Below are 72,089 nucleotides of genomic sequence, written 5' to 3' on the forward strand. Positions count from 1 at the left end.
GGGCACAATCAGCCACATTAGTTAATCATTTAGAAGTAGCATATTCCAGGGGCGCCTGGGTGGCTCGGTTGGTCAAGTGTCCGACTTCAGCTCAAGTCACCATCCGAAGATGGTTCATGAGTTCGAACCCCATGTGAGTTCTCCTGACTGCCCAGAGCCTGGAGCCTGCTTCAGATTCTTTGTCCCCCTCCCTCTCTCTCTGCCCTCCCCCCTCACACTCTGTCTCCTTCTCTCTCTCAAAATATGAATAAATTAAAAAAAAAACTTAAAAAAAAGAAAGTGGCATATTCCAAAATAGAGTTTCCACTGTTCTGAAAACATTTAAAAAGTTCTGTAAGCAAATGATTCAAAATTCCACTGGCCTACTTCTGTATAATGCTATTCCTTATATGGCAACATGGGTTCTCTGTGTGAGATGACCAGGGAGGGGAAAATATTATAGCGAATGACTCTCATAATATACTAATACAAATCAGTATTGAATTCCCCCGGAGTTACTGAGCCAGACTCAGAAGTGTTCCTGAAAGCCTATCGAGAAGACAAATTCTCCCAGTGGGCAGAATATCAATCAGTGTATCTTGTGGTCACTTTGCATTAAAAAAAGACAACATCAAGTTAAGTTCTACTTTGATATATGGAAAGTGGCCATCAGTATTGTCAGCTAGTATGCTACTTAAAAAGATCAGGGTTGAAGGATCTGTGATAATAAAGGTTGAGGGAAATGGATATTAGACAATTCAGAATGAGAAATGAGAGCAGGGTATGAAAATAACAGTGCCTCTCTGCTGGCTCCCTGAAAGACCCTACCACAGAGGAGTGAACTACAGACACATTCTACATGAATGGCAAGCTCTTTCTCTAGTCTTTCCCTAGTCTCCCCAATAGTTGTTCAGTGTGATTACTAAATTAATGGTAGTTTGCTGAGTGAAGGATGGGCTTAAAACTTTTTATTGGGGGGTGCCTGGGTGGCTTAGTTAAGCATTCAACCTCAGCTCAGGTCATGATCTCTCACAGTTTGTGGGTTCCAGCCCTGCGTAGGACTCAGTGCTGACAGCTCAGAGCCTGGAGTCTACTTCAGATTCTGTGTCTCCCTTTCTCTCTGCCCCTCCCCTGCATGTGCTCGCTCTCTCTCTCTCTCTCTCTCCCTCTCTCTCTCAAAAATAAATAAACATTAAAAAATTAAAAAAAAACTTTTCATTGGTTTCCAGATAGTATAAATAATAATAGGCAATAGACATGAACTAAGTAAAATCTTATATTTTAGTGGGAACATAGGTGTTGAATACACAGTTTCACACTTATAAAATTACAAATCAAGAAAAGTGTTGCAAAAAAATGATAGGATTCTAAGAGTCAATTTTAATTTAGCTCTCAGCATCTCCTTCTCTGTAAACCATCATTCACCAGTTCTTAACTCTTGCTATAATAACCACATCCACTGCCCCCCACCCCACCAACACACATGTTCACACACATAGTGTTAACCAGCCCTTTCCTTTCTGTTTGCTTAACATCATATCGTGCATCATGATTCATTTCATTAGAGTATAATTGCTGATTTATCTGTTCTAACTCTCACAGAGGACAGGGATTATGTTTAAACTTTGAACCCCATTTCCAGTGTGTGCTGCATAGTCAAGTACTCAGGATGCTGTTATCCAGTATTGAGTTTGTTGAAGATTCAGTTCAAGTGTCAGTTAATCCTAAAGACTTTAATGATCTTTGTGAATCTCTTTGAAATGTCACATCGTACACTAAAAAAATCTATGGTTGTCTTGTCTGACTTTTCATATTTGTTTTCATATTACTTTTATCTCACTATTCACTATGTTTTACATTTTACATGTGTTTCTTTTTCTCATACAGAAGCAACCACATGCCAGTATTCCAGTTGTCTATACATTTACTGGGTCAGGGATAATGAGAAGTACCTTTCACGGAATGTCTATTATGAGAAAACAAAGACCCAAAAGTTAATTAAATCCTGAATCTCAAAGTCAGTGAGAGGCAGAGCCAATATTCAAGTCTAAGTCTGTCTGACTTCAAAGCCAAACTCTTTACTATATAATACTGTCTTATTTTGAGCTGCAAAATGCCTAAAAAGTAAGGTCTAAAAATTACTTGTAGATTCATTGTTCACTCACTTTTAACTCTCAGAATGACTCAGAGGACTCATTGTAATGCAAGGAACAGGGGAACAGCAGGCAACGTTTTCTTAGGAGGCCAGATTCTGTCCCTAGATAGCTATGCCTCCTTGGCCAAATCAAAAGCTCTTTGGGTGCTTAAGTTACCAGATGATTTTAGGCTAAAAAAATGGGAAAACTTGTGAAAAGAGTTAATATTTGTTTTAAGGAAAATATATTTTTAATGTATGCATTTTATATGTTGTTATTCAGTTTAATCAAGGATTCTTTTCACTTTCAGAAACTTTCCAACATAAATAATCAGTACTTTAATATAAAGACACTTTTTACTGATTTAGATCACTGTCTGCTATGTTCATTTTATTATAGACTACTTATGACACTAAAATATCTTTCCACACCAACAACTGAAAAAGGAAATTAAAAACAATAATTGAATATATTTTAAGAAATTTTGAGCAGCAGGCTCTTTTTGAAAGGAAAATAATTTTCCAAAGATGTATTTTTCTCTAAAGAAAAGAGAACATTGTTTCCAAAGTACCAATTTCCTTGTAAAACAATTTGGAGGAAGCTGTTTTTACCATGGTGACAAAATCGAGATGCAGATTACTTCATCAGAAGAAGGCAATTTTCCACAATCAGCTGAGCTCAGAACACTGAGTGTGTTACATTGAATTTTTGATACAAAACTGCTTTTGAAGATATTAGGGAGTGTTTGTCTTCTTACTCAAGGCTCCAGAAGGACAAGAACTAGCTAAACTGTTGAATAATCTTTAGGCAAAACAAATGTAACTTTCATAAAAAGAAAGTTATTATATATTTTTTAGAATTTTTTGAACTAAGATTAATTACACAGTGTAGTGGCTTTTTAAAAAGAAGTGCTGACAATATTAAAAGTGGTAATATGCAGATGGGAAGTTGCTTTCCATAATCTGTATGGCCTTGCCTCACTGCTGCTTTCTGGTGACACCACATCCCACAGCCAAGTGTGACCTCCACGTTCCTAACTGCTCCTGCCTTTAGATTAAGACAATTTCATACTGTTTTGCTCATTCATAATAAATAGGCATACAATTGTATTAAAGCATAAAAATAGCCTAAAATCATTAAAGACATCTAGAACCATGTAGCAACCAACGTTTCCTACTTTATTTAATTACAGTTTTATACATTTCTCCCCCTGCTGTCGTCTGCTGCTAGGAAAGAGTTATGGTTAACTTTTTCTTCTGGCTTGCCTTGTATTTCTATCCGGTCTCTTTCATCTTGCCTACTCAGGATCAAAATGTTGAAAAGACAGAGAATGGGAAGTCTAGCAGAAATGTACTTGATTGATCAGAGCTGTGAATTGTGGTCTTATGCTCTTTAAGCTTGACGTATGTTTATTGTGATGTGTGTGTTGGGAGAGGGAGGAATCTCTCAACTACGTGTCCGTGACCAAGGTAGTTTATTTTCCTTGGACATGCCGCTTTCCCCTTGGTCTGTTAGTTTTCAGGGGCCTACTGCCTATGGGTTCTTTCTCCAATGGCCCCATTGCCCTTCTGGCTGCCCTAATGATTTTAATTGACTTTGGTTCCGTTCTCTTGAATGTATCTGCCTAAAGGCAAAGAATCACTTTGTCTCCAAGCTCTCTGATATAAACTGATCCTAATACAGCAGGAAACTCTCCTTTGCTCCATAACCAAAACAGAAAGTAAAGTCAACTCTGCTTTTATCTTTCCCATGTTGAAATTAGACATCAACTGCCTAACTCTTGAGGACATATGTCGGGCTTGCTTAGCCATCCTGTTGAAGGCTGGTTCTTTTATTTGTTACAAGGTTGGCTCAGGTACTCCTTACCCAAAATGGAGGTACTCACAGAAGAGTGCTTTTGAAATCCCTGATCCTGTTCTCTCTTGATGCTTAAGGTTTTAACCATTTTATATCTTCAATAAGGTGAAGGATTTTTAGATTTGTGAAATTAGTTTGTAAAATTTTGAATGAAAGTTTGCTTTTTGTCCATGTAATATCTGTTGTATCTTAGTGACTCAGTCCAAACTTCCAATTTTGCTTTTATACTGAAGGATATCACATTCTGTTGTGTTTTCATTACAGTATTGTGATAACTCTTCAAAAAATTTTATAGTACTTTAGCTACCAGATTTTAACTTCTTGAGAGGGATAATATGACTAATAATAACAAAAATTAAGAGTTATGTTACCTGTAGACCATGTATGGAGTCAGTGTGGTAGTTCTGAATTTCTTCTCCACCCTTTCTTTTCAATCTATACATTCCAAAAGTGGTAACAAAAGTCATCTTTTCCATCAGCATGATTAGAAGCAACCATGAACTGACCGTGGAACATTAACCTCAGTATATGAAACTTCACTAATCATAAGGGAAATGCAAATCAAAAACATAATAAAACATCACCTCACACTTGTAAGAATTGCTATTATCAGAAAATGAAAGCTAAATAGTTTGGCAAAGATATGGACAAAAGGAAACCCTGTACACTGTTGATGGGAATGTAAATTGGTATAGTCATTATGGAAGAGAATATGAAGATTTCCTCAAACAATTAAAAATAGAACTATTATATGATCCAGCAAACCCATTTCTGGGTCTATATCCAAAGGAAATTAAATAGGCATCTCAAAGAGATCTGCACTTACGTGTTCATTTCCCAATTATTTATAATACCCGAGATGTGAAATGTTATACATATTACTACATTATGTATATATATATATATATATATATATATATATATATAACATTTTCTCTTTATGTACATCTTATTTTTCTTTACATACAATGTATATATACACATATATTATGTATATATGTATAATATATGTATATACACATACACACAATAGAATATTATTCAATCTTGAAAAAGAATGAAATCATGCTGTTGGGACAACATGCATAAAACTGGAGGGCATTATGCTAAGTGAAATTAAGCCATATGCATAAAGACAAATACTCCATCATTTCACGTATATGTAGAATCAAAAAATGTCAAATGCATAGCATCAGAGAGTAGCATGGTGTTTTCCAGAGGCTGAAGAATGGGAGAAATGGGGAGATGTTGGTCAAAGGGGTACAGAGTTTCAGTTATGCAAGATAAATAAGTTCTGGAGATCTAATGTACAACAGTGTGACTATAATTAATAATATTGTATTGTATAATTGAAATTGGCTGACAGCAGATCTTAAATGATCTTAAAAATCTACCCTCCCCCCAAAAAAAAGTGAACTATGTGACGTGATGGTATGCTAATTACCTTGAGTGTGGTGAACATTTCACAATGTATATAAGTATAAAAACAAGTTGTACATCTTAAATACATTCAGTTTTTGATTGTCAATTATACCTAAATAGAGTTGAAACAAAACTAACCTCTATTCCCTGCTCTGGACGGGTTGGAAAATTGAAGTGCATTGTGCTCAGACTAGCCAAAGGATCCCATTATTTGAATTTATTACATGATCGTGCTTATGATACTACTGTGCAGTGTTTTGGCACATACCGCTTTGTTGTTAATTATCTCCATCTTTGCTCTTTAAAATATTATAGTATTCATTAATTATCTCTAAATACTCCCTTTAAAAACTGTTCACAAAAGAAACCCCAAAAACAAAAAACCCAAAACAGCAGTTTCCAATGGTGAGAGCTATTTGGCAGAGCAGTCTTGGCTGTTTCTATTTATTTCAAAGAGAATTAAAAAGCTTAGACAAAACAAATGACAAAGTGTATGTGGGACTCTGAGGGTGTTTCTGAAAAATTTATAAACTGGCTTCATTTATTTAGTGGTCTTTAGAGTAACTACAATTCAATTCATTTTAAGAATGTGTGGGGAAATATGTCCAAAATTGCAATTTGAAAACTCATTCCCAGAAAATGTATCTGGAACAATTTTCATACAACTAAAAAAAAAAAAAAAAAAAGAAAGAAAGGAAACCACACAAATAGTGCTTGATTTCACTCTTTAGTGGTTTTTATCTCATAATTCTAGAAATCTAGATAAAACTAAATATTTTACCAGTAATTGTCAGGTATTTTGGGAGAAGCCATTGGATATTTTATATCTCAGCAATCAGATATTTTAAAAGATTGCTTTTTTATTTTTTTTTATGTTTTTAACGTTTATTTATTTTTGAGAGAGGGAAAGACTGAGCATAAGCAGGAGAGGGGTAGAGAGAGAGGGAGACACAGATCTGAAGCAGGCTCCAGGCTCTGAGCTGTCAGCACAGAACCTGATGCAGGGCTCCAGCCCACGAACCAAGAGATCATGACCTGAGCCAAGGTCAAACGCTTAACCGACTGAGCCATCCAGGCGCCCCAAAAGATTGCTTTTTAATTTAAGGAGAAAGTAGTTGAATATTTGTATGGATGCCAATATACAATGATTATGCTCTTACTTTAACTGCTGTCAATAAATTGAAACCCATCTTTGCCTTAAAAGAACAAAGCCTAGAAAATTAGCTAGATGTCTCAGAAAATACCCCCTATTTCAGTAACAATCATCAGATAAGAAAACCCCAAACCAAGAAAAATAAATCAGCCATTTCTATTGTGCTATTTGAAAATTCAAATTATTATAAAATTATGTTATTATTTTATGCAAAAACGTTAGCACTGAAGTAGAAGACACCTGGATAATTTTCATATAATTTGTGATGAAATCCAGTGGCTTTATCAAATAAAATTAAAGACTATACTTCTTATATTTGTTTATAATTTAGTATTTCGTCCTTAAAAATATTATTTATTGCTATATGAAAGTAAGGGAATAGAACCTATAAACAAGTCAACTATTAACCAATGAAAGAAAACGTAGTTTTGGTAATATTATTAAATTAATTGTTAAAATTATGTAGTAAGGAGCAAATAGATATGTAACTACATCATAAGGAGAAATAGGCTCTGAAAAAAAAAAGATTAAAGTGGGGTGGCTGAGTGGTTCCGTTAGTTAGCACAAACTCTGGATTTCACTCAGGTCATGATCTCACTGTCTGATTGGTGAGATCAAGCTCTGCCTAGGGGTCTGCACTGACAGCATGGAGATTCTGTCTCTCTCTCTCTCTCTCTGCCCCTTCCTGGCTCTCTCTCTCTCTCTTTCAAAATAAATAAGTAAACTTTAAAAAAAAAGATTAAAATTATTACTGTTTAAAAGTTCACAACTTTAGTGAAGTAATTATATGCATGGAAATCAAAACTTTAGAATTATAGAAATATAGGAGCATGTTTTATAAGTTAACATCTTTGATTTTGCATATATTTCTGAGCCTGTTTAGTAGCCTTTAGTAATGCATGTGGCAATGGAATTTCAACATGTATCAGAACTTTTATCTTCTCTAAAGTTCTTAGAATATTAACATCTAATCAAGTAAATATGTATATTAGTGGAAACATTGGATTTTAAAATCTTATGTGAAATAGAAACCTTATACAATTATTAACCATTTTTTTGTGATGATTCTATGCATATAAACTCCTTGTCGTCTTTGTACTTTTCTTGTCTATTTCCAGAAAAAAAATTTCAGATGTTTAGAGCCCAATAATTCTTCTTGTTTCCCACCTTTAGGATTTCTTCCACCAACTTGTTGAATAAATTTGCAATTAACCTGAAATTTATTCTATATCCTCCCTTTTACATTCATGTTACAAATTGGTAATCATGCCTTGGAGATTTGCCTTGCTTGATGTCTCCTTTTTGTATTTCTTTTTTTTAATTTTAATTAAATTATAATTAACATACAGTGTCATATTAGTTTTAGGTGGACAATATAGTGTTTTAACAATTCTCTACATGTACTCAGTGATCATCATCATGATCAGTGTACTTGTAATCCATTTATCTATCTCACCCATCACCCCTGCCCCCAATGAGCTTCCCTCTGGTAATCATCAGTTTGTTCTCTATAGTTAAGAGTTGGGGGGGGGGGGTTGCCTATTTTTTTCTTTCTTCATTTGTTTTGTTTCTTAAATTCCATATAGGAGTGAAATAACATGATATATGTCTTCTCTTATTGACTCATTTTGCTTAGCATTATACTCTAGATTAATCCATGTTGTTGCAGATGGCAAGATTTCATTCTTTTTCATGGCTGAGTAATATTCCATTGTGTATATACTGCTTCTTTATCCATTCATCTATCCATGGACACTTGGGCTGCTTCCATAATTTGGCTGTTATAAATAATTCTGCAATAAACCTAAGGGTGCATATATATTCTCAGTGTTTTTGTATTCTTTGTATAAATACCCACTATGGAATTACTGGATCGTACAGTAATTCTATTTTTAATATTTTGAAGAACCTCCATATTGTTTTCCACAGTGGCTACAACCAGTTTGCATTCCCAAAAACAGTGCATGAGGGTTTCTTTTTCCCTACATCCTTACCAACTCTTCTTGTTTCTTCGTTTTTTTTTTTTTAATTTTTATTTTTTTGTGTTTGTTTGTTTATTTTGAGAGAAGGAGAGTGCAAGCAAGGGAGGGGTAGAGAGAGAGGGAGAGAGAAATCCCAGGTAGGCTCTGTAATGTCAGTGCAGAGCCTGATGCGGGGCTCAAACTCATGAACTATGAGATCATGACCTGAACTGAAACCAAGAGCAAGATGCTTAACGTAACAAGTAGCCCAGGCATGCCTCCTGTGTTTTTATTTTAGCCATTCTGACAGATGTGAATTGATATTGTGATTTTGATTTCTGTTTGCCTGATGAGGAGTGATGTTGATCATCTTTTCATGTGTCTGTTGGCCATCTGGATGTCTTCTTTGGAGAAATGTCTGTTCATATCTTCTACACATTTTTGATTGGATTATTTATTTTTGCGGTGTTGAGTTGTATCAGTTGTTTATATGTTTTGGATACTAGCCCTTTGTCAGGTATGTCATTGGCAAATATTTCCTCCCATTCACTAGGTTGTCTTTTACTTTGGTGGTGGTTTCTATTACTATGCTTTTAATTTTGTTGTAGCCCCAATAGTTTATAGTGTCTCTATCTGGTTTGGGTATCAGGGTAATGCTGTCCTCAGAATGAATTTGGAAGCTTTTCTTCCTTTTCTTCTTCTTCTTTTTTTTTTTTTTTTTTTTGGAATAGTTTGAGAAGAATCAGTATTAACTCTTTTTTAAATGTTTGGTGGAATTCACCTATGAAGCTTTCTGGCCCTGGACTTTTTTTGCTGGGAGTTTTTTTTTTTTTTAATTTTTTTAATGCTTGTTTATCTTTGAGAGAATGACACACACACACACAGAGTGAGCAGGGGAAGGGCAGAGAGAGAGAGAGAGGGAGACACAGAATCCGAAGCAGGCTCCAGTCTCTGAGCTGTGGGCACAGAGCCCAATGCGGGGCTCAAACCTATGAGCCGTGAGATCATGACCTGAGTCGGATGTTGAACCACCTGAGCCACCCGGGCTCCCTTTTGTTGGGATTTTTTTGATTACCGATTCAATTTCATTGCTTGTAGTTAGTCTTTTCAAGTTTTCTTCTTCTCCTCCACCTCCTCCTGTTCCTCCTCCTCTTCCTTCTCTTTCATTTCCTCCTCATTTTCTGCTTCTGCTTCTGCACTGCTTCTCAGCTTATCTTTCCTCTTCCTCTTTTTTTTTTTTTTTTTTTTTTTTTACAATCTGGCTAAAGGATTATCGATTTTGTGGATCTTTTCAAAGAACCAGATCCTGATTTTATTGATCTGTTCTATTGTTATTTTAGTTTCTATTTCATGTATTTCTGCTCTAATCTTCATTGCTTTTTTCCTTGTCCTGGTTTGTGTTTTTGCTGTTCTTTTTCTAGCTCTTGTAGGTCTAAGGTTAAGTCGTTTTTTGATATTTTTCTTGCATCTTGATGTAGACCTGTATTGCTATAAACTTCCCTCTGAGAATAGCTGTTGCTGTTAGCCCAAAGATTTTGGACCATTGTGTTTCCATTTTCATTTGTTTCTGTGTATATTTTGATTTCTTCTTTCATTTCAGAGCTTCCTCTGCCTCCTCATTTTGTCTAACTCTCTGTGTCTGTTTCTGTGTGTTAGGAAAGTCAGCTCTGTTTCCTGCTCTTGAAAGTAGTGGCCTTATGAAGAAGAGGCCCTGCAGTGCCCTGTGGTGCCATGTCCCGTGTTCACCAGAACCTGGCACTTGAGGGATGTCTCCTGTGTGTGTTGTGTGTGCCCGACTGCTGTGGCTGAGGCATGTTTGCCTTCAGTCCTGTCGTCTGGAGTGGTTCTCTTTGCCTGCTGTGGGTAGGGTTTGTCCATGGGTTGTTAGTGGGCCAGTCTGGGGCCACCTTAGGCTTGAATTGAGCCAGACCAGGCATTTGCCAGAGATGCAATAGTAGCGAACTACATGGCTCTTTCCCTGTGTTGTGCCTTGAGAAACTTTGGTTGGTGGGAGGGGCCTGAAATCAGACCAGAGTTCTGCCCTCTGCTCCCTGCAGGGGCCACAGTGGGACTGGCATATGTGGTTATCTTCCCCTTTAATTGGGGCAGGAGTCACTTTGGAGTGGTGCTGACTCCTGTCGGAGCTAACTGCAGACTGCCATGCTTGTGGCACCACTTTGTTTGGGCTTTGGCCAAGGGCTTATTGGAGGGGGCAGTTCTGTAGGAGAACATGGGGGTGGGGCAATCAGAGTTAGAAAGTCTGAGCAGTCTGCTATGGGAGAGGACATGGAACCACTTGGAAAACTCCTATCACGGTGTTGACGTGGGGGGCAGGACCATAGGAGAATGTGATTCTATGCTGGTCCACTGTAGGAGGGGGCCTGCAGCTACTCAAAACTCCTGCCTAGGCCCACTGGGTTGGAGGGAGACGATCTGCAGAAGTGTGCAGGAGTAGGGCACCAGTGTTAGCAAGTTAGGTGGAGAATGTGCTGTTTGCTGGTTCCCACCGGTGTCTGCATCTGTGCTGGGGTGAAGGAGAGAAATGGCGCAGCCAGCTTTTTTGTTCTTGGAGAAGTCTTCTATAGATTCTTGCTCTTCCAGCACATGCTCTGAGATTAATAAACAAATCCCCCTCCTGTATACCCTAGGCTTCAAACTGTTGCCTCTATGCTTTATCTCCTGGGGGCTCTTTGTTGTGCTGTCTCTTTAGGGGAAACTCAGTTTTCACTCACCCTCCAGGTTCTCCCAGAGCTGAGCCCGCTTGTTTTTAAAGTTCCAGAAGGTGTTAAACCACACTCATTGTAAAAACTCAAGAAATTAGCCTCTCTGGTTTTCAAAGCCATGTGTTACAGGGATTTGTCTTCCCAGTGCAGGGCCCCATGCCTTGGGTTCCAGATGTGATTTTTGTTTCTTTTCCCTTTCTATGCCCGCTGTGTCCCTCCCTCCCTAAGACAGTTCTGAGGGTCTGTTTAGCTACCAACCTTGTCTCTGCCCTTCCTACCCTCTTTGATGTGGCCTCTTCTCCACATTTAGCTGTGGAGAGTCTGCTCTGCCAGTCTCTAGGTCATTTTGGATTATTTACACTGGGTGTTATCTAGTTGTAGCCATGGAATGAGGTATGCTTAGGATCCTTCTATTCTCCCATTTTCCTGGAAATCTCCTTTTTACATTTCTTATTTTCCCTTCCCATCATAATTTTATTGAGGCTATACTAAGCTTCTTTACTGGATTATTGCAATATTCCCTTCCCTTTTATTCCCTTTACTGACACCACTTCATATTTTCCAAAGCACGAATTTCACAGCCAATGTTGTCATGCTTAGAATACCTCAGTGGCAATGTATAGTTTTCAAAATAATGGTTATAATCACAGCTTAAAATCCTATGCTTGGACCTCTTGAACTCTACCTTTTTATCTTAATTCTCACCAGAAGCTTAACTAGAACATCTTTAGTCTGTGCCTGTGTGGCAAAACCAGGCAAAAATTGCTTCAAATGCAAATTCCGGAAGTAGAGTGAGACCTAATACTCATGGAAAAAGAAGGAGGTCAGAATGACTAGAGTAGATGGAGTAAAAGAGTCATCCAAGTGTGATGAGTAGTCACTGGAGGGCTTGAACTAACCTATGAAAATGATGACTTCCATTTAAATGAGGTTCACTCATGGCTGGTGTATGAAGAGACTGTGAAGGACAAAAGTGGAAGCAGGGAGACCACTTAGGATGTTGTTACAATGGTCTGGGCAAAGATCATAGTGGTTTGGACTGAGGTGCTGGTCCTGAGAACTGTCAGATTCTGCCTTCATTTAGAAGGCACAGTCAACATGGTGGAATGATGGATTTGATGTGGAGTGTGAGGAAAAGTAAAGAGTCCAAGTCATTCCAGGGCTTGAGGCCTCAGCAACTGGATGATGCTGGTGTCATTTACTGAAATGTAGGTCACTGTAGGAAAAGCAAATTTAGGGATGTAGAACGTGAGAGCTCAGCACCCTATGAGGGCCCCCATCTCCTATCACCTTCATGCTCTATAGCTACTCACCCAGGTGTACCCAGACTGCCACAGCCTAAAGGTCACCCCACCACCCCAGAGAACACCACTATGTTCTCTCACCCAGTGCATAGTCATTCTTTCCTAATGATCTCCTTATGGACCTTCTCAGAAGTCACCAAAATGGCCAAGTTAAGAAGGAACTGATAGTCTATTTTGATCTAAGATCTACAAATTATTCAGCCATGTGATTCTTACCTTTTAAAAAAGTTTTTCTCATGGATTTATTAAAGATTTCTAATTTAATTGTCTTACAGTCAAGAGATATAGTCTGATGTTATCTATTCATTAAAATTTGAAATTTGCTTAATGTCTTAATACGCAGTCATCTCTTGTAAAAATAAAATGTGAAATTAGTAAGTAAAAATGAATATTTCTGTAAAAATCAGTCAAGGAACTCACACAAAGAAAAAAGGATATAAAATATAATAACATATACCCAAAATATGGAGAGGAGAGGAGAAAATAATGGATTCAAACTTGCATGGCCATCAATTTAATATAGACTGCTATTTGTAGAAGAGGTTATATACAAACCTAATGGTAACCACAGATCAAAAACTGCTAATAAACATGCAAAGAATAAAGAGAATGAAATCCAAATATATCACTAAAGAAAATCAGCAAAATATGAGAGAAAGACAAGAAGGGATCAGAGAAAATCTCCAGAAGGAACCACAAAACAAGTAATAAAATGGCAATAAATACATATCTATTAATAATCCTTTTGAATGTAAATGGAATAAACACTCCAATCAGAAATACAAGATGTCAGAATGGATAAAAAAAAAAAACAACAACAAAAAAAAACAAGACCTGCTGCCTATAAGAGACTCATTTTAGACCTGAAGTCACCTGCAGATTAAAAATGAGGGGATGGAGAAACATTTATCATGGAAATGGATGTCAAAAGGAACCAAGAATAGCAATACTTATATCAGACAAACTAGATTTGAAAACAAAGACTGTAACAAGAGACAAAAAAGGGCACTATATAATCTTAAAGGGGATAATCCAACAAGAATACACAACAATTGTAAATATTTTTGCTCCCAATATGGAGGTGCCCAAATATTAAAAACAATTAATAACAAACATAAGAGAACTAATTAATAATACAATAATAGTAGGGGACTTTAACACCCCACTTACATCAATGGGCAGATCATCTAACCAGAAAATCAACAAGGAAACAATGGCTTTGAATGGCACACTGGTGCAAATGAACTTAACAGATATACTGAGAACATTTCATCCTAAAACAGAAGAATACACATTCTTTTCAAGTGCACATAGAACATTCTCTAGAATAGATTACATATTAGGTCACAAAACAGACCTCAACAAATATAAAAAAATTGAAATTATACCATGCACTTTTTCTGACCTCAACACTATGAAACTAGAAATCAACCACAAGAAAAAGTCTATAAAGACTACAACTACATGGAGTTTAAAGAACATGCTGCGAAATAATGAACGGATCAACCAGAGGAAGCAAAGTAAACAAACAAAAACAAAACAAAAAACAAAAACATGGAAACAAATGAAAATAAAAACACAATGGTTTAAAGCCTTTGGGATGCAGCAAAAGCAGTCCTACAAGGGAAGTATATAGAAATATAGGCTTATGTTAAGAAGAAAGAAAAATCTCAAATAACCTAAACTTGCATCTAAAGAAGCTAGGAAAAGAACAACAAAAGAAGCCTAAAGCCTACATAAGGAAGGAAATAGTAAAATTTAGAGCGGAAATAAATGAAATAGAAATGCAAAATAACAATGGAACAGATCAATGAAACCAGGAGCTGGTACTTTGAAAACGTTAATAAAACTGATAAACCTCTAGCCAGACTTATCAAAGAGAAAAGAGAAAGTATCAAAATAAATAAAATAACAAATGAGAGAGGAGCAACAAAAATGAACACCACAGAAATACAAACAAATATAAGATAATATTATGCAGAAGTATATGTTAACAATTTGGACAACCCGGATGAGATAGATAAATTCCTAGAAACATATAAACTACCAAAACTGAAACAAGAAATAGAAAACTTGAACAGACTGATAAACAGCAAAGGAACTGCATCAGTATCAAAAAACTCCCAACAAACCAAAGTCCAGGACTAGATGGCTTCACAGGCAACATCTAAGAAACATTTTAAAGAAGCGTTAATACCTATTCTCAAACCATATCAAAAAATAGAAAAGAAAGGAAAACTTCTAAATTTTTTTCTAGGAGACCAATATTACCCTCCTATCAAAACCAGTTAAAGACACCACTAAAAAACAGAACTATAGGCAAATATCTCTGATGAACATAGATGCAAAAATTCTCAATAAAATACAAGCAAACCAAATCCAATAGTGTATTAACAAAAATTGATCATCACAATCAAGTAGGATTTATTTCTGGTATGCAAGGGTAGTTCAATATTCACAAATCAATCAATATAATACACGACATTAATAAAAGAATAGATAAAAACCGTATGATCCTTTCACTAGATGCAGGAAAAGCATTTGACAAAGAACAACATCCATTCATGATAAAAACCCTCAATAAAGTAGGTTTCTAGGGAACACACTTCAGTTTCATAAAGGCCATCTATGAAAAACCCACAGCTAATACCATCTTCAATGGGGAAAAACAGAGTTTTTCCTTTAACAGTCAGAAACCAAACAGGGATGTTCACTCTCACCACTTTTATTCAATATAGTGCTGGAAGTCCTAGCCACAGAAATCAGACAAAAAAAGAAATAAGAGGTGTCCAAGTTGGCAAGTAAGAAATTGTAAAAGTCTGTATTTTCTAATTCAAGCTAAATTTTTACATTTTATCTGTTGATAATTTTGAATGATGAATTTAAATCTACATTAACAGGGGAATTAAAATTTTCCCTGTGGTTCCATTAGATGTGCTTTTATATTTTTATACATTTCTAGATTATCATATTGGGTACATGCAAATTTAGAATTTTTGTTGTATTAAAACTTTTGATATTTTGAAGGGCATCATTTTCCTAATAATACCTTTTTTTTAAAGTCACTGTTATTTTTTATATATGCATTTTACACACGTATTTCCTCACTCGTACTTTTAATAAGTCTGGCTGGGTCCTTTGGCTTTAATAGTGTGTCTTTTAAACTGCAAATGGAGTTTTTGTTGTTACCGGTCTCTGTGTTTGAAAAATGACTTCATTCACTTTACATATAATTATAATTAATACATTTGCACTTATTTGCAGTCTCTTAATTTGTGCCTTCTGTTTGTACTCTTATTTCTATTATTTTTTATTCTTGCATTGTTCTTCATTTTCAATATTACACTCTCTCTACTAATTTGCAGTAATTATTGCATTTTCTTTTTAATGATTCGCTTTTTAATTTTACCTTGTAGGTTTAACAAAGTCTGAAATCAATTAATATTTTAATGCTTTCCTGAATATACAGGAAGGGAGAATTGTAAAAACTGCATCCTAATTTGCATATCTACTTCCATACTTGCTGAAAGTGGAAATAATAAGGAAATATGTGTTAGTAAAATACTTTCAAAAAGTATAAAGTTGCTTCAAAATAAAACGCACTGTTAATAAAATGCATACCTTTCAATTTATATATTAATTTACACATTTTATTTTTGTCCAATTTATATATCATATCTCTTTTAACCTAATTGATAATATATTTTATGCATACAGATCTTTTAGAATTGTTTACATGGTTATCCATTTTCTTTGCTCATAATTTTTGTTTTATGTAAAAAGTATTTCTAGGTTCATTTTTTTCTTCCAGAAGTACATCTTGTAGAAATTCACTTAGTAAATGACTCTTTCTAAAAACAATTTTTTTTAATGTTTATTTATTTTTGAGAGAGAGAGAGAGAGAAAGAGACAGAGTGTGAGCTGGGGAGGAGCAGAGAGAGGGAGACACAGAATCTGAAGCAGGCTCCAGGCTCTGAGCCGTCAGCACAGAGCCCGACGAGGGGTTCAAACCCACGAACCGTGAGATCATGACCCGAGCTGAAGTTGGATGCTTAACCGACTGAGCCACCCAGGCACCCCTAGTAAATGACTCTTAATGATCATTAATTTCGTATTTGTACATAAATGTCTTTATTTCACACACAAATGTCTAAGTAAACAGAAAGTTCTGGATTCTGGATTGTCTATCATTTCTTTCATCAATGTAAGGGTGCTGTTATTCTCTCTTCTTGCTTCCATTGTTGCTTTTGAGAATTCTATTCATAGATTAAATTATTACTAATTTGTAGGCCTTTTGTTTTAATCTTTGACTTCTGGCAAGAACTTATTTTTGGCTGCAAAGCACCCGAGATTTACCATAATAATCTATTTGCAGATTTGTTTATATTTCATGTTCTACATATTGTGCCTTCCGTATTTATTTATGAATTTTTGTCTTCATCAGTTATGGAAAATTTTCAGTTATTTTTCTACAAATGTTGCCTTTCCTAGTTTCTTTAGTTCTAGGCATGGGAGACTTATGGAACTATACTGTATATTATTATGATCTTCATGTTTTTGACCTTTATACCAAATTTTCCTCGAGGATAATTTCCTCAAATCTACTTTCTGTTTTACTAATATCCTTTTGGCAGAGTCTAGTCTGCTGTTTAGACTACCTATTGAGTATAATTTTAACAAATTTATTCTTCATTAAAACATTTCTATTTGTGTCTTTCTCTAAGTTTGGCAATTTTGATTTCTTTTTTCTTGCTCATTTTTTTCCACATTTTATTTCTTTAAACGTTTCAAACAGTTGTTTTCTGGATCTCTTATTACCAGTATCAGAGTTCTTTGATTCCTGTTGTTGATTTTGACTTTGTGTATTCTAATTCATATGATTTGGTTTCTTGTATTTCTTGTATTGTGTTTCTTGTTTTGTAATATTTTATTGAAATACCATATTTTGTTGAGATAAAACTTTCAATACTTGGAAAGTTTCAATTGGAGAAGCTTTCCTCCAGGGCTAATTTCCATTGGATTTTGCCAGTTGCCAAAGACTACTGCTGACCTGAGACCATTTTATTCCCATCCAAACATCCACGATTTAATTTGGGTGCAGAAGTCCATGTCCTTCAACTTTGCAGCAGATTAAACTCCAGAGGTGTCAATACTTATACTATCATTTGCTTTTTAGGTGATCTTTTGCATTTATACTATTTATTGTTTTATATTCTAGTTTTAAGTCATTGCACCTTTCTAGAAGTCATTTTTAGAAATTTCCCTTAGTTTTGGGGGAAAAAAGTGAAGGATCTCATTGCATTTTAAGAGTGTATAGTGTAACATATGGCCAAAGCATAGGCCCTAGGTCATGTTTTCTGTTGGCATATTTAACATTTTTCTTTTCAACATGTTTATATCACTTATTTTAATATGGGATACTGACATATTTAGATTTTTATCTCCTAGTAATTTTAACATTCTCATTTCCTTATTTTTATAATGATTTTCATCTATACTGTCTTGTTTTGGGTTGGTTTCACTTTATTTTTAAATATAATTTCATATCCTTCTACTGTTTGGAATTTCTATATCTATATATATCTATATATTCAATATATCTTATTATGGTTATTGTCTTTAAAATGCTAGGATGCCTACTTATTAATGTTTAAAGTTAATTAATGTCTGTACCCCCTTCCCAATTAATTAATTAATTTACTTTGGCTCTTTATAACTCTGATGAGTTTATCCTGTGTTAACAGGTTATTTTTATCTAGAACATGAATATCGGATATTTCTTGTTTTGGCAAGTTGCTTTTTGTGATGGCTTTTTGTTTCCTCGTGTATGCAGTAATTTGGGATTTTGAGTTAGTGTTTTCTGAGTTTTTACCTATAGAAATTCTTGGGTTTTAATCTAAGTTCTTTCCCATTAAGAGAATATTCATATTTCAACTTAGTTTATTGCTCTCTACCATTCCAGAACCGCATAGTATTAAGTTTCCAAATTAAGATATCTCAGACTGTGTACGCAGATTAGCTTTAAAGTACAAACCTATGTCAGTTTCAGGCCTATGTTTCTGCGCGTGTGGGTCTGTATGGGGGTGTATCTATATCTATTGTATATATTCATGGAAGTCTTTATTTTTCTTTAAGTGAAGACCTGGGAAAGGCAGACAAGCTTGATTTTTGTCTCCTTTTGTCATTTATTGAGATATTTTCTTCTATATAATTTTCTGAAATACAGTTTTTCAGAGGTCCAGGTTATTGCTTTAGATAGATTCTCAGGTCTAACATCTGCCATTTGTCCAAGGCTTGATCTCTTCTTTCATCTTGACTGTAAACTTTCAGCCTCTTAAGCTATTGAAATCAGCAAACATTTCCATGAAGGACCATACATGAAACATCATCTGTACATTCTTAGTATCTCTCATTCTCTCTCTCCCTCCCTACTTTCTCCTCTCCCTCCCTGGCACTTGGAGTTTTAGAAAACAATTATTTCAATATAAACTGTGCACTAAAAATGCTTATTTAATTTGTGCTATTGTTCTTGGTGTGACTGTTGAAAGATTTTCAACATAGTATGTACACAATATTGCTAATATTAAGTTTTTTTGTTTAAACTATTAGAGTTTTGTTTTATCATCTATGGCTCTGAGGCTCTAAATACTGAAAAGCTTCCTTTACATAACTGTTATTGGTAATTGAATTTACTCACAGTATGATTGTTAATAGGAGTTCAATTTGTTAGAATGTTTGTTGTAGGCAATTCAATTAATTACCAGTTTCAGTAAACAAACTGGTGTAGTGATAATTAACTTACTACTTGAGATTTCATTAAGTGTTTTTAGGGTAACTAATTCTATATAAATGGCCCAACCTCATATTGTAAAAAAAAATTAATGTTTGTTTATTTTTAAGAGACAGAGAGATGGACAGACAGACAGAGTGCCAGTGGGGGGAGGGCAGGGAAAGGGAGACCCAGAATCTGAAGCAGGTTCCAGGCTCTGAGCTGTTAGCACGGAGCCCCATGCGGGGCTAGAACCCATGGAGTATGAGATTATGACCTGAGCCAAAGTCAGACACTTAACTGACTGAGCCACTCAGGTGCCCCACCAACCTCATATTTTAAGAAGATAAATTGAGAAATTTTATCTTTGTTTTTTTTGTCCACATATTTATGTAAAAAAATAAAATCTGCTGATTCACTTCTAACCTAAGGAAAAGTATTCAACAAATTTATGGCATAAAGATTGTGAGATATTCTTTAACCAGCTCTAATACTTTTTTCTTGCATTAAGCTGAAGTGGTCAATGAGGGCAGTGTGCACCTTACAACATTTTGAAGAAAGGGTCATTTGAACTGATATAAAATAGAGAAGAGCGTTATTTCAAGAAAGAAAGCAGCCAAATCAGTAATTCCTTTTTAGTCTTTACCTACTGGCTCCCACAAAAGCACTTATTATAATTCATCACTTCATTCTTCTAAAAACTTTTTTCTTTTCTTTTCTTCTTCTTTTTTTTCTAGATCCTGTGCTTCCCTTTGGCTTCCTTCCTAACTCGTGTCAACTGCTGACTCCTTTCCAACAAAACCACGTGATGTTCAAGGGTCTGCCCAGTTTGATCTTTGAGTTTCTGACCTTAACTGTAACCCTTTCCTCAATTAATTAGTAAAGAGCTATGGATACAAATGCCATGTATGTGGTTTTTCAAATATTATTTTCAAAAATGACTGGAGTGATCTTTGGTGTCTGTTAAACCCCACACTCAACCTTTAACTCCTCTAGTTGTGTTCCTAACTGTGAATGAATTGTACAACCACTGTCCAATATTTCAAGCCAAGAATCTCGGCTTCCTCCCTTCCATTTTCCATCTCTTGCAGTCCTAAAGCAATTTCTTCTGACTGTACATCCAAACCACATCTATAATGTGTTCACTTCCTCACCTTCTCCCCTACCATCATCCTAATTCAAGCCACTATTATTTCCCACTTGGAAAACTCTGTAATCAATTTTTGCTGCTCTTTCTACTTATATTGATATCATGCTACAATCCTCTCTCTTCCCTCATCCCTCCCTCCCTGTTTCTTTTTAGCTGCTAGAATAATCTTTCTGAAAACTTAAGTCATATTAGGTCACTCTCCAAGACTTTTCTTTGTTCTCGGCATAAAAGCAAGCTGCCTTTACTGTGCCACATAAGACTTTTCATAAGCCAGTCCCTACATGTACTTCTGCCTGCATTTCATACAGGATTCTGCCACCTGGCTGTGTTCAACCATTACAGATCTCCATTTATTACGTAGGAAGTATAGATTGAACAAGATATAATACTTCAGCTCTTCTGTTACTCTTGAGAGCTTTTCTTTCAGATTTTAACATGAGCAACTTGTTAAACTCATTTAGACATCATTTCAACATCTTTTCTGAAAAAATATCCCAGACCATAATCAAAAAGAATCCTCAACTCTCCTCCTCTCACCTATTTTTTCACCACATCACTGACTTACTATTCTTCATAGAAGCTGTCATTATCTGAAATTATCTAGCCTATGTGTTTATTTGTGTAGTGACTGAACATTCCCGTTAAAATGTAAGTTCCACAATAGTGGAAAAGTTCTCTATAAGTATTCATCATGAATAAAAGGTGAAAAGAAGAATATCAGTTTTAAGGGATCATGGCACAAGATTGAGCTAAGTTGCAATACTGAGGCAGCTTACGGTATAAAGATAGAAAGTAAACTGATGTGCGGTTTTCTGGAAAATTAGATGGGAGAATTTAGATTTAATGTTGAAGACAATAGGAATGTGTTTTATATTTTGCCTTAAATTGGCAAAAAAAAAACACTCACAACTCTATTTGGATAATTTACACAAGTTTACTTCCCATGACCTGTGGAATCTGGTTATATAGTGTTAAACATGACCAAAAAATGTATTTAAAAGGATATATAGGCAGTAAGTATTTATCTTAGAATGTGCCAGATTTTAATTGCATGAGTAAATAAATGGTATAAAAAAGTAAAAATAATTTATCTATGCTTCTGTGAGGCATTTTTTAAATCACTTTTATGTTTGTCTGTTGAAGGATTTTTTTTTTTGCATTTTTACCTCAAATACATTTAAAGTCAAATAAAGGCAATTTGGCCTTTAGGGAGTTATAATAGACTCTTGCAATAAAGCAGTTCAACTGTAAAATATACACTGTTGTATTACCTCCCTGACTTTTCTTTGACAGTTATCGTAACATTTTCAACTTTACCAACACAACTACCATTGGGCAATTACTTAGAAAGTTTCAGTTTTAGTAGCTATTTTTAAGAAAGTCAGAATTGTTCTGCTTAGCAATCAGGAAGGAGCTCTGTCCCACACATGGTCAGAACAGACATTTAAACCAATATTTGTGAAGAAAAGGTGATAATAGAATGAATAAGGATAAAGCAAAAAGAAGACAAAAATGAACCAACAACTTACATAATACATTTTCCAATTGAAGAAATGTTTTTGCCTGTATGTTCAGCTACAAGCAGAAAGATAAAAGATTTATATTTGTCTATGATAGATGATAGATAGATATAAAGAGACATGATATTTAAATAATATCTATAATTATAAATAGTAAATAGTATAAATAGTATAAATAATAGTATTAATAAATAATAAATAATAGTATAAGTAGTATAAATAGTAAATAAACATGATATTTAACTCATCTAATAGTTATTGAATTAGCACTTTGCCTTCAAATTTATTATTTATTTTAGAAAACAAAGCATATACTCATGAAGAAGAAACATAAACAACACAGCATGACATTAATGAAGCTGTCAAAAATATAAACAAAAATGTAAACTTAAAAAATGCATAACTTTATCACAAATAATAGAGTGTCAGAGTTCAAGTTCACATCTTCATTATCTAGTCATTATTATCCAGTCCTTACTCACATTATTTTACAACTAAAGTTACAGAGTCACAGTGACCATGAGATGCTAACCTTAAGTCTACACATGCTTGAATAGAAACCAGGCTATTTACAGAAAAGTATGAATAAGATAAGGGATTTTCTACATAATAGAAACTATCAAAAATTATTTTAGGTAGTTGATATAATGTGCTTACTTTTTTTTGTTAACAATGGAACGTATGTATGCTTACCTCTTTCTATTTATATATGTATTCTACAATGATTTAAACATTAACTTATTATGACTCCGGGTTTAACTTATGAATACCAAGGCAGACTGATAGTAAACACAATATTTGGGTAAACTACAAAACTGGGGTTAAATTGTACAGCATGCTTTCGATTCTTCCTTTCCTAAATATGAAGAGAATACAGACAAGAATTTATGATTGATAATATTTTAGGTAGCTGTTAGAAATTTTAATTACTCAATAATATGGTATTGCTGTTGAACTCATAGAGATCTCCTGTGAAGAGAGAGATGTGTACAGATGCATGTGAACCTAATTAAAATTTTAAGTTACCAGAAAATCTTCTTTTTAATTTTTTCAATTTTTTTCTTATGAATTCACTCCGTTCAGTGGAAGATAAGCTTTAACTCTGTTATCCTTTCCCATCCCAAACATGCACAAACATGCTTTTTACATTCTTCCAATATACTTATCACCCTTGTTAGTTAAATGAGTATTTGTTTTTTATTACTATGCTTAATTAATGGCTGATATACATAGTATATTATTATATCTTGTATTATCACTTATTTTTCTGGAATTAATATTTGACTTATATATAGTATAAGTATATATATTTATATAATATAAATTGACATCTATCATCTCTTCTTTTTCCACTCATCCACTGATGTACATTTAAATTGTTTCCATGTCTTGGCTATTGTGAATAATGCTGCAATGAATGTGGGAGTGCGGATATCTAGTTTTAAATTTTTGAGGGCCTTCCATACTCTTTTCAATAATGGCTGGACCAATTTACATTCCCATAGTGCACCAGAGTTTCCTTTTCTCCACATCCTTGTTGGTATCTGTTATCTCTTGTCTGCTTGATGATAGCCATCTGAACATGTGTGATATGATATCTCATTGTGGTTTTGATTTGCATTTTTCTGATGATGTTGAATACCTTTTTATATGCTTCTTGGCTATTTGTATGTCATCTCTGGAAAAGTGTCTATTAAAATCCTCTGCCTAGTTTTTAATTAGATTCTTTTTTGGCGATTGAGTTGTACGACTTCCTTATGTATTTTGGATGTTGACCCTTATCAGATATATGGCTTGCAGATATTTTCTCCCATTCCACATATTGCCTTTTCATTTTATTGATTGTTTCTTTTGCTGCTCAGAAGCTTGTTAGTTTGATTTAGTCCCACTTACTAATTTTTTATGTTCTTGCTTGTGTTTTTGGTGTTATATCCAAAAAACTCATTGCTAAGACCAATGTCAGGGAGCATTCTCCCTATGTTTTCTTCTAGGAGTTTTATGATTTCTGGTGTTACATTTAAGTCTTTAAATCATTTCAACTTAATTTCTTGTGAGTGGTGTAAGGTAGGATCCAATTTCATTCTTTTGCATGTGTATATCCAGTTTTCCCAGCACCATTTATTGAAGAGACTACTCTTTCCCCACTGAGTATTCTTGGCTGTCTTGTCAAATATTAATTGACTACATATGCATGGGTTTATTTTTGAATGAATAAATATTCTCAATTCTGTTCCATTGGTCTATGTGTCTTTTTTTTCTTATGATTTTCTTTTTTTTAATATATGAGTATAGTTGACACACAATGTTACATTAATTTCAGGTGTGCAACTTAGTGATTGATAAGTTTGTACATTAGGCTGTTTCCACTGCAATTATAGCTGCCATTTATCCCTTTACATTGCTATTACAGTATCATTGATTGCATTCCTTATGGTCTGCCCTTTATTTCCATGACTTACTCGTTCTATAACTAGAGGTCTATCCCCTACTCCCCTTTATCCACTTTGCTTAGCCCCTCACCTTCCTCCCCTCTGGCATCCATCAGTTTTTTCTCTGTATTTATAGTTCTAACTTACCAGAAAATCTTACACGTTACTGCTGTGTTATCAGAGCACAAGTCGCCACTGGTAAACTAAGGGGAAAGATGTTTTGGGATAGTGCAAAGTTGTAGATCTACATGATTCCCCTCCCCAAACCAGTGGAGTTATGTGGTGGTAGATTGGGATACTGTGTGGTGAATGCACATGGTGTGAATACAGTTAACTGAAAATCCCTTTAAATTGTTCTTCTAAGATCTTTGTTTATTGTCCTTTACATCTCAACTAGTGGTACTTTGAAAATGGTATTCTACCTGAAATGGTATGATTAAAATAGCTACTTAATTCCAGAAATAAAATCCATCAAAGTCAGCAGTCACCTGATGTTTCTTAAGATTATCTTTATGAATATTAATAGAAGTTCCTCAATGAAAAATAATAAACTATTTTAAATGATAAATGTTTCAGTAATAATAATGATACTGGAAGGCAGTAATAATTATGACTTTGTTGTGTTGGTAGAGCAAAAAGTGGAATTTTTTCTTCATCAAAGGAAAAGATACAAATAACATAAATAATACTAAAATGTATAATCTGAACAAAACGTTAAAGTTCCCATTAAAAATAGTGTGTGTGTGTATGTGTGTGTGTAGGTATGTATATATATATAGTATATATAGTTATATGTAGTATATAACTATAACAGATATAGTTTGCTTTTGTTTTTCTCTACAGAATGTAAATGGACAATCAATGCTACTAAATACTAAATATACATAATTATTATTGGATTTCTACCCTAAACTACCATATAAATAGACACTGCTGACAGAATTCACTGGGGGAGATAACTAAGAATAATGTTTATATGAATAGAAATCTACTAATAATGGTTTTGAGAACTCAGAAATCCCATCGCTTTTGGGATGTATCAAGTATGAGAATACATCTCAGTATGTTTTTTAGATATTTATACTAAGTGGTACGTTGTAAGTAAAACTAAATCCTTCTTGTCAGTAAAATAAATTACAAATTAGACAACTAAAACCTATCTCAATACTCATTTCAGTAATAGCATGGTATTATATGTATTCATGTATATGTATACGTATACATATGTACATACATATGTGTATAGTACTGTAATGAATAATTCAGACTGGATTATGAGTTCCCTGTTATTGGCTAGGCAGGATACAAATAATTATTTATGTCCTCTTTTACAAAAACTCTACTACAAAGGAATATGAGGCTCTATCTAGAGAGAAGGGAAAGAAGAGATGGATTCTTTTGAAATATTGAATTTCAAAAAAGATCTTGTGAGCAAAAATTGGAAGGAAAGCAACAATAGGCTCTTATTAAATAAAATATGATCTACAGAAAAGAAGATAATATTTTTCAATCTAGAATAGAATCTCAGAATCAATAAAGTCAGGAGTGCCTCTTACAAATTTGATTTGTTTTATTTCCATCTCCTTTTTTCTGTATTTTCCCCTTGCCTGTGACTTTAATTTTCAGAATTTTTCTCAGGATGCCTTCTCTGCCTCTCATAGAGCACATATGAAAAAAACAAAAGTTGACTTCAATGACAAATAACATCCAAATTATTAAAAACCAGATGGGGACTTATCAATTTCCAAAGTTCTATCTTTCCTTGAGAAAGATGTATTATCACATTGAATCAAGGCTTTATTATTTGTATTATAATATGTACTGTTTGGTGAATTTAAAATGCATGCCTTATATAAATGTTCCATCCAATTAAACCCAAATATACGTTGTTTAAAGATCTACATTTTATATATAAAAAATTTATAAAAACTATACATATATATGTATTCATATATAATCTGTGTATGTCTGTATATCCACATTTTACTTATACATGTATATATTTATACATGTATACTTATACATGTATATATTTATACATGTATATATTTATATATATAACATGAATATGTATATATAAATACATATGTGTATATACACACACACACACACACACTCATTTCAGAAGGAATATAAATGAAGAGTAGATAGATACATACATGCATGCACAGATACAGATATATTCCAGAAAACACTGTTTTCCCTTACTCATTCAGACAAAAAATAATATGCTGATAGAATCCAAATTACAAGTACACAATATACTAGTTACAGAATCAGGCAGTAGAGAAACAGGGTTTGTACATTGTGTTGCATATATCACATTGCATCAGATTTAAGGTCTGAAACTGGATTTAGCCTCCTCTTGCTAAATGACCATTCAACCAAGGAACATTCAAGAAAGTGTCAAAAATTTGAACTAAAACTGAACAGAGTGTAGTGGGCAAGGAACAAACTGGAGCTTAGAAAATGTAGGTTTAAATTGTAGAAAATTCACTGAGGATATTTATGGAACATTAGCATTTATTTGTTGAATACCTACTGCATAGCCTTTGATCTTGGGCAATTTAACTGAGTTTATGTGTCATGCTTCCTTTTTAAAATGTGAGCCTCACGTTGAGGCTCAGGTTTTTATTTTTGGATTATTAGAAACTCTTCTTTCCTGAGAGGGGAAATTGATTGATCTAAATGTACCCTGGGTATTTTCAGACACTGTACCGATTATGACAGACGTCACTTTTTCAATATAAGAAAACCGTGCCCTATTTGTGAGTTGTAACTGATAGACTTTTCTGTCGTGAATCTAATTCTTATTTTGAAGGCCACTGAGAGTATCATGCTTAGACTTGGTATTTTAAAGCCATTGTAAGAATTCTGCTTAAGACAATGCCATCTAGGATCAGTTAAGTTGGAAATAATACATCATATGTCTTTGCAGTAAAGGTGAGATATTCCAGTGATTCTTCCTCTGGGCTGTCAGTTTTATAATCACCTCCAAGGGGATTACACACCCCATTAACAGGTAATACGTATTCAGCGGTATAGTGTGCATTAATTATAACCATATACTATAGTATTCCATGAATTATCTTTAATTTTTTTAACATTTATTTATTTCTGAGAGTGAGAGAGACAGAGTGTGAGCAGGAGAGGGGCAGAGGGAAAGAGGGAGACATAGAATCTGAAGTAGCTCCAGGCTCTGAGCTGTCAACACAGAGCCCGACTTGGGGCTCGAACCCACGGACCATGAGATCATGAACTGAGCTGAAGTTGGACATTATGGATGCACCATGAATACATCTCAGATAATTCCATGAATTATCTTGAACACATTTCAGGGTTAGTCAATATTGAGCTAGCCTGAGCACTTCAAAATGTATGACTTTTAAATAGTGTATTGGGAGGAATTTTATTTTTATTAATTATTAAAGTTTTCTTTTTTTTAAACATGAAATTTATTGCCAAATTTGTTTCCATACAACACCCAGTGCTCATCCCAACAAGTGCCCTCCTCAATACCCATCATCCACCATCTCCTCCTTCCCACCCCCCATCAACCCTCAGTTCTCAGTTTTTAAGAGTCTCTTATGTTTTGGCTCCCTCCCTCTCTACCCTCTTTTTTTTTCTTCCCCTCCCCCATGGTCTTCTGTTAAGTTTCTCAGGATCCACATAAGAGTGAAAACATATGGTATCTGTCTTTCTCTGTAGGACTTATTTCACTTAGCATCACACTCTCCAGTTCCATCCATGTTGCTACAAAAGGCCATATTTCATTCTTTCTCATTGCCACGTAGTATTCCATTGTGTATATAAACCACAATTTCTTTATCCATTCATCAGTTGATGGACATTAGGCTCTTTCCATAATTTGGCTATTGTTGAAAGTGCTGCTATAAACATTGGGGTACAAGTGCCCCTATGCATCAGCACTCCTGTATCCCTTGGGTAAATTCCTAGCAGTGCTATTGCTGGGTCATAGGGTAGATCTCTTTTTAATTTTTTGAGGAACCTCCACACTGTTTTCCAGAGTGGCTGCACCAGTTTGCTTTCCCACCAACAGTGCAAGATGGTTCCCATTTCTCCACACCCTCTCCAGCATCTATAGTCTCCTGATTTGTTCATTTTGGCCACTCTGACTGGCGTGAGGTGGTATCTGAGTGTGGTTTTGATTTGTATTTCCCTGATGAGGAGCGACGTTGAGCATCTTCTCATGTGCCTGTTGGCCATCCGGATGTCTTCTTTAGAGAAGTGTCTATTCATGTTTTCTGCCCATTTCTTCACTGGGTTATTTGTTTTTCGGGTGTGGAGTTTGGTGAGCTCTTTATAGATTTTGGATACTAGCCCTTTGTCCAATATGTCATTTGCAAATATCTTTTCCCATTCCGTTGGTTGCCTTTTAGTTTTGTTGATTGTTTCCTTTGCAGTGCAAAAGCTTTTTATCTTCATGAGGTCCCAATAGTTCATTTTTGCTTTTAATTCCCTTGCCTTTGGGAATGTGTCAAGTAAGAAGTTGCTGCAGCTCAGGTCAGAGAAGTTTTTTTCCTGTTTTCTCCTCTAGGGTTCTGATGGTTTCGTGTGTCACATTCAGGTCCTTTATCCATTTTGAGTTTATTTTTGTGAATGGTGTAAGAAAGTGGTCTAGTTTCATCCTTCTGCATGTTGCTGTCCAGTTCTCCCAGCACCATTTGTTAAAGAGACTGTCTTTTTTTCCATTGGATATTCTTTCCTGCTTTGTCAAAGATTAGTTGGCCATATGTTTGTGGGTCTAGTTCTGGGGTTTCTATTCTATTCCATTGGTCTATGTGTCTGTTTTTGTGCCAATACCATGCTGTCTTGATGATTACAGCTTTGTAATAGAGGCTGAAGTCTGGGATTGTGATGCCTCCTGCTTTGGTCTTCTTCTTCAAAATTACTTTGGCTATTTGGGGTCTTTTGTGGTTCCATACAAATTTTAGGATTGCTTGTTCTAGTTTCGAGAAGAATGCTGGTGCAATTTTGATTGGGGTTGCATTGAATGTGTAGATTGCTTTGGGTGGTATTGACATTTTAACGATATTTATTCTTCCAACCCATGAGCACAGAATGTTTTTCCATTTCTTTATATCTTCTTCAATTGCCTTCATAAGCTTTCTATAGTTTTCAGCATACAGATCTTTTACATCTTTGGTTACGTTTATTCTTAGGTATTTTATGCTTCTTGGTGCAATTGTGAATGGGATCAGTTTCTTTATTTGTCTTTCTGTTGCTTCATTCTTAGTGTAGAAGAATGCAACTGGGTTCTCTACATTGATTTTGTATCCTGCAACTTTGCTGAATTCATGTATCAGTTCTAGCAGACTTTTGGTGGAGTCTATCGGGTTTTCCATGTATAATATCATGTTATCTGCAAAAAGTGAAAGCTTGACCTCATCATTGCCAATTTTGATGCCTTTGATTTCCTTTTGTTGTCTAATTGATGATGCTAGAACTTCCAACACTGTGTTAAACAGCAGCAGTGAGAGTGGACATCCCTGTCGTGTTCCTGGTCTCAGGGGGAAAGCTCTCAGTTTTTCCCCATTGAGGATGATATTAGCTGTGGGCTTTTCATAAATGGTTTTTATGATGTTTAAGTATGTTCCTTCTATCCCGACTTTCTCGAAGGTTTTTATTAAGAAAGGATGCTGAATTTTGTCAAATGCTTTTTCTGCATTTATTGACAGGATCATATGGTTCTTATCCTCTCTTTTATTAATGTGATGTATCACATTGATTGGTTTGTGAATGTTGAACCAGCCCTGCATCCCAGGAATGAATCCCACTTGATCATAGTGTATAATTCTTTTTATATGCTGTTGAATTCTATTTGCTAGTATCTTATTGAGAATTTTTGCATCCATGTTCATCAGGGATATTGGCCTGTAGTTCTCTTTTTTTGCTGGGTCTCTGTCTGGTTTAGGAATCAAAGTAATGCTGGCTTCATAGAATGAGTCTGGAAGTTTTCCTTCTCTTTCTATTTTTTGGAATAGCTTGAGAAGGATAGGTATTATCTCTGCTTAAATGTCTGGTAGAATTCCACTGGAAAGCCATCTGGTCCTGGACTCTTATTTTTTGGGAGATTTTTGATAACTGATTCAATTTCTTTGCTGGTTATGGATCTGTTCAAGTTTTCTATTTCTTCCTGTTTGAGTTTTGGAAGAGTGTGGGTGTTTAGGAATTTGTCCATTTCTTCCAGGTTGTTCAGTTTGTTGGCATATAATTTTTCATATTCCCTGATAATTGCTTGTATTTCTGAGGGTTGGTTGTAATAATTCCATTTTCATTCATGATTTTATCTATTTGTGTCATCTCCCTTTTCTTTTTGAGAAGCCTGGCTAGAGGTTTATCAATTTTGTTTATTTTTTCAAAAAAACAATTCTTGGTTTCCATTGATCTGCTCTACAGTTTTTTTAGATTCTATATTGTTTATTTCTGCTCTGATCTTTATTCTCTTCTTCTGCTGGCTTTGGGGTGTCTTTGCTGTTCTGCTTCTGTTTCCTTTAGGTGTGCTGTTAGGTTTTGTATTTGGGATCTTTCTCCTTTCTGGAGCTAGGCCTGGATTGCAATGTATTTTCCTCTCAGCACTGTCCCAAAGAGTTTGGATTGTTGTATTTTCATTTTCATTTGTTTCCATATATTTTTCTAATTTCTTCTCTAATTTCCTGGTTGGCCCATTCATTCTTTAGTAGGGTGTTCTTTAAACTCCATGCTTTTGGAGGTTTTCCAGACTTTTTGTGCAGTTGATTTCAAGCGTCATAGCATTGTGGTTTGAGTGTATGCATGGTATGATTTCAATTCTTGTATACTTATGAAGGGCTGTTTTGTGACCCTGTATGTGATCTATCTTGGAGAATGTTCCATGTGCACTCGAGAGGAAAGTATATATTCTGTTGCTTTGGGATGCATAGGTCTATATATATCTGTCAAGTCCATCTGATCCAATGTATCATTCTGGGCCCTTGTTTCTTTATTGATCCTGTGTTTAGATAACGTATCCATTGTTGTAAGTGGAGTATTAAAGACCCCTGTAATTACCACATTCTTATCAATAAGATTGCTTATGTTTGTGATTGTTTTATATATTTGGGGGCTCCTGTGTTCGGCAGATAGACATTTATAATTGTTAGCTCTTCCTGATGGAGAGACCCTGTGATTATTATATAATGCCCTTCTTTATCTTTTGTTACAGCCTTTATTTATTTTTTTTTAATTTTTTTTTCAATGTTTATTTATTTTTGGGACAGAGAGAGACAGAGCATGAACGGGGGAGGGGCGGAGAGAGAGGGAGACACAGAATCGGAAACAGGCTCCAGGCTCTGAGCCATCAGCCCAGAGCCCGACGCGGGGCTCGAACTCGTGGACCGCGAGATCGTGACCTGGCTGAAGTCGGACGCTTAACCGACTGCGCCACCCAGGCGCCCCTGTTACAGCCTTTAATTGAAAGTCTATTTTGTCTGATATAAGTATGGCTACTCCAGCTTTCTTTTGAGTTCTAGTAGCATGATAGATAGTTCTCCATTCCCTCACTTTCGATCTGAAGGTGTCCTCAAGTCTAACATGAGTCTCTTGTAGACATCAAATAGATGGGTCTTGTTTTTTTATCCATTCTGATACCCTATGTCTTTTGGTTGGAGCATTTAGTCCATTTACATTCATTGTTATTATAGAAAGATATGGGTTTAGAGTCATTGTGATGTCTGTAGGTTTCATGCTTGTAGTGATATCTCTGGTACTTTAGAGAAGTGTGCAAGAAAGAAAAAAGAGAAATTAGAGGAAGCCAGTTGCACAACAATAAATATACATATAATTATCACTATTAAAGGCTTATGATCTATCCTGAGCAATAGGGGAGAAAGCTTTTATGTGTATATGTCTTCAGCATTTCAAAAGGCAGAGATCCTTTAATCAATAAGCCTTTCTTTGAGGGGCACTTGTATGGCTCAGTCAGTTCAGCATCTGACTCTTGATTTCGGCTTAGCTCATGTTCTCATGGTGGGATTGAGCCCCTTATCAGGTTCTGTGATGACAGCAGAGAGCCTGCCTGCAATTCTCTCTCTCCCTCTCTCTCTGCCCCTCCCTTGCTATCTCTCAAAATAAATAAATAAACATTTTAAAAAAGAAGCTTTTCTTTGACAATTCCTTCAGGAATGTACTATTAGGATGTTGGTTCTTATTGTTTCCTGAATATGGAAATGGAGGGGTGTCTCCTATGTTAAAGTATGTCACAATGTAGCCATTGCAATTTGAAATTGTCCAAAGTTGAGGCCACTTAGAAAGAAAAACATAATAATAATAATAATAATAATAATAATAATAATATAGAAGCAAGAGTTCTTCCGGGGAGGGTATCATATCAGTAGACTAACCCCTGGCAAACTGCTGATGCTCAGTCAGAAGCAAAATTACCTGATGTGTTTATTTTGGCTCAGATAGTTATCTCCTGGCAAGCAAGTGAGTAGATGGGAGATTGCTCATGAAACAAACTTTCACAAATCTAGGACTGAAGAAATTCCTTCTAAGCTTTTTTAAAAATTTTATTGGAGTGTAATTGACATACAATATCCTATTAGTTTTAAGTATACATCATAGTGTCAATACTTTCATACATTACTAAATGACGCCGTGATAAATCTAGTGACCATGTGTCACCATACTAAGTCATTACAGTATTATTGACTATATATCCCCCATGCTGCACCTTGCCTCTCCATGACATATTTTGTAGCTGGAAGTTTGTACCTCTTAATCCCATTTACCTATTTTGCTTACCCCTCAAATCCTGCCCCCTTTGGTAACCAACAGTTTGTTTCCTGTATCTATGAGTCTGTTTTGTTTTGTTTGTTCATTTGTTTTTGTTTTTAGAATCCACATCTAAATGAAACCATATTAAGTGCTGAAATGAAAATTGAAGGATGCTGGTTTGGCAAGCATGTCTAAACTCATTAGTCTTTGATGCTGGCTCATAACAGATATATAAAAGCTCCATATATATCCTACTTTATATGAACTTATTTCTTATATACAAATACTAATTCAGAAAGTAACTAGGCAGACAGAATGGTTGGGGGCAAATCCATGGTTTGCCCATCAGTTAGAAAGGAAAATAAGCACAAATCAATGAAATGACAAAAACTCCTTGGACACTTTATTTCTAATGCAAATAAATAAACCTATCACCACATGGGCTCAAACAAAATATTCAGAGTTGGGATACAGTACAGAAGTTGTCTGACTGTTAAAAGCAAGGTGGATTGAGCAGGTAGAAACTCAAGGGATCTCACTCTGAAATTTAGTAGAGAGTCCTAATCTGTGTCAGCAAAGATCTCAGCCAAATGTTAGTGAAAGCTTTACTAATAGAAGCCAACTGGCCTTATCTGCTAGGGACATACTTGCATTCAGAGTTAGGTTTATTGACTTGCTGTAGCAAAGAAGAATGGACACCAGAGAAACTGGTGTTTTAAAATGTTGCATTTCAAAAAAAGTGAGTGCAGATGGTACTCTCGGTGGCTTAGGGCTTGTGTGAAGTGATACTAATGAAATGATCAGGGAAACAAATCCCACTTTGGACCAAATGTTTCATAAAAGAGGGGAAGGCCAGCAATTGAGTACCTAAGAAATTTTAGTTTCAAATATGGAAGGAAAGAAGTAGGGCTGAGAATACTATTTGTATGACATTAACACTCTCCTTGAAGAATGATTTCTTAGTTATTTTGCAGCTTTGGGTTTGTTTTTTTGTTACATCATGTTAGGAACATCCTTTTCTGATGGGCTGTCCATGTCCCATTGGAAACATGGTTGATGTTTTATAGGAGCATCACAGTCTAATTTTCAGAAAGGCTGAATTCAATTTTTTAAACCTAGTAAGTTTTAAACAAAAGTAATTGAGAGAATGATTGTAGATTTTACTAATACAAACGTGGCCTCTCTCTCAATCTCTCTCTTTTTTTAACACCTCATTATGACCTTTCTACATAGCTGCATTTCTACGTAGTTTCCCTATAGCATGATATCTTCACTACAGTACTATTGGACTTCTTATGTGGCAACCCACATCTCTAAATTTACATGTTCCAAGGGACAGGATATATTAAAAATCTGCTGTCTTGGTCAAAGAGGTCATGGCGCCCTCAAATTCAGGAGGTGGGGGTGGGGACTAAGACTCTTTCTCTTAGTGGGAGAATTGTGAAAGGATTTGTGGCCACCTTTAATATGCCATGGGTAGCTAAATGAACAATAACACGCAAGTGATTTGTCTTTAACATAAGTGCACTCAGCAAAGATTTCCTTTGTTAAAATGATCAAAAAAATTAGGAAAACATTTGAAAAAATGATTTTCAATCAAAGTGATGATGCCATTGGATTGGCCTATGATTAGTGACTCAAAATATAGTTTCTGAGAATAACATTAACTGTCACTGTGTACCCTCAGAGAAAATAGAAGTAAGATTTTTGACTAAGTATTTCTGAAAGAAGAAAAAAGAAGATCTTTTATCACTGACAGATAATCGCATGGTTTGTTTTCCTATTCCAAATGAATCAATTGTTCAACACTATAGATTATTTTTATACTTAATTCTCCCAATTGCATTTAATTTTTAATGAGGATTCACATGAGGTTTGAAATAGGTTCACCATAGTGAGGTTTTGGATGCATTTACAATATAAGCATTGAGTAATATAAGCATGAGCATATATTAAGCTTAAGTGATATAAACATAATGCTTATATAAATATAAGCATAAGTTAAGTAATATAAATTCTTATTTTAAGTCTAACATAGATTCCAAAATCAGAGAGATCATTAGTATTTGAGAATAAACTGCTATATTACAGCTAGAGCCCTGAGGTTGTCTTGACTTTTTTCTTAGGTGATAAGTAACATAACTCTGTAGTATAGAGAAATGCAATTACTGTATCTCTTTTGTTTAAAATAACCATGAATTGCTGCACCTGGGTGGCTCAGTTCGTTTAGTATCCAACTCTTGATTTTGCCTCAGGTCATGATCCGAGGGTCGTGGGATTGAGCCCTGCATCATGCTTCACACTGAGCATGGAGCCTGCTTGAGAGTCTCTCTCTCTCTCTCTCTCTCTCTCTCTCTCCCCCTCTGCTCTTCTCCCCTGCTTGCTCTCACTCTCTTTCTAAAATAAAGTAACTGTGGATTAAATTTGAAAAGTGACTATAGAAAAAGGAAGGAGAAGCTGATCTCAATGTCCAAACACACAGTTGGTGCTCCTAGGTGTTCTTTTTCCCACTTTTTTAAAGGTAGTTCTATTTACGAAGGTTGGTAAATCCCATATAATCCCAAAGTGAGCCAATGAATATTTTGTATGGGCAAGTTATTCTTTTTTTACAAGGAACATTTTTCCTCTGTGTACCTTCAGGAAGAACTTTTTTTTTTTTTGGTAAATATTTTATTTATATTTGAGAGAGAGACAGACAGTGCATGAGTTGGGGAGGGGCAAGATAGCTGGAGACAGAATCTGAAGTAGGCTCCAGGCTCTGAGTTATCAGCACAGAGCCCGATGAGGGACTTGAACGGACCGTGAGATCATGACCTGAGCCAAAGTCACTTAACTGACTGAGCCACCCAGGCACCCCAGGAAGAACATTTTTGATTAAAAGTTTCATGTACTTTATTATGGTGCCTAATTATCAGTCACTCTTGCTTTTATAGGTAATCAACTGTAGAAAACATAGGGGCATTTCAAACTTGGAACACACAACCTATGAAGTTATAACTTATGAGAGAGAAGATGAAATAATCTTATAAGAGCAAGAAGTCAAATTTTAAAATGACTTTATGAAATCCATCAAAAATATTTTTCAAATGTCTTCACATGAGAGATACAACATTTTGCTTCCAGGCAATGACAGTGATGATTGAATTAATAGGCACCAAATTTTTGTTCTCTATTTTGAAAATTTTGATTTTCTAGGATTAAAATTACTTAACTGCCCCTAATGTGATTATGTGATTTGTTTAAACTGAATTAACTCAAATATGTAGAACTGGCCTTCCTATCTACCAAAGTCCCTAAAATTTGCTAATATTCTTCCCAACTCGTAAAGAATTTTCTACTTCTCCTCAAACCAAACCAACCCCGAATCAACAATGGGATTGGAAGTGGACGTAGTTTATTTTTTCTAATATAATGATTTTTTTAATTATAAGTTTTAGCAGAAGCACCTCTATCTGGAACCTATAGAAGTATTCCCTTCAGGAAACTGATATGTCATCCATGTTTCATAGGTGCTTGAATCCTCACAGTGTTGGAGATATTTTTTTTTCCCCTTCCTTGTCTAAAACGCTAGAGTTTTAAGTTTCCTCTGACCTGTTTATAAATAATGAAGACTGGGGCCCTGCAGTCTGCTCCCTTTTTATTTATCAACATTTAATGGAAATAGGGGGAAAGAAAGGAGAATGCATGCTGTTTGCTATTATCTTTACAAATGACTTGTTAGCCTTTTATTTGTCTGCTCATGCTTCAAACACTCAAAGGACATTTTCAGAATCTCAGTAGATGAAGGTTCAATCTTGAAATGACTTGACAGGCTGTATCTTCCTTAAGAGATTTTGACATGATATTAAGCCATAGTTACAAGCCAATACTTGAATGGGAAGCCCTGGGGAAATCTTTTAGAGCTGGAACATAGCATTTACAGCAGGAGGCAGGTGTCTGCATCAGTGAAGCAAACAACAATATGATATATTTAGTATTGAAAATGGAAGCAAAACTACTGATTCTTTACCACTGGGGACAGTGGAAGAAGTTGAATGAGGAAAAAAATTATCTTTTGGGGCTCCTGAAAATGTTAATTTAGTGACAGTATGAAATATACTCTCATCACGGCAGGTGCACCCAGAACCAGGTGCCGCTCTCAATATTGTCTTTGAATTTATGTGTTTCTTTTGCAGTGATAGGATGTGAAGCAGCTGTACTGGCCATGTGGAGAGAAAGCAAAAAGCTTTTAATTAGCAATAAGAGGGCTGTTAATTTCTTTTGGGATCTCACTCTCTCTGTGTCTCTGTCTCTCTTTTTGTCTTTGCACTTTTATTAGTACCTTAGTGGGAGTTTCTGTGTGTCTCCAAAAGCACAAAGACAATCAAGCAAGCAACATAATATGGTAGATTCAGGGCAGAGATTATGTGTTTTTGGTGAGTAAATTTAAGAAGCCTAGATAAAGTGTTTTTGGAGATTAAATCCACAACAAAGATCATATGACTACCTTGAACATTCTTTTACTAATAATATCATGTGATCGAATTAAAAGATAAAATGTATCTATTATTATAGTAACTTTGTCTGATTTAAAATTTTTTTAATGTTTATTTATTTTTGAGAGAGAGAGATAAAGACAGAGTAGGAGTAGGGGAGGCTCAGAGAGAGAGAGAGGGAGACACAGAATCTGAAGTAGACTCCAGGCTCTGAGCTGTCAGCACAGAGCCCAATGTGAGGCTTGAACTCATGAATCCTGAAATCATGACCTGAACCAAAGTTAGACCCTTAACCAACTGAGCCACCAGGCCCCTCCACTTTGTCCAGTTTTTAAAAGTCTGATATATGGATATATGGAGCAACTAATTATAAAGGTTTAATTTTAAATCTACCATGTTTAAGGATAAAGCAATCCAATAGCTAAAGTGTTGCAACATAAGCAGGGTATTTTTCTCATGATATTATTATGGTATATACCTTCTGTGCTTTGTGTGTGAATGGTCTACATTTTTCAGTTATTAATCAGTAACTAGCAGTTATTAATCATTAGTCACTATATCTGAATATATAAATATATATACATATATATACATATATATAAATATATATACAAATATATATACAAATATATAAATATATATACATATATATACAAGTCAGTGAGAAGGCTGATCTTGCTGGAAAGTAAGAATGAATGTGGAAAAATTACTTTCAAATACATTTGGATTAACATGACTTGACATTAATGAACATCTGGAAATTTAATTCTCTGAGCATCCACTTGATGTGGTCAAATTATATAAATAAATTTAAAATGATGAGTTATAAAATTATGACAGGAACTAATAAGTAGTGGTAGAAATGGCAAAGAGTTTGACAATTAGCAAACATGGATTTTGAGTTTTGGGTAAGCTCTAACAATCAATAGCTATGGGTTTTATTATTTGACAATGAGGGCAACAATACTTCCATCATAGGTGTGTTTGATGATTAAACAGATATTTTTAGATGCTGCATTTGGTGGATTATAATCAAGGAACAGAATTTTCCCCTACCACTACATTAAGCCTATTCTATTGTGTCAAAAATCTTTTACTCAATAACATCTCGAGAAAATCCAATAACTTCTAAGTACTAGGAACTATAAAAACAGACTTGTCTATCAACACATTACATCAAACTTTAAACTCAGATCCACTTACAAGCTCCTCACATTTGCTCATCTGAGGCCTGGCCAGTGACGTGGAGACTAGCACTTGTGGAGTAAGTAGGTGTAGGAGGTTGCAGGACTGTGGTCTGTTCTTTTAATTTCCACTTCTCTCCCAGAGCAAGCACCTCTTCCCCCGGGCTATAGAAGGGAGAAGGAAGAAAAGTAAAAGCGCAATTTCTTTTTACTTGATTGATGAGATAGTTAATATAATTCCCAGAAGACCCCTTAAAACCCACCTCTTCATTCCTACCACTGGAGTTTCAATGATAGGATTCCTCCGCCCCAGCTGAATAGATTCCTTTGTAATGATTTCAGTGTAGCCATTTTCCTCATTATCCATCCCCCCCACCCATATAAGTAAAATGCAACGTTACACCTACCAAATAGTAGAAATGAAGCTTGGCTAGCTGCTTATCCCTCTCGTACTCCCTTGCTATCATGGGCGGCCTTCTGATTTCAAGCTTTCCCAGTTGAGACATAAGTACCAGTTTCATGTCGCTGCTCTCATCAAATGGGCATGTGAATTTTTACAGTTGTGCACATATGTAGGGAGGTGTGCAATGAAGTCTTCACTCGTTGCAACCTCGATGTTTATAAGCTGCTTCCTAGGACCTCCTAGCTTAGGTTGAGAAAAAGGATGAGAGGAAGTACACAGTCTCTTCCCTGATGCAGAGAAAATTACTAGATTTTTCTCTACATCTGTGATTTCCTTAAAGAATCGCCTCAAATATTTTATATGCCCTTATAAAAACAGTAGATATACCGGGGCAGGTAATAGAGGAATTACAATTTGGGGCACCTCTTAATTAGACCTACAAAGTTATCCTCAGCTTTGAGGCTATAGTTATATTCTGGAGTGGGAAAACACTCTCTCTCTCTCTCTCTCTCTGATCTCTCTCTCTCTCTCTGATATATATCACTTGGAAGAGCTTTTCCCAACAAACCTTATTCTGCACGATGGGATAGATACAGGTATCTCTAACCCTTACGAGGCATTGCCACATTTTCACTCTTCATCCCATTACTGGATACAGATAATGAAAATTTACTTTATACTCATATTATCTTTCCTTTTGTATCATAAAGTACACAGTAGAATATAAATGTACAGTGATGTTATTTATTTTTCGCTATTGAAAGGAAATTAATAAAATTGAAAAACTCCAATAAATCTGAAGCAATCATAAACAGCATCCAGTTCAATTATATCTTTTTACATATCTTTGAGGCGTAGAGAGAAGAAATTAACTGATAGGGTCTCACACTGTATACATAGTAAACCTGACATTAAAAAAATATCTACAGCTTTCTGGTCCTCTGATGGTTCTACTAAGCCAGAAAGACCCCAAGTAAATGCTTTTGTAGGAATCCTTATATTGCCTTTTCATAAATATGCTTTTGTGACAGTATGTTTTGTTCCTGTGTGACTACTCACTGTTTACATAGAAATCATTGGTTAAATTATTAGTCTAAAAGGTGTTATCAGACACCTAATTTTCTAAAGTGGAACCAAAAGTTTCAAATTTTTTCTAATATGTAACATCCAGCCTTTGCCACAAAATGTTTCATGTATTTTTATGACTATGAAACATCATAGAAGCATAAAATGGATCAACTAGTGTTTAATTAACTGAAATTGCTAGGTGAAATGAATTTGTACGTTGCTATTTGTCAACACGAGTGAACTTAGAAGTTCAACATGAATATTTTAACAGATGTGTTTTATGAAACAAGATAGTTAACTTGGAAAAACCAGCAGTTTCAGAACAGAATTGAGTTGATTCATTTTAAAACAGGATCTAACTTTTTTTTTTGTTTCCGAAGTCAGCAGTAATTCAGGATTAATTTGGTCCTGTGGGTAACTATTAATTCTATCATGGAAAAGAGAATATTTCAAAATCTTATGAAAAGCTGCCAAGCCTGCCTTTGCCATACAAATGTACAAAGCATTTATTGCAAGATAAATATTAAAATATACTCAGAAAAGAGAAAAGCTTGCAAAAATTGAGTTAAGCTACTACCACGTTTGCATAAACATTTTATAACTATGAATTTCTATCTAGTATTTATAGCACTTTGTATTCTATGAAGGTCTTTCAGAAGAGCTACCTCATTTCAGCGTTGCAACAACCAGGGCATTTAGGCATGACGAGCAAATTATTTCTCTGTCTCTCTCTCTTCCTCTCTCTCTCTCTCTCTCTCTCTTCGTTTTATACATGGAGTAATCCCCACCTAATAAACTACTTCTTAAACCTCATACAATTTGCTAATGTTGTATTAGATACTTTCCTACGGTGTTTTCAATGCTCAAAAAACCAGTGAGGCAGCTCTTATTATCCACGTTTACTGGTGAGGAAACTAAGATTCAGAGAGCATAAAATTGTTATGTTCTACAGTATGATACTACTTCTAATGTAAATCAAGGTTGAGCTTTTAGCTGCTTCTATCCCCTCCTGCCCCTTAAAAAACAATTCAAGCATTATTGCCTGTATGAAGCCTCTTCTCAATTTTATTGCTTTTCTTTCTGCCTTTTCATGATATAAATTAATGATAACAATGGCAGCACTGTATTTATATTTTAAGTTCGAATTATATCACAAGCTTTCTGATAAGCACTTCTCTTCTGTAATGGCAATTAGACCTAGTAATGTTACATTTTTATTGCGCTGATGTCATGTATGAGGAAATGGAGGCAATGATTGAATGAGCGGGCTGATTGCTAATTATATGTTCTCTCTGTTCGTATGGAATCTAGTGCTTGTCTCCACATGAGTTGGTGGTGGCTAAACATTCTTATAAACACTAAGAGATGAATATGTATGTCAGGATCCCAGAGAATCCCTCTTTCACTTCTGTGTAGAAACCTCACTGTTTGTAAGCTGAGCCAATATTTATGAATTTTGAATCAAAAAGGGAAAGAAGGACCCAGTATCTTTTGGGGGTGAAGTTGCACGGTGTAATATGGCTGATCTGTCCTATCATATGTGTATACTCACACAGTGAGAGATGGTTTGAGAGAATAACAAGCAGCAAAAAGAAGCTGAATAGTCAAAAATGGTATAAATGTCAGTAATTAAGTTCTTGGACTGAGATGTTTTTGGATCTCAGCTGTCGCGTTGTCTTTCCTGCGGTTTAGTTACATGAGCCCATAAAGTATTCTCATTCTCTCTCTCTTTTTTTTTTATTTACACTGGCAAAAGAGTTGTGTCTACTTAAAAAAAAAAAAGCTAATACAGAATGTTTCCCTTATCTTCCAAGAGGAGTGCATTTATATCTAACTAATGTTTTATAAACTAAAACTTGCTCTGTCTATTATAACTAATAATCCTTTATAATTTATATTTGGTATAAATGTCCAAATTTTATAATCTCTTCCTGCTATGTAGTCTTCCATGATGCCATGTAACCCAAGTCACTGATAGGTAATAACTGCTGATGTCCCATACACTGTTCTTATAAAGTTGTATTTAAAAAAATTTTTAATGTTTATTTTTGAGAGACAGAGACAGAGAGAGACAGAGAGAATGAATGGGGGAGTGTCAGAGAGAGGGAGACAAAGAATTTGAATCAGGCTTCAGGTCCTGAGCTGTCAGCACAGAGCCCCACGCAGGGCTCGAACCCACAGACTGCAAGATCATGACCTGAGCCGAAGTCAGATGCTTAACAGACTGAGCCACCCAGGTGCCCCTAAAGTTGAATTTTTTATAATGGAAACTAACAGCGAGGCATCGCCCTGGTGCACACTATCAAGTAGCTCATTTATTATTTGCGTTAATTTGCAAGATGTTTTCTAATTTACTTATTTGCCCTTATTTATATGTCAAGCGTGCATAAATTTTACATCTTTAAAACCATAGGTTAGATGCATGTTAATTTTATAATACATGTGGAAAATTGGTGGCAAGAAACAATATGCTCATTTTTGCAGTAGACAAACTGAAAGTTTAGGCAATGAATGCTGTCTCTGTTAACATTTAGGGCTGAAACACTATATTCTTTATTTGTTAATTCATAATTTGCTTACAAAGGAGACTAGGTATATTATAGGATATTTGGATTTTGAGGATGATGATATAGATAATTTTTAAGACTTTCCAATAAAATTACAATCCGTAGCCCTTTTAGAGATCGTCCTGTATGGATGAAGTGGTCTGACCAATTTGGTCAATTTTTAGTTTCTATATGATTTTGTAAATCTTTATATTTGGTTTTACAAATGGGAAATTTTTATTAAGATTAATAATTTCATTTTCTTTATACATGCACATATTGTATTTGCTGCATTTTATTACAGAGTTTAAATATTATCATCTTACCAATACATTAGAAGAGTGATGAATTAACTGGATTTTTCTCTACCATTGTACAAGAATTTACTAAATAGATTCTTTGCTGCATCTGAGGGAAAATGGTTGAATGTGACTCATTCCCTACCCTTAAATAGTACAAGTTAAAGATGCTAGGAAAATGATAACACTGCAATGTAGAGTGATGAATACTGTGACAGAGGAGAGCACTAGGAGAGATGAAAATACAAAGAAGTAAAACAAAAGGACACCAATTTAAATCTGATGTAATAAGAATTGGCTTCACAGGGAAGGTGACACTTAAGTTGTCCTGAAGGTCAAGCAAGATTTCTGGGCAGATGAATAGTTTGGCTAGAAGGATATACATGTCACCAAGAGTATAAAGAAGAAAGAATAAGTGGGATGCTATTTATTTGTAAGTGACTGGGAGTGAAGACAATTTAGTTCACACTTGATATATAAAATCTTGAACAAATATGAGAAAACAACTAGAAAGCTGTACATGACAACATAAAATCATAAATAGATGATAATATAGTCAAAATGACATAAGTGCAAAAGTAGAATTTGTTTGTTCCAAGGAACTAAAACAAGAGTAAGAAATTGCACTGGCGTGCATCTACAAAAACAACCAGTCCTGAGGCCCTGCCTTTCAACCTGACCCATCTACACACCCAGCCCGGACTTCTAGCAACAGAAGAAAGCAATATTTTCAGAGGAGAGCTAATTACAGTTAAGTCTTGTTTATTTTATTAAAAACATGTACATGTGTTTACTATGACAAAGGGAGTAGTAGTTAGATTGAGATACTTAAGTCGGGGGCCTCTGAGTGACTCGATAGGTTAAGTGGCCAACTTTTGATTTCAGTTCAGGTTATGATCTCACCACTCATGAGATCAAGCCCCTTGTGGGACTCCAAGCTGACAGTGTGGAGCCTGCTTGGGATCCTCTTTCTCCCTTGCTCTCTGCCCCTCCCCCCACCTGCATGCACACGTGCTCTCTCTCTGAAAATAAATAAATAAAAACATTTAAAAAAAAAAAGAAGTACCTAAGTCAAAAGGGGCCTTTGGTGGATCGAAATTAGCAAAACTAGCAAAGGTTTAAGAGAGGAGGTACTGTCTATTTGCTCAGTTTCTGAAGTAATCAAGTGCTGTCTTTTGAATTGCAGTCTAAAATGAAATTAGACTTCAAGTCTAACTTATGGTCAGTCAGATATCAAACTACTTTTTAACAAAGATCTTCAAGTTTCCTTGTAGTTTTTTTTTTCTGAAAATATCAGCAGTTGTTTGTTTATATTTTTCTCTAGCTCTCTCTCTCTACTTGCTGAGAAATAGCCACGGAAGGTCTTTATTTTTTTAAATAAAGCTTAAATATAATCAAAGGCACATTACTTCCCCCACCCGGCACAGTATTCAGTGATTGGTTCTCCAGATATAAATAAGCAATAATTTATCACTCTTAATCTAGGAGGAAAACTTTGTTTACTCTCTAATTGAATGTGTATAAATTTTTTTGTCTAAAAAAGATTCAGATACAACCTCTGAAACTATCAAATACAATATGCACAGCCAATCACAGGTTTTTAGTAAATTTGATGAAAACATGAATGCCAGATATTCCTAATTGAATTCAGTCTTGAGTTAACATTAATTCTAGTCTGTAAAGAGGTCTGCAAAAGATAATGAAGATGTGTGTCTTTTTTTTTTTTTTTGCAGTTTACACATATTTTGAAAGACAGTTTCAGAGCAATTGGAAGTCTTTGCAGCTAACAGCACTCTTTTTCTTGACAATACTTACCTTGACACTTCTATTACAAGTGAGTGAATGAGTTACTTCTGCTAATATTCAGAAAATGTCTCAGCAGGATGAAAAATAATCATATTTAAGAACTTGTATGGAGATGTTTTACATACCAGGTGGCTGCAGTGGTCCCTGGTCTGTTCAGAAGAAAATGTTCACGACTTAAATATGTAGGCAGTGTTCTCACCCATCCCTGATCTCTGCACAAAAGTATTGATTTCATTAAGGATGCAATATAGCCCAGAGTCTTTAAGCAAACACATTTTCCCCCCAAAAAAATCAAATAGAGGAATAGGCAAAGAATTCTCTTTCATCTATAAATTATAAAGCCAAGTTCGAAAAATTCACACTACTTGAAAAGGAGTATTTGATTTCTTCTGTAATGAAATGTAAAAAAAAATAAATCTCAATACGGACTCCCTTGAATGATGAAACTTTAATATTCTTAATAATACAAACCCAGGATTCTATGTGCAACCACTTTTAATTGGAAACTAACAGTAAGATCTACAAACTGTATAAGCAGTCAGTAGCAAATTTTACTTCAGAATAAATATTAATTGACTGGACATTTTTTTCAGGAAAAAATAATGTTAAAATCTATAAGCACACGCACACACACACCCCACTTTCCTTAAGTTACCATCATTTTCATCATTTTACCTAAGACCTATTCTCTCTTCTCGTTTACAACGTAACAGTAATGGCTCGGAAAATGTGGAGACAAAAAAGAACAAATCCTTGACATTTTTCTCCTATTATTCTGTTTAAAATGAGAAATCAGAACTCTGTAGTCAGTACTTATCTTTAAGTGGTATTAAATGGCAGTAGTGACAAAAAAGGACAAGTGTAATAAATCTCTGACAATAGCTCCTTGGAGGACTGTATCAATTTCTTACTGTATTATTTTTAATGTTTGTTTGTTTGTTTATTTATTTTTGAGAGACAGTGAGAGAGGAGCATGAGCAGGGGAGGGACAGAGAGAGAGGGAGACAAGGAATCCAAAGCAGGCTCCAGACTCTGAGCTGTCCATACAGAGCTGGATGCAGGGCTTGAACATGTGGACCACGAGATCATGACCTGAGCCGAAGTCAGATGCTCAACCGACTGAGCCATCCAGACGCCCCTCAATTTGTCACTTTAAAGCCATTCAAAATCTTCATTCCTCCTCTTTTTGTTTTTAATTTTTACTCTTATGGCTGGAAAGCTAATATATTTTCCTTCTCCCATTCCCTGCTAATAATGGTGATTGTGTAAAAGAGGTTTGGCCAGTGAAGAAAAGGTGAAAATGCTTGGGTAGGACATTCTTTTTTTTTTTTTAAATTTTTTTTAACGTTTATTTATTTTTGAGACAGAGAGAGACAGAGCATGAACGGGGGAGGGGCAGAGAGAGAGGGAGACACAGAATCGGAAGCAGGCTCCAGGCTCTGAGCCATCAGCCCAGAGCCCGATGTGGGGCTCGAACTCACCGACCGCGAGATCGTGACCTGAGCTGAAGTCGGACGCTTAACCGACTGAGCCACCCAGGCGCCCCTAGGACATTCTTTTTAAAAAATAAAAATAAATAATAAACATTTATTGGAGAGAATGCCTTTCCCTTCCTTTTCGCCTTTACTTTTTCCTGCCTGGATCTCAGATCCAAAACTGGAATAACAACAGCCATGTTCTGTCTATGAGTTGAATGCCCCAAGTTCACAAAGAAAAAGAAAAGTGTTGCTTGTGTGCTAACTCCCCTTCAATCTTGGGCATCGTATCTCCAAGTCTCCTGTTGCTTTAGTGCCTAAACCTTATCTGAGATTTAGATAAATAAATTCATAACTTGTTTGTGCTGTTGTAGTTTTCTATTAATCGTAGAAATACAGCTAAAATTAGACATCAACAGGAATAAAATGATATAATCAGTCCATCCTCTATAGGCAGGAAGATCTCCAAAACTACGATTCATTTCTTTGGTTACACATTATGTTCAGAAAAATCAAGGGACATGTTTTTGTGCATATTTTCTTCAATTATAATTTGATATAACTCCAATAATACAATTCTCTTCCAAGTTTGCCTTGTGATATGTGAACCAACTAGACATGTCAATTTTCTGGGTGGAATTGTTCCACTATTTTTGTTGTGCTTGTATCTTCTTTCAACCACTCACAATTTTTTTCAAATCACCCTCCAAAACATGGGAGGGGGGCCATACAAAAAATAAAACACCATGAAAATATAGTTATTTGTATATTGCTGTCATGATTATTCATATTTTGAGGGAAAAGCAAGTAGGAAACTAATTCAAGTAATACTTAGGAATGGGATCTAGTCTTATAGGTAGGATTACAGGTGACTTATTTAGGCTTCCTACTTGCTACATGTACTTCATATACCTGCTTGTTTAGGTGGATATTATTATTTATATGATAGTCATGTAATAATAGGGCCAAATCATTTTACTATCTTATTTCCAAGTTAGTTGTGAATATATATGTTCATTTGGATTATTGATGTACTGTTAATCTGTGTGAATTTATGGCTACTTTAAACCATACTTGTACTTCGTAGTTTAAATGCATTTTAAAAAATTTAAACCATCCATTTATTCAAGTTTCATTTCTTTATTAAATAGCATTTCACTTGATCTATTCCTGACATTCCATGATAATTCCATGTAAATTATACCATTAGAAAAGCATACATTATTTGATTTTTAAATATTTACTTTCTTGAATAAAATACCAACCTTGTTTCTACTAGAAATTCTGTAACAAGAAATGTATGACAAAAAATACCAGCATTAGTATAGTCTATTTCTCTTTTTAGTTCCTGAATATCATTAAGAAAGAAAATTAGTCTGGTAAGTTTTTCCACAATTTTTGAATTTATATGAATTTAGATTCTCTGCAATGACTAGATAGCAATATTAATTCAACCACGGATGCTCAGTGTATGCAGGCTAAAGGACAATCCAGCTATAAAAAGTCCTATTTCAGTAATGCTAACGATTTCTGGCTTCTCATTTCTTGTAATTTAAGAAGTAGCCTGCAGACTTTCTTATTATGCCTGTCACATCCACCATTATATCCCCATACCTATGAAATGTCTGTAGCAATGCCTTTAAGACCCCAATTGCATCTGGGAAGTGATGATGCACACCTAGTCATTCAGAATTCAGGGGTACAACAAGTCAACTCTTGTTCCTTCCTTTCTGTAAAACAGTTTGAAATGACTAATAGATAACAAATTTATAAGATATATTTACAATTTCTTTGTGCTAAGAAAAAATATGTATAATAATATGCCTTATATCCCTGGTACCATAAAAGAAAGATCAAGAAATTAGAATTAAAACCCTCCCAACTTCAAATTCATGTATTCCAGTTTGGCAATTCAACATCAATTTTACTACACAAAGTACATGCATAAGCAGTTTTTACGTAACCCAATCTATTGCCGTTTTATTTTACAACTTTAAATAAATACCCATATAAAGTTCTTTAAATGTAAAGATTGCTTAATTTTTAAAAGTAACTCCATTTTAGGATGGCTTGGAAGTTGTTTTTTCCCCCATCAAGTTAGAGAAGAGATGAACTGGTTATTTTCCTAAAGCTTCCTAAGGTTATTTTTGTAATTCATGTGACTATTGCTGCCAAGATATGCTAAAAAAACAATTATGCGGTAACCAGATTCTTACAGTTTCAGTACTGAAGAAAAGTAACAAAAAAAAACCTTCAAAAATAAATCAAAATCAAAATAAAATCAAAGCAGAAATAATTCTCCGTGTAAAATATAGTCTACTCCATTCAATTTGAAAATATGTATTATAATTATTGAAATATACATGAAGAGAAAGTTGCTGGCAGTGGTTAAGTTCTAGTAGTGGTCAAAGTTTGTTATCAACAGTTAATGTTAAAATCTGAGTGTAATGTTACCACTTACACGTTGTAAAGTCTTGAGATATTTAGACAGCATCCTGTTGCACCAAAGTTCCCATTGAAAAAATAAGAATTATAACAGTTGTTGCAAGGAGTTGATGAAAAGAATTCATGTATGGTTATTCTCCTGAGTAAGCACTGTATAAATATTAGCCGTTAATATTATTTGCTCTTTCCTTGAATTAACTTCCATTCTAAAAATTTTTTTTTTCAATTGAGAAGAGTTAATTATGATTAAAGCTGTTTCCCAACTACATGTGCTCTGGAACTCATCCTTATCAAATATTCCGCAAAATCAGGCTTCTGATTGAAGAAAGCCCTATTCCTTCAGTGGATATTCATAGATAAGGTTGCCAGAAAAAAATAAAGTTGCCCAGTTAAATTTGCACATTCTTGATTAGGGTCTCTAGGTAAAATATGTCCAACTGAATTTGAATTTCAAATAAATAACAAATAATTTTTTAGCATAAGAATGTCCCAAATATTGTGTAGGATATGCTTACTATAGGACACATAATTATTCATTGTTTATCTGAAATCCAAATTTAACTGAATATTCTGTATTTTATTTGCTAAATCAGGCACCCTTATTTACATCAAATTAGCAATTAATAAAACATTATAAACAAACATGTTTAACTTGATTGAACCCAATTATTCATAAAATTTATCTGACCACAGAACAGTTGTTAAAGGTCATATCTGTTTGTACACTGATGGAAAAAAATCTGGAATAGTTCTTTTAGTCTCATAACTTAATTTTGTAAGTAAGAACAATGAAAGAAGCTAATGTGCTGAATTTTTCCTGACAGCAGAAATCAGGTGTCAGTCCCCTAATCAGGTTGATCACGCTCTCTGTTTCTTCCAGAAAAATTAAGTCCTGTTCTTTCATTTTTGTTTTTAGTGCTCTAAGAGTTTAAAATCACTTCTGCTTTGTAAAATTCCCTGAATTGTACATATATGCATTTAGATGTCAGTGACTTTTTGCACATATTATCTTATTGACTTTATTCATATTATCCACTTTAAATTATCAACTTTTACTTTTTACTAGAAATGTATTGGCTGAATAAACTATAGAATAGTAAACTTCCAATTTATTGCATCAGATAGATTGAATATACATTATAAATACATATATACATAAGACATCTAAAAACCCATTTAAGGGGCGCCTGGGTGGCGCAGTCGGTTAAGCGTCCGACTTCAGCCAGGTCACCATCTCGCGGTCCGTGAGTTCGAGCCCCGCGTCGGGCTCTGGGCTGATGGCTCAGAGCCTGGAGCCTGTTTCCGATTCTGTGTCTCCCTCTCTCTCTGCCCCTCCCCCGTTCATGCTCTGTCTCTCTCTGTCCCAAAAATAAATAAAAAAAATTAAAAAAAAAATTGAAAAAAATTGAAAAAAAAATTAAAAAAAAAACCCATTTAAATTCATTACGGAATCATGGAAAAAGTTACATCAGAAATTCCAACATCATAGAATAATTTCTATCCACATACCCTAATTTGCTAGCGCAGTCAAGAAACAAGAAGCCACCAGATACATAAATAAATCTCTTTTTATTTTAATAGAAGTTTTGGAAAGCAAACATGAGTGTGGGGGATGTGATTGAAAGAATGAAAAAGATATAATTTATGAAAAACTTGTATTTTGTATTTCTGTATTTTAGCAAAATATCATAGAATATTTTGGTGAAGTCATTTATAGATTGATGTAATTTCCATTTTATTTTCTGAATTAACAGCCATGCTAATTCATAATATAAAATAATATATTTTATTGTTCTAAAGCTAAAATATTGGTCACACAATGGTTTCAGGCTTCCTTCGTCACAGTGTATGTCTGTCTTCTAGAGACACTGCTTTAAAATTTTTAAGCCAATCTATTTCTTATAATAATTTTGGTGGAATTTAATGGCCTGTCCATGCAAGGTTGTATAATCCTAAAAAACGATTTAAAGTCAGGAGTATTTGAGAAAGCAGATTTTTTTATATTTTCTTTCAACGCGTGGGTGTTCATGTAACTTAAGAAAACCATTCCTGGGCAGTTCATGTAGTGTGATACATTTTTAAAGTTCATGTTTTCCCTAGAAAATGTTTGAAGCCCTATAGTGAAGATTAAATTCTTGATCCCTCTTGCATGTGATAAACCCCAGCTTGTCTAGTAGTTTAAAGCCAAAGGCATCCTTAAAATAACAGGTGCATGACTCTTGAAATTAGCAGTTTTTAGTATTTCTGTTTAATATAATTGTTTAGAATGCCTAGAGTTATTTCATCATGGTAACCTGTTTATGTATTTTCCTTTTAAATATTTACTCTTGTGCGAGCCTCAGGGCTGTGTATACTTATTCTCTGCAGAAATAATCAATATAGTGTATTTACTGTATTTTCCTAAAACATGTAAATGTATAGGTAAGATGAAGACTATCATGTTAGAGGAAATATTTGTATGTAAACGTTTAGATGAGAATATGTCTATAGTAGCAACATTTGAACATTTAAATATATGTTATTAATTTTATATTCTCTCTTTATGTTAGTTTTTTTACCCTCTTGATTTAAAAAATCAGTTTCTTATTTTCTAAAAATCTTTGTTTCCTGTGTTCTGAGAAATTTATTTCTGGCCATTAGCCAATCTTTGTGTTTGAAAAATTATTTGCAGTAACTGGAATTTCCATGGCTAAATTATGTTAACTAAATTCTGAAGACTACCAAAACTGGCAGAAACAATAATGAATCTGTTACGAATGAAAAACAGAATAAATTAACAATGAAATCTTAATTGAATAAAATTACTCTTTGAACTCATTCATTAAATGTATTTCTTATATATAGCATTGTCTAAACGTAAAGATAGTCTATTACCTACTTTTATGTCATATTAGCTATTACTTGTGATTGCTCCAGCAAGTCCAGTGTTAACTGCTTTTTCATGACAAACTAATTATTCATCATATTATGGGATTCAATTATTTAGAGAAAAAAATATTGAATGTTTTAAAAGTGATATACTGCAGAACATTTAATTACTATAATATTGTATCCGATATGATTTGGTCATGATAAAAGGCTTTAAAAATCAACATTGACATAATAAGATTGTTAAATAACTTTTATGTAAAACTGCACCATTTAGAGCAATAAGTAGGATATGTTGCTTATAGTGTGATGTATTACCTCCCCCAAATCCAAAAAAAATCTATCACAATTTCTGATAAGTTGATTATCTTCATAAAAATTACATCAACTGGAAACGAATTCAACAATCATACAACTAAATAAGCCATGATTGACAATTCCAACAATACTCTGATTTGAAGAAAACTCCAAATTGTCAATTTAGTTTTGTTGATTCCAATAGAAATGAAAGTTAAACTGTATGTTGACAACAATGATTTACATTTGTGGCTGAAATTTTGATACCAAAGCCCCATGTTTGTGATAAAACAAACTTGTGTCTGTTTATCTCTTCTTACCCAAGTTTCCACATTATCATATATTCATAACTATATTATACCTAGATGAAAAAATAAGCATATTATGTTTTATGCATTTTCTTCTATCACTTACTATAACAGAAAGTATTTCTTCCAGAAGCCATTATATCTGAAGAGATTTGAAACAGATAAAATCCATTGTGCAACCAACTGAAAGTTTAAAGCGATGAGGAACATTTTTTAGATTTTATGACATGCTTTAAACTATACTTAGGATTATGTATTTCTGTTGTGCAGAAAGGTTCCAATATTCAAATCTAGTATACATTCAAGATAAGCTAACATTCATATCCCTGTCAAAATGGTGTGGTTTAGTTTTTGTGATTAGAGCAGAATTTAATGTTATCATGAAAGTTTTGATCTACATGATTATAATTAGGATAGTTATATGCATTATGATGAAATACTTTCAGATTTTTTCTTTACTAATTCGTTTCCTTTAAATTTCTAAAAAATTAATGCCATTTTGTATATTTTCAACATTAGCATATTTTTGAAGCTGGGAAATTTTTTTTATTCACAGTATAAATTTTAATAACAGGAGTTTACTTTTTAGTAAATTCAATTTCTTTATATATTCCAATACTTATCTGAGAGTTAAGAAGTCTTATTTATCAGGGCACATGGGTGGCTCAGTCACTTGAGTGTCTGACTTCAGCTTAGGTCATAATCCCGCTGTTTTTGTGAGTTTGAGCTCCATATAGGGCTCTGTGCTAGCGGCTCGGAGCCTAAAGTCTGCTTTGGATTCTGTGTCTCCTTCTGTCTCTGCCCCTCTCCTACTCATGCTCTGTCTCTCTCTCAAAAATAAATCAACATTAATAAAAGAAGTCTTATTTACCATCTTATCATTTGTGTTTATCTTAAAAAGTTAAAAACAATTTTTTAATTTGTTTAAAAAAGTGAACGAATGATTTATATGTTCATGCTAATAAATATATAACATAGTGTTCAAGTGTATGCATTTAAGTATACAACTGGCAAAATTTTAACTTGTGAGATTTTTAGAATTACAGGGGAAATAATAAGTTTTGAACAATCAATGAAATGAGTTTTGTGCTGATTTGTCACTATTCTGTGGAGCATGAAACTCAGAATCAGCTTTTCTCCTTAGAAAAGTACCAAGGGTATAAGTTAGAAAATGTTATGTTCATAATTGAAATGTATTTTAAATATATGCATTTTATATGTGAATATATTAGATTCCTATTGCTGTAACAAATTACCTACAAATTTAATAGATTAAACCAACGCAACTATATTTTTACATTTCTGGAGGTCAGAAGTCCAAATTCATCTGAACAAGCTGATGTCCTCATGATAATAGGTGTGGTTCCTTCTGGAGGCACTAGGGGAATTCATTTCCTTGGTTCTCTTATTTTATAGAGGCTGTCCACAGCTCATGGTAACTTCTCCCATCTTTAAATGCAGCCATATAATGTCTCTGTCACTCTCTCTCTGCATGTTTCTTTCTTTCTTGCTCTGCTTCTGAATCATATCAAATTCTATTCAGTAAACCGTCAGTGTAAGTGACTACTTGGACTTCTGATCCTTCTAAGGCACTAACAAGAAGTTGTCCAGCCATACTGTTCATTTTTTCTCCGCAGAACACTTGTAACAATAACACTTATTTTTGCTCATTTTACAAGCCAGCTGGCACCACATTTTGCTCTGCTTAGCTTCCCTAAGTTCTTCTTGGCTCTTCTTCACATGCCTTGTCATTCTGGTATCTTTTCTGAAGGATTAGTGCCTATATGAAATATTCCCATTCTCACTGCCACAACAGAGGACTAGAGAGTTATCAATAAATGAATTGTCCATCAAAATTCGGTTTATAACCAGTACACATAGTTGTATAACCAGTATAGTATACAACCATAGTTGTATAACCAGTTGTATAACTGTATAACCAGTTGATAGTTTTAGCTCTTGCATTTAGGTCTTTGGTACATTTAGAGCTAATTTTTTTTTAATTTTAATTTTATTTTTTTTTTAATTTGGTGTAAGGTAAGGGTCTATATTTATTCTTTGGGATGTAGATATCCAGTTTTCTCAACACCTTTTGTTGATATTATAAAATTTAAATAGAAAAAGGAAATAATATACTTTTTTTAAGTTAAATTGAGATATTCTGAGATTGAATTGAAAGCAAATTAGAGAGGTAGCAGTGTAAGTGATTAGGAGCTCCTTTTAGTAATTTCACCAAGATGGTAGATTGGAATAGGGTTATAGAAACAAAAATAGAGTAGGTGGATTAGAGATATTTTGGAAGCTAAACACAATATAATGGGGAATTTGCACTAGATGATGAGGGAGAGAAATACAAATGTTTCTAACAGCAGAAGGTGTATATATATATATATATAAAACAGACAGATGGTAAGAGAGGAAGAAAATATTTAAGAATTTTAGAATTGCAGGTATATTTAAAAAACTCGTGTGTGTGTATTATTGAAGTGTACAGTTGAGATATAATATTGCATTAATTTCAGGTGTACAACATAGTGATTCAACAAGTCTATATGTTATACTATGCTCACCACAAGTGTAGCTACAATCAGTCATCATACAAAACTATTACAGTACTATTCTCTATGCTGTACCTTTCACCCCATGACTTATCCATTCCATAACCAGAAGCCTGTACATCCTACCTCCTTCAGTCATTATGCCCATTCATCCACCCACTCCCCTCTGGAAACCAGCAGTTTGTTCTCTATGTTTATGGGTGTGTTTCTGCTATTTTTGTTTGTTCATTTTTTTGTAGATTCCACATATGAGCGGAATCATATGATATATGTCTTTCTCTGAGTTATTTCACTTAGCATTATGCCTTCAAGGTCCAACAATATTGTCTCCAATGGTAAGCTATCATTCTTTTTTTTATAGCTGAATAATATTCCATTCTGTGTGTGTGTTTGTGTGTGTGTGTGTGTGTGTGTGTGTGTGTGCCACCTTTTTTTTTTTTATCTATTCATCTATGGATACACACTTGGGTTGCTTCCAAGCTTGACTATTGTAAATAACGGTGCCATAAATATAAGAGTTCATACATCTTTTAGAATTACTGTTTGGTTGAATATTTAGCAGTGGAATTACTGGAACATATAGCAATTATTTTCTGATTTTTTTGAGGATATTTTATACTGTTTTCCACAGTGACTGCACCAATTTATACTCTCACCAAAAGTAGACGAGGTTTCTTTTTTTCCAAATCCTTACCAACACTTGTCATGTCTTGTCCTTTCAATAATAGCCATTCTCACAGATGTAACGTATCTCATTGTGGTTTTAACTTGCATTTCCCTGATTATTCGTGATGTTGAGCATCTTTTCATGTGCCTATTAGCCATCTGTATGTCTTTGAAAAATGTCTATTTGGGTCCTATCCTGATTTTTAATTGGATTATTATTCTTTTCTTTTCTTTTTTTTTTTTTTTTTGGTGTTGAGTGTGTAAGTTCTTTATATATTTTGGATATAAACTCTTTATTAGATGTATTATTTATGAATATCTCTTCCCATTCAGTAGGTTGCCTTTTGTTGATCATTTCCTTCACTGTACAAAAGCTTTCTGTTTTGGTGTCATTCCAATGGTTTATTTTGGGTTTTATTTACCTTGCCTGAGGAGACATATTTAGAAAAATATTGCTAAGGTCAATGTCTAAGACATTATTGCCTAAATTTTCTTCTAGAAGTTTTTTTTTTTTTTTTTTTTTTTTTACATTTCATGTTTCACATTTAGGTTTTGGATCAATTTTGAGTTTATTTTTGTGTATGGTGTAAGAAAATGGTCTAGTTTTTTTTTTTCTTTTGCATGTAGCTCTCCAGTTTTCCCCAAATCATGTGTTGAAGAGACTACTTTATCCCCATTGTATATTGTTTCCTCCTTTGTTATGGATTTATAGACGATATAAGCATGGGTTTATTTTGAGTGGAATTTAAGAAACACAATAGACAAAATAATTTTAAGAAGGAATAATACCGGAGGTATCACAATCCCAGATTTCAGGTTATGTTATAAAGCTATAGAAATCAAAACAGAATGATACTGGCACAAAAACAGATACATAGATCAATAGAACAGGATAGAGAGCTCCAAAATAAACCCATGCTTTTATAGTCAGTAAACAGATGAGCATAGGGGAAGGGAAGGAAAAATAAGATAAAAACAGAGAGTGAGGCGGCATAAGAGACTCTGAAAAACAGAGAACAGGGGCGCCTGGGTGGCTCAGTCGGTTAAGTGTCTGACTTTGGCTCAGGTCATGATCTCACAGTCTGTGAGTTTGAGCCCCACCATAAGGCTCTGTGCTAATAGCTCAGAACCTGGAGCCTGCTTCAAATTCTGTGCTTCCCCCTCTCTCTGCTCTTCCCCCACTCATGCTCTGTCTCTCAAAAATAAATAAACATTTAAAAAAGTTTAAAAATAGCGAACTGAGGGTTGCTGATGGGGAGGTAGTGGGGGGATGGGCATTAAGGAGGTCACTTGCTGGGATGAGCACTGGGTATTATATGGAAGTGATGAATCACTGGATTCTACTCCTGAAACCAATACTTACACTGTATGTTAACTAACTTGAATTTAAATAGATTAAAAAAAAAGATTACTTTGTTTATTTGTGGTCTTTTGTGGTTCTGTACAGATTTTAGTACTATTTGTTCTACTTCTATGTAAAATACTGTTGGTATTTTGATAGGGATTGCATTGAATGTATAGATTGCTTTGGATTGAATGGACATTTTAACAATATTAATTCTTTTAATCCATGATTATGGTATGTATTTCCGTTTGTTTATGTTGTCATCTTTAATACTTTTCATCAAAGTTTTAGAGTATTCAGAATACAGATCTTTTACCTCCTTGGCTATGTTTATTCTTAGTGTTTTCTTCTTTTTGGTGCAGTTGTAGATGGAATTGCTTTTTTGATTTCTCTTTCTATTACTTTGTTATTAGTGTTCTTAGAAATGCAACAGATTTCTGTTTGTTAATTTCTTATCCTTCAAGTTTGCTGAATTCATCTATTCTAAGTTTTTTGGTGGTCTCAGTGAGACATAATTCGCATATCTATGCTCATAAAGGGAGATTAAAAGCCACAGTGAAAAAAATGAAAATTATGAAAAATAAGAAACTCAAGGAAAGAAATGAAAAATGGAAAAGTTTAAATAACATGATATGTTCATTTGATATAGAGTAAAGAAACACTTAACTGTGGATTGATTTGAGCAGCTATAGCATTTTGTCAGACATTCCATAAAGCAAACTCCAAAAAATCATTGGATAAATCTTGTAGAATCCTTTCCCCTTGAGTGTCGTGTAATCTGGAATTTGATTCTAGCTAGTAAAGGGTAGTAAATGTGATAGGACGATTGCTTCTATTATTAGGTTCATTACACATTGTTGTTAGAAGAGTTTGTCTTAGAAGACTGGAGAAAGATTCTCCTGCTGGCCTTGAAAAAGTAAACTGCAATGATTTGACAGGCTCTGTGAGACTGCTACATGGCAGGGCACAGTGGGTGGCTTTAGGATCTGAGGGTGGCTTTCTGCAAAACCTACATGAAGCCAGGCCCTTAGTTATACAACAAGGAAGTGAATTTTTCCAACAAACTGAATGAGCTTAGAGGCATATCCCAGTCAACCTCTGGATATAAATTTAGCTTGCTGACACCTTATTTTTTGCCTCATGAGACCCTAAGTGGCAGAGTCATTCCTGGACTTGTAACCCATGGAAAACAAGGTAATTGTGTATTTCTAAAGTGTTAAGTGTGTGATAATTTTTTATACAGCAATAGAAAAATAGTACAGCATTTTTATGTAGGTGGTTAGTGTGTAAAGACAGTAAGTCATTTGTCCACACAGCCTGCCTGTTTTCCTCTGCTGGCATTTACTGCTCAAAGTAGAAAGTTCAAAGTGATTTTCTTTGTTCTATTTAGAAGACAGCAACCTCAGTGAAGCTTGTCCTGGTGAGTAAAACTTAAGTATAGCAATAGGATATTAAACATATTTGAAGTATATGCACAGCATGATATTGTATTTGCTTCATTTTTAGTGTAGTATAGCAAGTTTAACTGCCTGATGCCAATTAGCCGTAATGAGAATTATGGAACTAAACCACGGTGCGCTACACTGAAAACCAACTCATTGGGGTTCTTACTGACTTTATGCTTTTTGTTGAAGGACATATAAACTTTGTTAAGGCTTCTTCTTTTTCCTATATGAGAAAATTGGTTGTTTCATTTAAAACTCATACTTAAAGCTCAAACTAATATTTACTAACTTTAATTAATAAAATTAGATTTTATATCTCTTCACCAGGGAAAAGCTAGTTTAAATTTTGCTGTCTGTATTTAATTAACCCCAAATATGCAAAACATTCTAAGCAGATTCCCTTTGTTTCTTCAGAACTAATACTATGTGTATGACCAACTTTAATTTTGAATAAACCTCTCAAATATGGGTAGGTGAGTACAGATATAGAATTCTAGGTAATTTAAATGATAATAAAACTTGGGGCGCCTGGGTGGCGCAGTCGGTTACGCGTCCGACTTCAGCCAGGTCACGATCTCGCGGTCCGTGAGTTCGAGCCCCGCGTCGGGCTCTGGGCTGATGGCTCAGAGCCTGGAGCCTGTTTCCGATTCTGTGTCTCCCTCTCTCTCTGCCCCTCCCCCGTTCATGCTCTGTCTCTCTCTGTCCCAAAAATAAATAAAAAACGTTGAAAAAAAAATTTAAAAAAAAAATAAAAAAATAAATGGTAATAAAACTTTATCATAGATTCTAATTGTTTGTGACCATTGAATTTGAATAGGAATCCCAGCAATATGAATGTGTTTTCTGATATATTATTTTGAATAATAACATAATATTTTGGTGTTAAACTAAAAATCTAGAATAATTCATTTGGAAAAATCAAATCTAAAGAAACAGACCACATAGACACACAAACACACGTGCACTCAGAGTTGCCCTCAGAAAACTCGGAATTCCAAACTCAACCACAGGAATACTTCTTTACCAAACCACAGAATTTGAACCAAATACCTATTTCTTTGGGTTTTAGATAAAAAAATAAAAGTCTTATATTGTGTTCATTCAACAAATGTTGATACAGCATCGACGTTGGATCAGACATGGATACAAGCACCTCAACAAAGTAGGTCATTAATCTTTATGACAGCCTTCTAGAATTAATTAGAAATTATTTTTTAATAAAATGTGGTTCTTTTTTTCATTTTTAAAGAATCCACCCATGTTGTTCAATGATCATAATGCAGGCAGAACCGAGGTCGAGGACGTCTTTCTCTTCAGCTTTCTCTGATTTAAGATGAGTATGTACTTTATTGGTAGAATAGAGGAATTGATATCTGCTTAAGTGAAAATCACATAAAGAAATCTCACTTTATGAGATATTACAAAGATAATTTTCTGAAAATAACTCATGGGTTGTGGCTCTGAAGTTCTCTATTGTGTATACAATAAAGACCATTCTCTAAGTTATATACATAGTACAGTAATACATGCCTTTCTCCTTCAAATTCCTGTCTAGGATACTGCTCCTACCCTTCTTCACCATGGCAAAACCCAGTCATCGAGACTTGAACGTGAACTCCATTTTCTCAGAGAACAACAGAATCTGGCTAGAATTTCCTTGCAAGTACACCCAAATGTAAGCAAGACCAGTTGTGACTTGTTCCACCCTAAAAATTAATGCTTGTTTCACTACAAGGTCAAGATTCAGAGAGTCTAAAATGTCTGTGCAACTGTCTGAGACATATTTGGGAGGACAATGATTTCTCAGTAATATTCAGTTTTCTGGATTGAGCACTTCACAGAAATTTTATGTATCAATTCCTGTTGAAAATTTCAATATGGCTTATTGATGACATCTCATATCTGAGGCACTTCCAGTAACCATCTACATTTAACACCCCCACAGTCACCTATTCCATCTTACATCCTCACTCCCATACTCTTTTGTGTTTTCTCTCTCCTTATCCTAAACATTTTTCAGTGACTTCGGAGTCCCAATTCATTGGTGAAGCTCTTATATATCTTTGACTTCATATTGTTCTCCCACTTCCTAGAGTTCATAAGTGAAACTTGGCATTCTTCTGTTATACTTCCGTTAGGTTTTTAATATATGTTTTGTTAATATTATCCTGAATGCACACATGAGGGTTCTATGTTAGGCAGACAGATGATTAATACTTAAATAATACTTGCACCATCTCCCCTTTGCCCCAGTTCCTATTCCTGGGGCAATATGCTGAGACCCATGTTATCCTATACATATTAGGGTCCGCACTATAGATGAAGAACACACAATGTTATATGCTTCTATACATTCCTTCACACTTCCCTCCTGAAAGAAGGAAGAAAAACCTTTGCTCCAAAGTAAAAATCCTGAGTTTTTATCCTAGTTTAGAATGTAAATCAGTTTCTCCAGGGAAAATATAAGTCCTAGGTGTCAGCCCCACCCTATCTCTATCCCTTGAAATATAAAATATATGTCTGAGAGGTAAATCCCTGCAGTTGTCTTTCTGTTAATGAATTACAAATTACATTCCAAGTCTTATTATTTTAGTTCTGGTCCCAATATTCAGTTGTTTTCTTTTTTCAGAAAGCTCTAACAATGCAGAAACATACAGCTACAATTCACAATTCCACAACTGCTTTATTTTCTGATTTTGAAAGTGGAAATTCTTTATTAGGTAGACATCCCCTGATTTTCCACTATAATTTTGGATCATCACTCAACACTTAAACAACTTATGAAAATATTACATACACACACACACACACACACACACACACACACACACACACACAATCTTTCCCTAAACTCCACTTTGACCCAATTCACTCACCCACTGATATGGATACTTGACTTGGAAGGCCTTGTCAGCATCCATAATTTTATTCCCTCTAAAATAATTCTGTGACCTCAAACGCTTATCTCAAATTCTTTCACTTCATTAATCCCATTGGACATGTTGTTTTACCTCACTGAGAGTTTTATAACTTTGTCATTCCATGTTACTAATCTCCGTGCCCCTTATCTCTGTTGTCTTTTTGATGACAGGTCATGCCATTATAGACATGACTAGCCAACTCTCTAGCCAATGCAGTTCTCTCATTTGTTCCTTTAATATCCCACATTCCCCCCCCAAATTCAACTCTAATCAATGGCACAATCTTATTTGTTATTAAATTTCCAATAACTTAAGCAGGATATTGATTGAGAGAACTGTTCATATCAGTGCCATTACAAAATTATGACCCATGATTACAACTAAATTCCAGAAAAGTGGCCAAAGTAAGTTTCCATTCATTCTACCAAACATTTATTTCAAATTAGTAATCCTTTCCCTAAACTTCCTACTTTAAAATTTATACCATCGCATGTTGCAAATACTCTCACTCCCTTTATTCTAGAAACAAAGTAGTATGGTTATATTTCTATCTTATTGTGGAAAGTGCTAGTGTTTGTTCTCTACCTGAGGTAAACTGCTAGACTAAAATCCTGAGTTGCTTAGTAGTTGCATGCAGCCTTAGTGATCAATTTCTGGCCAATGGAATATGGGCAAAGAGATATGTACATGCATGTATGGTTCCTAAAATATCTACCTTGTGATTTTCCACTTCTCTACTTTTTTCTCTTCTACTGGAATATAGAGAACCCACAAAAGAACACCATGTTTCTAGAATATAGCAGAGCAACAAAATAGAAGGAGGCCTGGGTCCCTGAAGTAATGTTGGTGTGGTCTTTTTTTTTTTTTTTTGCTATTTAATAAAATATTCTTCCCCAAATGTGGCTTAAGATAGCAACAGTTTATTATATCTCGTATTTCTGTGGGTTGACTTGGCAATCCTTTTGTTCTATGTGGTGTTAGTTGAATATTAGGATGGATAAACACTCCAAAATGTTCTTCTTTACTAACTGGTAGTTGGTGCTCTCCAACAGCTAGGACATCAATTCTAGCTTCAGTTCTTCTCCACATGGGCCTTTGCATTTAGATGCTAGGACTTCCTCAAAGCATCCATGTTTGGGTTCCAGAAAGGAGCATTTCAAATGTCAAAGACAGAAGCTTCCCGAGCTCTTAAGGCCCTGTCTCATAATTTAAACATTGTTACTTCTTTCTTATTTTATTAGTCAAAATAAATCATGGGCAATGATTTCAAGGGGAAGAAAAATGGGCTCTGTATTTCAGTGGGAAAAGGGCAAGGAATTTCTAGTCATCTTTAATTGACTACAGTCCACTCTCAGGTTACAAATTATTTATGTTCCTCACACATGTAAAATACCATCAGTCTTTCCTGAAATCATACTAGTCTCTTCCCATTACGATATGAAGTTCAGCCTCAAAGTCATCCAGGTTTTTGTCATGTAAATGTGATTCAAGGCAGATGAAGCTCTTTTGGGTCATTCTATGTGTACGTGACCCTATAAACTAAAGTGATATTTTATTTGTGTCCCAAACACCAAATTCATTAACAGACAACATTTATTATTATAATTAACATAGTGTTTGGAGCTTTACCCCTTTTTCTTTGCTGGCAGATATGCGTCTCATCCTCTGCATGTTGATACTAATTAGTGCTACAGGGAACAATTAATGTGGGGAAAATGATAGAAAGTGGTGTGTGTGTGTGTGTGTGTGTGTGTGTGAGAGAGAGAGAGAGAGAGAGAGAGAGAGAGAGAGAGAGATAGGAAGTACCTTGATTAAATTGTAAATAAAGTTACCAGGAAAGGCATTGCCATCAGGATAACTTTTGAGTAAAGAACTGATCAAAGTAAGATAGTAAGGCGTGCAGAAATTTGGCAGTGACGAAAGAAGGATACCTTTTCAAGCTCTTACAATAATCTAGGTGAGGGATGTTGGTGGTTTGGACCACAGAATAACCTTGGAGGGGGTAAGTAGTGATACAATTCTAGATATTTTTGAAAATTGTGCCAAGAAAATGTTTTCGTGAATGTCTGGGGCAAGAGAGAAAAAGAGGTCAAGTAAGAAGGTCCCCAAGTATCTTTGCATGAGATGGGATGCCTGCGTGGCTCCATTGGTTAAACATCCAACTTTGGCTCATGATCTTGTGGAATGTGAGTTTGAGACCTGGATGGGGCTTTGTGCTGACAGCTCGGAGCCTGGATCCTGCTTTGGATTCGTTCGGTGTCTCCCTCTCTCTCTCTCTGCCCCTCTCCTGCTCGTGCGTTCTCTCTCTCTCTCAAAAATAAATAAACATTAAAAAATTAAAAAAAAAAGAATTTTGCATGAGATGAAGTAGAGGAATAGAGTTGCCATTATCTGATTTGGCAGGATATCTGCAGGGTAAGATATCCAATGAAATGGCCAACAAGAGCAAGCATTTGGACATCTGAGCTTAGAATTCTTGTTGAAATCTGAGTGACCCTCAAATAAGATGAAGATTAAGATTTGACTAATGGCTATCAAAATGTGAAAGTCACTTGCGTCCTTGGCAGAACCATTTTAGTGGAGTGGCGGGGATAAAAGTCTGGCTTGGGTTTATTCAGGGAGAATGGGAAGAGAGCATTTGGAAAACCTGTATTTTGACAACTTTTCAAACTACAGCATTCACAGGGAGTCTTGCAGTTTCTGATGACACCCTGAAGCAGATTTGTAAATTTTTAATAGCATAGCCATCACAAAGAAATTTTGTCCATTGTCTTGTTCATCACAGGACATTTAGATTTGAAAATCTGGAGGTCTTACCCACATATGGGGAAACTAAAGAAGTTCAAAAAGGAGTTAGAATTATATCCTAATATAGGAACATTATAAAATATTCAATCAAAATGCTTGTTCAGAGCAATTCTGATATTTTAAGAAGACTTATCTGAAAATAAAGCTGCCTGATTAAAGGTCAAAGGCCCAATCCATTACAGGACTTTTCCTTTTAAAATTCTTGCTAGCCAGGAATAGTTCACAAATCAGGAAGTTGAAAAATTTTTTTGAGTTAAATATTAAGAAAGGAAAGTTGATTTCTGTTCTTCATTTCCTTTGACAGAAATAGAATTATTTTCCAACTAATTAGTCCATTGTGTAAGTGGACACACTGGGTACAAGTTAAGTGCTACTTAAGCTAGAGTAGATGATTCAACATTATTGGAGTGGTTTGAGCTATGGTCTAGAAGTAGAAGTTATTTACATTGGGGGCTATGAACTTGAGAAACTCATCCTCTACTTTTCAGTATGTTTTCATATAGGAGGAACTGAGGATTGCCAGGTAGGGCTGCCTTATACAACCTTTTGAAGTACATGGGGTAGGCACTAAGATCCTGGCAACATCTAACCCATCTTTAGCTCCTCAAAGTTTCCAGTTGGGAGGTTCACAAAATCACCCTCTCGCTACAAATAATATGCACCTTACAATGCTTTTTTGTTCACCTTTCCTCGTGCCCATGTTCACTCTAGAATTCTGATTCAAGGGTGAGTAACCACTTAAAAAAGATGAAGATTAAGATATAACCAGTGGCTATTGAAATGTGTAAGTCACTTGCATCCTTGATAGAGCCATTTTACTGGAGTGGTGGGGATACAAGTCTGGCATGTTTCAGTGAATTGTTAGTAGCTTGGTGACAATTATTTTTTCATGAGTGTTAATTTAGGATAAATAAATATATTTCAAGTTTGGTCAGTTTTTACAAAGGTTACTTTGCTGTGTTTAGAACATTTATTGTGATAAAATTTGTTTTATTTTGTCCCAAGGAAAAAAATCTATATTTGTACATATTTTATTAAGTAGAAAAAAATAGGCCAAGAAAATTGTTTTTACACTAACTATTTAATATCTCCAAATATATTGTAATCCCAGCAACACATGAGACAGTTTTATAGTATTTCCTCCAGAAATTACTATAGATTTCAGTATACATAATGATACTGAACAGTTTTAGGCTTGCTAATACCTTATTATTAGAAAGGCAACAGGAATAAAGCAATTGAAAACAGGCATTGAATGAGTATTTAGCCTCATAATTCTCTGGAAATTTGAATGTTGTAAGAGTATATACTAAATGAATTAGTAATAGAATTTTTAGATTGACGGTAATGTAAGCAACAGACAAATGAAATAATTTCAGTCTGTGGGAGGGAGAGGGCATTGGTTAGAAAGACCTGTTTTCCCAAATTATATATTTGTTTTCTTTACCAATATATCTGGAATGGATGACTGAATTTACTCACCTCTGTTATGCATCTGTTAACATAATGACCGTTGAACTCAATACATCTTCTTGAAACCATATATTATTCATTTTCCCCTGTTGGATGTTGTGAGATACAACTATAAACCAAACACAGATTTATCCTTCAAGATATAATGTAAATGAAAATGGTTTCAAGTAAAATATAGATTAAGTGCTGTAATAAGGATATGCATAAAGTGCATAAAGGTTGTTTATATAATTCAGATCAAGAAGTCATGGGGAGGTACATTAAGAGAAGGCTTCCTATGTAAAGACATGACTTGGCTGGGATGTCAAAGACAATAAATTAGTAGTCCAAACTAAGTGCATGTTCAACATCTATGAGTTGTGATAGAGCATGCCCTATTAAGGGACCAGAAAGTAATTGAATATAGATCTTGTCTATTATTTGTGACAAATCTAGTAGTAAGAGTTAAAGTAGGAAAAATGAGCAAAATGAGTATGTTTATGGATATTCTTGTTATAATGAGTAAAAGAGTTTGTCTTAACCTAAAAGCAATGTATACAGCAGAAGTATTTTAAGCAGAAAAATGTCATGAAGAGTTTAATTATTCTGGAGGGCTAGAAAAAGACACTTCTATGGGAATGCTCAAATGACAAAGCATGTCTAGCTTGTGTTAAATTGCCCTACCTACTGGCTTAAATAATACCAAATACAGATTTGTTGAGATGTACATGGAGATATTTATCCACTCATCTATATATCTGTGTATCTATCCACCATACTGGATGGTTCAAATAGTACCATTAATTACCAACTCATACCATTAATTATTAACTCTGTACATCTTGGATATAAGAAAGGCCAAGAAGGAGTCAATGAGTGCATAGCACAGTAATTCTAGATCTATTTTTTTCCTGAAGGGTCACAGTCAAAGTTAAACTAAGAGAGAGAGGGAGATTGGACAGAAGAAGTACCCACGTGAATTGCTCTTATTTTTATGAGGTAGATCTGTGCCATGTGTTTGATAAAAAGTAACTACCAAGCTTGGGAAAATATTTCTGTTCTTTATGTATTCTGTTCTGTGTTGAGATATAGGTGTACCCTCAGTATAACAAATTTTTAAACGTTTATCTAACCTGTTATGTGTTTAGATTGGGGAAGACTGGCATGATAGAAAGCATGAAAGAAAGAAATGGAAACTCTCTCAATCCCCCAGTTATAATTCATAATATACAGTTGAGGAAAGGCTGGTGTGAGACCATCCTTAAGTGAATTACAAAGTAGAGTCACAAATTAGGAGCAGGCCATGAAATGACTTCTAGATGCCTCTTGTATTGCTACCTCCTTACATGTTAGAAAGGATCACATTTCAATATGTATTTGTTTATTTATACTCTGTCTTATTTCTCACAATTGTGATGTGGCATATTACAGAAACACAAACTGTAAACTGATAAAATATAAATTAAAATGAATGAGAATCAGATTATAACATGAATTAAGAATAATTTCCTGACTTAGAAATTTTATCACAATTAAGGGGGGTATAATGTCACACACAATTGCTACATATGAGGCTCAGATTAGGCTTTGATTATTCTGGTAGTCAAAATGAAAAAAGAAAAACAGAGTCTTTTTACATACCACTCATTGTTAATAAAGAGGTTTGTTTCAGATCTCATGAATGAAACAAGCTCGTCCTGTCATGTAGCTGTAAAAACAAATACTGGTTTCTAGTATCTCTCTTCTAAACACAAAAGGAAAAAAGCAAAAAAAAAAAATCATCTTCTCACCCCTTTCTTTTCATTTTCAGAGCAAATTTTCTTGAGTTATTTAACGACAGTAATTTCTCAGACCCCTTTCTCCCTCTCCAATTGGGATTCCATTCTCTCCATTTTGTCAAGAGTACTTTTGCCAAAGTAACAGATGAAGCCCTAAGCCCCCTTTGCTTCTGGATTTTGACAATGTGAAAAGAATCTTCATATTTATTCAATGTCATTTTCAATTTCTGCAAAATGGGTGTAGTAAACTATGGTTATAAAATACAACCGGCTTTACATTTTATATCACTTTTGAGGAAAAAAGAAAGAAAATAAAATTGCAAATACTGGTAATGTCATATTAATGAAAAATTACATCTTTTGTGGACACAGTATATTTGCTGAGTGGTAAGAAAAAACACAATTAATCCTATAAAGTTTCCTCAAATAATAATTATTTAGGGGCTCCTGAGTGGCTCAGTTGGTTAAGTGTCTGAATCTTGATCTTGGCTGAGGTCATGATTTCATAGTCTGTGAGTTTGAACCCCATGTAAGACTGCCTGACAGTGGGGAGCCTGCTTGGGATTCTCTCTCTTCCTCTCCCTCTGCCCCTCTTCTGCTTATGTGTGCATGCTCTCTCTCTCTCTCTTTCTCTCTCTCTCTCTCTCTCAAAATAAATAAATAAACATAAAAATAAAAAAAATAATTATTAAAAAATAAATACCCATAAGCGCATTTCTTGGTATTACTCAAATGAACTGAAACCTTAAATCTACACAAAAACTTACATGTAGATGTTTATGTCAGCTTTATTCAAAACTGCCGAAACTTGGAAACAGTCAAGATGTCCTTTAATAGGGGAATGTATAAAAAAAACTTTGCTACATCCAAACAATGGAATCTAATTCAGTACTAAAAAGAAATGAGCTATCAAGCCATGGAAAGATGTGGAAAAAACTTAAGTGGATATTGCGGAGTGAAAGAAGCCAATCTGAAAAGACTACATACTGTATGATTCTAGTTGCATGACATTCTAGAAAAGGTGAAATTCTGGAAACAAAAAAAAATATTATTGGTTGTCAGGAGTTAGGGGGCAAAGGTGAGATGAATAGGCAGAACACAGATTTTTAGGGCAGTGAAACTATTCTGTATGATACTAGAACAATGGTTGCAAATCATTATATATTCATGAATACCTATAGAATATGCAATACCAAGAGTGAATATTAATGTAAATTATGGATGATAATATATTAATGTAGGGTCATTGATTGTAACAACTGCACTATATGGTGGGATCTTAATAGTGGGGGAAATTGTGTACGTGTTGGAACAGTGTTATATGGGAATTCTTGGGACTCTTTACTTAATTTTGCTTTGTACCTAAAATTGCTCTAAAAGTAGTATTTATTAATTTTACAAATAACTGTAAGTGTAGAAGTTAAAAATATTCAATTTTCAAATATAATCTCAATAGTAAAACATGAATGTTATCTTTTACAATGAATGGGGAATGACTGAACAGAGGAAATGTGCCCGTTATGATAGAAGGCAAGTTTTTTATTCTGATTAATCTACTTATCAAGTTGCTTCTTTGAATCACTAGCACTAACCTTATTATTTTTTTTATGAGCTCTAAGTAAAGTACTTTACAACACACCATCTGTATGCTTGAACAGTTTTAGTTACAGGGGAATTGCTTCCTCTCAGTAGAAGAATATTTTTCTAATCTTAATCAGATCTGAGAAAAAATGTCATTTTTAAGAAACATTTTCCCTAAAAGAGAAGAAGACACATGACTTCTGTGTTTCTAAATCCTGTACTGGTTCTCTTTGTTGGCCTTACACAGGTGATCACTTTGTCATTCTCAAATCATTATTTTCTGAGGTATTTTGCGTGTGTGTGTGTGTGTGTGTGTGTGTGTGTGTATGTGCGCGTGACACCACTCTCCCCTACATCATTCTCTGCTTCATCTCAGTTTCTTTGGCTAGTTCCTTCCTTTCTTTTTGACCTCTAAACTTTGTAGTAATTCACAATTCTCTCATGCCATCCCTTTTCTTCTCTATTAACATGTTTTTCTAACTAAGGCATCAGGTTATTGGTTTATTTAAAAAATTTTTTTTCTTCAACGTTTTTATTTATTTTTGGGACAGACAGAGACAGAGCATGAAAGGGGGAGGGGCAGAGAGAGAGGGAGACACAGAATCGGAAACAGGCTCCAGGCTCCGAGCCATCAGCCCAGAGCCTGACGCGGGGCTCGAACTCACAGACCGTGAGATCGTGACCTGGCTGAAGTCGGACGCTTAACCGACTGCGCCACCCAGGCGCCCCAGTTTATTGGTTTATACTCCACCTATATATCACTATTAAGTTCAAGACCCATATATGCAAATTGTGGCTTTACATTTTCACTTAAATGTCTACACTTCAAGTCAACTTTCTCTTTAGTCAGTCCTTCACATCTTATTAAGTGGTATCACCAATCAACCGGGTATCTAAGCAAAACCTAGGCGTCTTCCTTGCTTCCTTTCTTCATCTCATATCACATTCTTTATTCATTAGCAAGCTCAATCACTGCTGTATATAAAATATATCTTGAATCAAACCACTTTTGTTTCTACATTTGCCATTCAGTTTCAAATCTCTATCACCTCTAAATTGACATGTGTCAGTAGTAACTTCCTCAGTCCTCTTTTCTTCTACTCTCGCTTGTATACAATCTATTATTCACAGAAAAACGAATTGAGTTATATTAAAATTGGAAATCAGATCTTGCCATGCCTCCTGCTGAAAATCCTCTATTGGTTGCCTATCTCATTTAGAATAACTTCCAAACTCTGTCAAGGTCTACAGTGTCCAAATTGATCCTCTCTCCATCAACCTCCAAGATTTTATCTTCTGACATGCTTCCCTCTTGACATTCTTATCATCTGTCTCATTCTGGGATTTGATAAAGTATTTTCCATATTTTAGTGACTTTTCACTAGCAGCTTCATTTGTTATCATGACTCCATGTTATTCAGGTCTCAGTTTAAATGTAATCTACGTAGAGATCTTGTCTTTGATACCCAATAAAGAGTATTATACAGTTATCATCTCTTCTTTATTTTTTAAAAAATTTTTTCAACGTTTTTTACTTATTTTTGGGACAGAGAGAGACAGAGCATGAACGGGGGAGGGGCAGAGAGAGAGGGAGACACAGAATCGGAAACAGGCTCCAGGCTCCGAGCCATCAGCCCAGAGCCTGACGCGGGGCTCGAACTCACGGACCGCGAGATCGTGACCTGGCTGAAGTCAGACGCTCAACCGACTGCGCCACCCAGGCGCCCCTCTTCTTTATTTTTTAAATGTTTATTTATTTTTGAGAGAGAGAGAGCATGAGCAGTGGAGGGGCAGAGAGAGAGGGAGACACAGAATCCAAGGCAAACTCCAGGCTCTGAACTGTCAACCCAGAGCCCAACCCGGGGCTTGAACTGTCAAACCACAAGATCATGACCTGAGCCGAAGTTGGGATGCTTAACCCACTGAACCACTCAGGCACTCCTCTTCTTACTTTAAATGTTTGCATACCATCCTAAGACATGTTGTTACTTCTTTGCATCTTTTCCTTCTCTAAAATTGGCTTCAAAAGAGCAGAACGTATTTACCAACATATTTCTGGTCTTATTTACTAACATATTTTTGGTGTAAAGCAAAGCACCTGGTCCCTAGGAAACAAATATTTGCTGAATAGTGAAGTGCAGGCAAGACATTTTTCATATGGGAAGCATCATGGAACACTGATGTAAAGAGCAGTGTTCTCACTAAAACTCCCTCACAAAGATTGCTTTCAAAAGGATTATGTTGTGGTGGCTTTGTTTTGTTATGTTTATTTTCTTTGAGAACAGTAATTCTCTGTGAAAGTGGAAGATAAAAACCAAAGCATCCCAGGAAGATTCAAGATAATGTGGTTTATATCATTAGTTATTGTTGGCTTGCCTTAATATTTCTAAGACCTACAAATATATAATCTATAGCCTGTAAAATTTTGGAGTCATGAAAGCTGACTACTAGTTGAAAACTAGTAACCTTCTCCTCACTAAAAACACACACTCAAATACAGTGCTTGCTAAACTTTTCAGACTATTTCAGAGGATTCACACACCACACAATATACACCCACGGTCTTCTTGCTCTTGAGGAACTCTAATAGGATCTAATAGAAAGAATAAACTGTCCTTTGATGTAATCCTCCATAAAGGCAATATCCTTTCAGAATAAAATTTAATGAGAATTTTAACACAGTCATCTTGAGGTTGCATTATCTGTCAGGAGTCAAGGATACAGATGATCTGTGCTATTATTTACTGAGCATAGACCCACAGAAATAAGTGCAACATTTTTTTACCAGTATCAAGTGACTTTACTGCAAAATTTATGTTAGACCTGAGACCTACAAAGAGAAATAAAAGATAGCTGATTCCTTGATAATTTGATAATCTTTAAGTCAAAGTAGACATATAAACATATCACTTTAATATAATGAAGTACATGTAACAGTTGTTTATGCACAGGATATTTCAGTAACACAGTGAATATATTGACTCAACCAGGATCATTATAGAGTGATTGGAGGTATTCTCTGAAGTTCTCCTGAGATGAATATTTTTATTTTTATTTTTTTATTTTATTTTATTTTATTTTATTTTATTTTATTTTATTTTATTTTATTTTATTTCAGAGACAGAGTTAGGGAGAAGGGCAAAGGGAGAGAGAGAGAGAGAGAGAATCTTAAGCAGGCTCCAAGCTCAGTGCAAAGCCTGAT

Source organism: Lynx canadensis, chromosome A1, assembly GCF_007474595.2.
Source record: "Lynx canadensis isolate LIC74 chromosome A1, mLynCan4.pri.v2, whole genome shotgun sequence".
Lineage (NCBI taxonomy): Eukaryota > Metazoa > Chordata > Mammalia > Carnivora > Felidae > Lynx > Lynx canadensis.